The following is a 72,089-nucleotide window of genomic DNA, read 5'->3' as shown; positions in this document are numbered from 1 at the left end:
TTCATGTACCTTCTTCCCAAGGTAGCAGCAAGAAGAGGGTGTAGCCATGGTGGAGTGTGTCTTTAATGTAATGAGCAGTCTTCTTGAGGCATTTGGTAACCCTGCACTACAGCCCAATGCTCCTTCCAGATTTAAATCAAGATGATAAATCAAGCATTTATCAAGAATGGACGTTCCTAAGTTATTTGTGGATGTCTTCTTGAACTCTGCAAAGCAGCAGTGATCAGCAACATATCATGTGTGCAAGAGAGGGCCTGCAATGTTCTTGTGGCAAGACCTTGTGAGAGTGAGGCAGACCCTACTTTGACCTTGAGAACAGTGCAGGCACCTGTGTTTGCCCAGCAAACAAACAGAAATTCCTGCACTGTTCCCAATGTCAAGGTCACCCTCACTCTCAGAGACCTGCCTCGGGATCTCTGCAGGCTGTCTCTGACGATGTACTGCACAGAGGACATTGTTGATGCTGACAACTTCATGGCAGAAGTTGTGAAAACTTTTCCCAATAAAGTGGGACCTTTATTTAGAGTCATACAACACAGGAAAAGGCTGTTTGGCACAACGTGTCCTTGCTGGCAAGATGCCCCATTCAAGCTTGGCCTATTTGCCTGCAATTGGTCCATTTCCCTCTAAACATTTCATGTCCAAGTGCAGTTTAAAAGCTGTTATAGTACCTGCCTCAACAATCTCCTCTGGCAACTTGTTCCATATACTCACCACCCTCTGATAAATATTATGCTAAAAGGTGCATGTGTTCACAGAGGGCACTCCTGCCCTGATAACAGCTTCCTCACAACTTTAGATTTATTTGTTGTAATTTGAACCCAGAAGTTCAAACACAATTTTGTTTCTGCTGGCATACAAACAAGAAGAACAAGACACAACACAATTTACACAAACATCCATCACAGCGAATCTCCTCCTCACTGTGATGGAAGGCAAAGTCTTATCTCTCCCCTGCACTCCCCATTCTCCTCCCGATGTTAAAGTCAAAGCCCCCGGCTGGCGATGGTAAATAAGTCCCGCGGCCATTAAAGCCGCGCCGGGCAATGCAAGGCCGCGCTCCGGGTCTTGATGTTGGAGCCCCCGGCGGGTGCTAGCAAGTCCCGCGGCAATTTGAAGCCGCGCGGGGCGATGTAAGGCCCTGCTCCACGTCATCCTCAACCCCGCAACTCGGGCGGGAGAAGTCGCCGTTGCGGAAGCTCTGAAAAGCGGTCTCCCACCTAACTTCCTCCTAAGTTTGCCACCTCTTTTGTCAGGTATCTCTCTTGGGTTTTTGCAACATTTCTCCCTGCATTTCTGGACAATTACTTTAGGTGGAAACCTGCTGAAACCACCTCAGGATGTGGCGAGCAGACATCTGGTTTGGGTCAGTCTACATGGAGATAGTTTAGTACAAAGTGGTGCTGCAACTGCCTTTGGCTGCATGGAACTGGCCCTTTAAACGAGGTCAGTGCAAACCTTAGGCATTCTTAAAAGTTGCTATTTTGTGCCAGTCCATTGTGGTTAAAAACTTGCCATGAACACATTTTGGGTGTTGCATAATAGCAGATGTTGGGCAATGGATAAACAGCATCAGAGTACACATTTTCACCACCTCCAACGGGATCCCACTACTGGCCACATCTTCCCATCTCCTCCCCTTTCTGCTTTCCGCAGAGACCATTAGCTCCGTAATTCCCTGGTCAATTTGTCCCTTCCCACCCAAACCACCCCCCTCCCCGGGTACTTTCCCCTGCAGGAAATACAACACTTGTCCCTTTACCTCCCCCCTCGACTCCATCCAAGGACACAAACAGTCTTTCCAGGTGTGGCAGAAGTTCACTTGCACCTCCTCGAACCTCATCTACTGTACCCGCTGTTCCAGGTGTCAACTTCTCTACATCGGCGAGACCAAGAGCAGGCTCAGCGATCGTTTCACTGAACACCTCTGCTCAGTCCGCCTTAACCAACCTGATCGCCCGGTTGCTCAGCACTTCAACTCCTCCTCCCATTCCCAATCTGACCTTTCTCTCCTGGGCCTCCTCCATTGCCACAGTGAGGCCCAGTGCGAATTGGAGGAACAGTACCTCATATTTCGCTTGGGTAGTTTACACCCCAGCGGTATGAACATTAATTTCTCTAATTTTAGATAGCCCTTGCTTTTTCCCTCCTCCCCTTCCACTTCCCAGTTCTCCCACAAATCCTACTGTCTCCGCCTACTTCCTTTCTTCCCCCCCCCCGACATCAATCTGAAGAAGGCTCTCGACCCAAAACGTCGCCAAATCCTTCTCTCCATGGATGCTGCCTCACCCGCTGAGTTTCTCCAGCATTTTTTGTCTACGTCAGAGTACACATTTTCATATCAAGATGTTGAGTCTGTGACCAGATGTTTGCACCACCAAGAGGAAGGAGTTTTTGACTGTGCCCTCTTTGTGTTTTGCAATTAAGATCTCGAACAACTGAAGTCACAGCAGTTATTACACATGATCACTTTATGAAGTTGGCATTCTTGTGTTTGTGATGGTGCAAAAAAATTAATTAGATAAACAGCAAGACTGGCAGAGTGTAACCAGATGCAGGGTTAGTATAGGCTACCTCATGCCAACGCCACCTCACACCAATGCCACCTCACACTGACACCTCACACCAACACCACCTCACACTGACACCTCACACCAACACTGCCTCACACCAATGCCACCTCACACCTATGACACCTCACACCAACGCCACCTCACACCAAGTTCAAGTTCAAGTGAGTTTATTGTCATGTGTCCCTGTATAGGACAATGAAATTCTTGTTTTGCTTCAGCACACAGAACATAGTAGGCATTTACTACAAAACAGATAAGTGTGTCCATATACCATAATATAAATATATACACACATGAATAAATAAACTGATAAAGTGCAAATAACAGAAAATGGGTTATTAATAATCAGAGTTTTGTCCGAGCCAGGTTTAATAGCCTGATGGCTGTGGGGAAGTAGCTATTCCTGAACCTGGTTGTTAGAGGGCACCTCTAGAGGGCACAGTTAACCTAGAGGGCACAGTCAAATACCCTTATTCCTGAACCAATGCCACATCACACCAACGCTACCTCACGCCAACCTTATCTCATGCGAACGCTGCCACAAACCAACGCTACATCACACTTACACTACCTCATGCAAATTCCGTCTCACATCAACACTACCTCACACCTATACTACAGCACACCAATGCCACCTCACACCAACACCACCTCACACCAACGCCACCTCACACCAGGCACGTGCCGCCATTGTAGGCAAGGTAGGCACTGCCTACCCTGACTAAAATTATGAAATGGCAATTATTAAACATAAATAGTAAAGGCATGGGAGAATTTTGCCTATCTAAGAGATCGATCTCTTAGGTAGACATAATTCTCCGTGCCTTTGAACCACAGCACTTGTAACACGCGAAGGTCTGTGCAGCCCACGTGCCGTCAGCGCTGCTTGAAGCCGTCAATGACAAGCGGGGCTGAAGGTAGCTGAAATTCTGCCTTTGCAATACTGCGGATGTGCAGCAGCCTTCTGCGCATGCGCAACGCGAGTTTCTTGGCGGGTTTTTCCAAATATGGATTGTCATTATTTTAAGAGTATCTTAGGAAACAAAGAGTGAAGAATGGAGTTCGTGTACCAATAACGTGGTAAGTACATTTCTTGGTGCTTTATGTTTTTAAATACCATATTTCCTGGGGTGGGGGGAGAGCTCCTTTCACAGTGTTCGGGAAGTCTGGCCCGGGGTAAAGTTGCGGGGAGGGCAGGAGTATTGTGAAGGAGGGCATCGGGATCAGTAACCCACTTGCGACGCTCCGGGCACGGAGCCACCACATTGTGGCCGGGGTGTGAATTAGGTTGGGTGGTCGCGAGTGGTCGCTGGGACTGGACAGCCCCTTCTGCCGGCCCTCGCACACCTCTGGCAATGCTCTCTGTCTGAAAACCTCTCTCCTGCTGCTCGCCGGACTCACTCATGTCAGCCGCTTCCCGCAAATCCTTAAATGCCGACAGCGCGTTCAAGGGTCCAATTGAGGTTACTCGGCTGTGGGAATTTAAGGATTTGCGGGAAGCGGCTTACATGAGCGAAGTCAACGAGCGGCAGGTGAGAGGTGTTCAGACGGAGAGCACTGCCAGAGGTGAGCGGGCCGGCAGAAGGCGCTGAAGTGGCGGCCGGTTCTGCTGTCCATGCCCGGAGCGCTGCTGCAGCGGTGAGTGAGTTTGACATGATCTCCGACCCTCTCCTTCTCAACACTCCTGCCCTCCCCGCATCTTTAACCCCTGGCACAGACTGTCCACACGCTGTGAAAGGAACCTTCCCTCCAATTGGTCCTTTGAATTAGTATTGTCATTCAATAAGATGACAACTGATTCAACGTCCCGGTGTGCTCCCGTTTTTCCCACCATCTCTCCACCTGCCTTCATCCTCCGTCCCCCACCCATTCAGTAATTAAAAAATGAAGTAGATTTAGAAGCCTTGGGAAAATTGAATTGTTACTTATTTTTATTTTTTACGGAGAGAACAATCTGCGCATGCGTGGTTTAAGATTTTTTTTTTTAAAGCCGACTGACTGCCTACCCTGAGTAATTACTCATGGCATGTGCCTGCCTCACACCTACACTACCTCCCATCAACACTCTGGTCTGGTTCCAATCTCAGGAGTGGGTACACCCTGCCCTTCCTGGGGGACAATATTTTCTCTCACAACACAAAACCTCTCTGATGCTGACACTTTATCCCCCTTGGATCTGGATTAAGACTGGTCAGCTTCATCTCAAGCAGGTTGACCAAGACTGTAGGCAATGAAAAATGTCACCTTGGAGCTCATTTTGATTAACACACAGGAATACACAATTCCTCTAAAATGATTTGCTGACTATCCTAAAGATTAATTGTCTTAAAATAGTTATTGTCTTTAAACACAAAAGACACAATTGGAGACAGCACTATATATATATATATATATATATATATATATATATATACACACAACATACACACACACATATATATGTATCTGTATATATATATATGTGTGTGTGAGTGTGTGTGTATATTGTATATATATATATATATATATAGTGGTGTCTCTAATTGTGTCCTTGTTTAAAGTCAATAACAGAACAATTTCTCAAACTATCTTAATATATATATAGATGTATAGGAAAGAACTGCAGATGCTGGTTTAAATCGAAGGTAGACACAAAATGCTGGAGCAACTCAGCGAGACAGGCAGCATCTCTGGAGAAAAGGAATGGGTGACGTTTCAGGTCGAGACCTTTCTTCATACGGATCATATATTAAGATATATGTATTTTTTTTTTTTTAATGGGTGTTTGTGTGTGTGTGTGTGTGTGTGTATCATATATATAGATTTATATATTGATTTAGTTTTAACAAAACTATTTGTACCTTAATACCTTCTGAATCATTTATACATGGCAATATATCACTAGAATACACACACACACACACATACAAATACACACATACATATGTGTGTGTGTGCTCTAGTGATATATTGCCATGTACAGTATAAAAGATTCAGAAGTGTTTATAAATAAGGCACAAAGAGTTTTGTTAAAAACAAAATTATATTTTCTCCTTACAATATGACACAGTGTAATTCCTAGTCTGATATACAATGTTAAAAGGGTATGAAATAACAAGTAATTATTCAAACAAAAACAACTGGGACAAGGTTTTCCTTCTTTGTATTTGCTGCTAAATAACTGTTAAAAGAGAAACAGAGGTATTTACAGTACAGGAGAAACAGTACAGGAGAAACAGAGGTATTTACAGTAGAGCTAAGTAATAGTCCCATCGCTTTATCATTCATTTACAGTAATCCATTACCCAGACTCCCGATCATTGACTCCATCTACGCTTCCTCTGCCTCAGAAAGGCAGCCATCATTATCAAAGACTTGGCCCACCATTCCATCCTCTCCCTGCTCCCATCTGGTAGAATCAATCAATCAATCAATCAATATCAATATTTATTACATGTCATTTGAACCTCAGTGAGGCTCAAACGAAACACAGTTTCCACAGGCATACAAACCTACAGACATACACACAATTCAATTTACAGAAACATCCATCACAGTGAACCCACTGTGATGGAAGGCAAAGTCTTTTCTCTCCCCTGTTCTCCATTTCTCTCCCGATGTCCAAGCCCCAGGCGGGCGATGATAAGTCCCACGGCCATTTTAGGCCGTGCCGGGTGATGTACGACCCCGCTTCCGGTCTAAATGTCACAAAGTTGGAGCCCCCGGCGGGCGCTGGAATGTCCCACGGCCATGAAGCCGCGCCGGGCGATGTACGGCCCCGCTCCGGGTCGTTCCACGGGCTGGAAAAGTTGCGTTGCGGGAGCTCCGGAAAGCGGTCTCTCCACCCGCGAGCTCCCGATGTCCCAGTCCACCGGACCTGCGGCTGCAGCTGGAGCCTCTGAGCTACGTGGTCGGGCCGCAGCAGCGAGTCACCACCGCTCCCCACGCTCCGATGCCGGCCAGCCCCACGATGGTAAGTCCGCAGCTCCGCAGGCTCCGTGACTGGAGCCTCCAGGTCGTTCAGGCTGGAGGCCACTCCACGGTGCTAGGCCCCAACAACAACGGAGACCCGACAGGAAAAAGGTCGGGTCTCACGTACAGGGAAGAGATTTTAAAAAGTTTCCCCCCCCTCCCCCGCCCCCCACATATACACAGTTAAAAACACTATTAAAAAACACAAACAACTACATTTAACTAGACAAAAAATAAAAAAAAGACAGACAGGCTGTAGGGGCCGCTGCAACACAGAGTCGCGCCGCCAACCGCCGATACAGAAGCTTGAAAGTATTACCACAGAGGTTCTTCCCCTCTGTTATCAGGCTTTTGAATGGTCTATCCATAAGCAAGTTGCTGTCTGATTCAGATCTATCCCACTCAGGACATTGGACTTTGTCTAAGGAATTGATGCGCTACAAAGTGCTGCAATGCTGAGACTATATTCTGCACTCTGTATCTTCCCATTTGCTTTATCTCAGGTACTTGAGTCAGAGTCCATTGTATTTATGTATGGTATATCTAATCTGCTTGAATGGCATGCAAAACAAACCTATTCGCTCTACCTTGGTACATGTAACAATAATAAAAAATCAAATTATTGAGGTTCTACTGGAACAAGCACCTGGCAGAAGGCAATTAAAATGGCGGGGAATGGAGGAGAAATTACGAGTACACCACAGTGGCACACCGATAGAGCTGCTGTCTTACAGCATCAGAAATCTGGGTTCAATCCTGACTACGGTTGCTGGCTGTACGGAGTTTGCACATGCTCCCTGTGACCGCATGGGTTTTTGCCAGGAACTCTGGTTTCCTCCCACACTCCAAAGCCATACAGGTTTGTAAGCTAATTGGCTTGGTAAAATTGTAAATTGGCCCTGGAGAGTGTTGGATTGTGTTAGAGTGCGGGGATCGCTGGTTGGTGCAAACTCAGTAGGCCAAAGGGCTTGTTTCCATACTGTATCTCTACAGTCTAATGTAAAAGTCTAATTAAATCTTCAGGCCAACATACATTCTTACCTAGACACAAGGAACTGCAGATGCTGCTTTACAAAAAAGGGCACAGTGTGCTGGAAGATCACAGTGGGTCAGGCAGCATCTCTGGAGGACATGGATGGGCGACATTTCGGGTCAGGACCCTTTTTCATAAATTTTTATGGTTCAATTTAGGATGAATGTAATAATGGAGAAATACAGGTGTTACTTAGACCCACGTGAGTTCTCATGGCTGCAGCCTTGATCTGAAGAAAATTAGTTGAATTGAACGAGAAATCATTATTGGATATGAGAATTAGTTCAGCCTGGTGAATGAGTGTGTTGGTGGAAGAGAACTGGTTGAGGAAGACAAGGAGAGTTCTCAGACCATCCTGCAGTGGGTTAGAGTTATACTATGGTGAAGATGACTGGCTGGGAATTGAAAACTGAAAATGGCGGAGAGACATTAGAGGTGTTGTGGATGGAATTGGGAAGCGATTGGACTAAGGACAGAGGATGGAGTCAATGCAGCAAGAAATAGTTTCAATGGGACAGGCTGATACAATGGGTCTGCCCAGACATTTGGTCTCCAGGAGATAGGGGTTAGTTAAAAAAAAATCACAGCAGCCCAATGTTCTGTTGTCTTGTTGTAATCATACGATGTTGCTCATGGAGGTCAGAAGCTATTTAGAAGTGGCACAGTGGCACAGTGGCACAGTGGGTACAGTTGCTGCCTTACAGCGCCAGATACCTGCATTTAATCCTGACTACGGGTGCTGTCTGTATGGAATTTGGACGTTCTCCCTGTGACCCTGTGGGTTTTCTCCGGGTGCTCTGGTTTCTTCCCACACTCCACAGATGTACAGGTTTGTAGGTTAATTGTCTTCTGTAAATTGTAAATTGTCCCTAGCGTGTGTAGGATAGTGCTAGTGTATGGGGTGGTCATTGGTCGGTGCAGACTCAGTGGGCCGAAGGGCCTGTTTCCACGCTGCATCTCTAAAGTCTAAAAGTTTAAATTCTCTGATATTAAACAGAAAGGATCATGCAACTTGTGTGTTGAGTGCATGGGCAGGCTGGTGTGGGGAGAAGAGAAACAAGAAAAGGGAGTCATAAGGAACTGCAGATGCTGGAATCTTGAGTGAAACCACAAGGTTCTGGAGGAACTCAGTGGGTCAGGCAGCATCTATGTGGGGGGGGGGGGGGGAATGGACAGGCCACCTTTCGGGTCGAGACCCTTCCTCAAAATGAAAGGAATGGTTTTGAAGGAGGGGTGTGAAAGTGGAGGCGAGGATGAAGTGAATGGAACTGAAAAGCGGAATGAAGAAGCAAAAGATTGTCCAAGAGCAATTACATTGGGGAGAGGGAGGGGTGTGAGGGCTGGATGGGTGGGGGAGAAGGAGCAGCCAAGTACTGAAGCAGGCATCAGTACTGGAGAGAGAAGCACTGGTGTGCAGGGGAGCTGGTCACTTTAAAGCAAGGCTGCAGATCTCTAGGGGAAGCACTGAGCAGGCACATAATCATGGAGTCAGCAGCCATATTTGTAGCAAAAACACATTAGAAACATAGAAACATAGAAAATAGGTGCAGGAGTAGGCCATTCGGCCCTTCGAGCACTGCACCGCCATTCAATATGATCATGGCTGATCATGGCTGAAAGTGGGTCAGTATGCTATCCTTATTACAAAATACATTTGTTTCAATTTACAACAGTCACAAAATAGCAGAAAGGCTCCAAGCTAGGTGGAGAACAGTCATGAACCAGGATTGTCAATTCTCCTTCCATCCCCAGGAATTCAAAACTAATCTCACAGACACAAGTGAAGAATCACAGCACTTTAACAAAGAACTCTGTTTCTTTAATTTTCTCTGAGTGTTTCTGTCGATCAGTTATAAATACGCTGGGGACGGGCTGTTTGACTGGGCAAGGCGGATGTAATGAAACCTCTGGGAACACAGCCAGTCAAAGTTGGCAACAGGACGAGCAGTTCAATAAGAAGACTCAGGAAACAAAATCCAACGTTTTACAAACATTAGTAAAGGAGAGGATACGGAAAATATCCATATCTACAACCTATAGATAGGGGAAAAAACACAATGCAAAAAACAACTGATTAAAAAATTGACCTGTAAATTTGGAACAGAAGAGTTGGCTGAAATTTGAGAACAGCCAAAGCTGCTCAGAGTGCCACCCAGTGACCATGTGGTGCAATTACAAGGTAATCTATCCTAAAAGAGGGCAGAGGGCCAGATCTTGAAACCCCAGTGCCTTTGCCAGAATTCAAACCAAGACCCTCGCTTCCCCATGGTTGCATGGCTCAGATTGGGAGATTCAATCTCTCTGGACCAAACCATCCTGAGTCCACAAACATGACCTCAGCACCAACAGAGAGGAACCTTGCCACCCAAAGCTTCTTGAATATGTTCCAGGCAGCAAAGTCATTTAACATGTAGAAAAAAGGAACTGCAGATTTCTGGATTACAAAAAAAGACACAAAATGCTGGAGTCACTCAGCTGGACAGGCAGCATCTCTGGATAGAAGGAATGGGTAACATTTCAGGTCAAGACCCTTCTTCAGAATCAGACATTGTTAAATACACAGCATTTTGTGTTTATATTCGGTGTAAACCAGCATCTGTAGTTCCTTCCGACACAATTGGAATTTAACAGTTCTTAAGTCTGACGTTCAGGGTCATTTCAAAACTACGAATACAAAGATAATTCAAGAATTGTTTGATAAATCATTGCCTCTGTACTGTACTCTGCACAATGACAATAAAGATTGAATCTGAATCTGAATCTGATAAAATGGATTATGTCTAAAACAGCCTTAAAGTTGTGATTAAGATTTAAAGGTACGCAAGTAAAATAATTAATAAAGTTAATATTTTCTCATTTCCTTCCAAATCTACAGACGGCAACCCCTTTGATAACGAAAGGACTTGTCTAACCTGATGCAGGATTGGGAAGAAATTCCTGAATGGAAACAAAAGTCGGCAAGACTGGGCTTCACTGCTCCATGTGGAATCCAAGGGCAGAATGAATCGACAGATCTGGTGTTCCGGAACAGTAGTTTCCGGAGTTTGCACTGGCAATGCTTCTGGAAGTACAGGTTTACTCCTGCTTAAAAGACTGCTTGCAATTGGCAAACCAGAACAGCGAGATCCAGGCCTCAGGAACTGATAATATGAAACATTTAACAGAAGAAATGTAACAAAAATTTGGATAACAGAATTAACGAAAAATTGACAGTAAGCTTTGCAACACATCATCAGTGTATACATATGCACTCAAATGATCAGAGTAAATACAATGAAAATGTTCTAATTTTTAAATTGCAAAAAATATGTTCACTCAAATAATCTGCACTTGTATTTGAAAAACATGAAACAAATTGCATTCATGTCCCCAGGATGCCCCCAAGTCCCTTAAAGCCAACAAAGTAAATTCTAGATAGGCACAAAATGCGGGAGTAACTCAGTGGGACAGGTAGCATCTCTGGAGAGAAGGAATGGGTGAGACCTCCAGTTGCTCCAGCATTTTGTGTCTATCTTTGGTTTAAACCAGCATCTGCAGTCCCTTCCTACACAAAGTGAATTCTACATAGAGAGATACAGCGTGGCAACAGGCCCTTTGGCCTAACTTGCCCACACTGGCTAACATGTCCCAGCTATACTAGTCCCACCTGTCTGTGTTTGGTCCATATCCCTCCAAACCTGTCCAATTCATGTACTTGTCTAACTTGTCTAACCGATGTCCTCTGGTCCATCTTATTCACCTCTATAAGAGGTGCAACTCATACAGTTAGATTAGAAATATGGTGACCAATTTGCACACAGGTCCCCATAACATTAGTGACATGATTCAGGGTTAAATATTGACCAGGACACTAATAGAATTCCTCTGTCTTTTACAAAAGAATGGAAATGGAATTGTTTAAATGGGAAAGCAGACAGAGCCTCAGTTTAAACCTCACATCCGAAAGACACTTTCAATAATGTACCACTCATTCCGAATACTGCATTCTGTGGCAGCTTGGATTGTATTCGCAAGTGCCTGGAGTTTGACTTGAACCCACTATCTGTCCAAGAGATAAGAGTGTGATGATTAAACCACAGCTTTAATTGTCATTTAAGGTAGAGCCCTCAATTAATGTCTAACCTTTCTGTAAACATCTGTGCATTTCTGAATTTTGATAGATTTGGCTAGTCAGCAAAAAAAAACATATACTTGTAAAATTAATGCTGCCATCATGCTAAAGATCGTGATTATTCATGACGAAATTGCTGAATGGTGTGTTCATTGGACGCAAGACACGCTGGAATTCAGAAGATTGAGGGGGGATCTTATAGAAACTTACAACATTCTTAAGGGGTTGGACAGGCTAGATGCAGGAAGATTATTCCCGATGTTGGGGAAGTCCAGAACTAGGGGTCACAGTTTAAGGATAAGGCAAGGCAAGGCAAGGCAACTTTATTTATATAGCACATTTCATACACGAGGCAGACTCAAAGTGCTTCACATAAAAACATGTCATACAATAAATGAAATAATAAAATGAAATAAAATAGAAGAACTAAAAGAAAAGAAAAGCAAAATTAAAAATGCATTATAAAAAGTGCAAAAGTTAAAAGTGCAATGTAGTTAAGATTTATCTGAAAGCTAAAGTAAACATAAAAGTTTTCAGTCTTATTTTAAAAGTGGTCAAAGTTGAGGCAAGTCTTAAATCTTCAGGAAGTTTATTCCAGCTATTTGTTGCATAGTAACTAAATCCTGCTTTCCCATGTTTTGTATTTACTCTGGGAATCACTAGCAGATTGGTTTCAGAAGATCTTAGCGGTCTAGACGGCTTATATAGTGGAAGCATGTCAGTGATAAGAGGGAAGTCTTTTAGGACCTAGATGAGAAAATCATTTTTTACACAGAGAGTGGTGAATCTGTGGAATTCTCTGCCACAGAAGGTAGTTGAGGCCAGTTCATTGGCTATATTTAAGAGGGAGTTAGATGTGGCCCTTGTGGCTAAAGGGATCAGGGGGTATGGAGAGAAGGCAGGGATGGGATACTGAGTTGGATGATCAACCATGATCATATTGAATGGCGGTGCAGGCTCGAAGGGCCGAATGGCCTACTCCTACTCCTACTCCTGCACCTATTTTCTATGTTTCTAAGTTTCTAAGACCTTTTGGGGTCTTCATAAACATTGAATTAAGAACATAGAACAGTACAATACAGGAACAGGCCATTCGGCCCGCAGTGTCTGTGCTGACCATGATGCTGAAACCAACTCATCTGCCTGCACATAATTCACATCCCTCCATTCCCTGCATATCCATATGACCATCCAAAAATCTGTTCAATGTCATTATTGTACCTGCCTCAACCACCACCCCAGGCAGTGCATTCCAGGAACTCACCACTCTGTGTAAAAATCTTGTTCCACACATCTCCTTTAAAGTTTTCCCTCCTCACCTTAAAGTTATGCCATCTAGCATTTGATTTTTCAATCCTGGGGGAAGGTTCTAACTGTCTACCCTATCCAAGCTTCTCATAATTTTATATATTCCTGTCAGATCTCCCTGCAATCTCCGGCATTCCAGAGAAAACAATCTTAGTCCGTCCAATCCCTCTGTATCCCCCTAATCCAAAGTATAATTCTAGTAAATCTCCTCTACACCCCTTCCAAAACTCCGTTCACATCCTTTCTGCAGTGGGTTGACCAGAACTGCATGCAACACTCCAAATGCGTCCTAACCAAAGTCCTGTAAAGTTACATCGTAACTTCCCGACTCTTACACTCAATAGCCTGACCAATGAAGGCAAGCATATCGTATGCCTTTTTTTTAACGAGTCTATCTACTTGTGATGCCACTTTTAGGGACTTGGACTCCGAAATATGTCTGTATATGAATGCTGTTAAGGATCATGCCATTAATTGCATATTTTCCCTTTACATTCCAAAGTGCAACACTTGCCTGGATTAAACTCTATCTGCTCATTTCTGTAACTGATCTATATCATAATGTATACTTTGACAGCATTCCTCACAGTCCACAACCTCAGCAATCTTGGTGTTATCTGCAAACTTACTAACCAACATATCTACGTTTATGTCCAAGTCATTTATATAAACTGTTTGACGAACAGCAGCGGACCCGGCACAGCTCCCTGCAGATCTCCTCGGGTTACAGACCTCTAGCCTGAATATTGTCCTTCCATTACAACCATCTGTCTTCTATCAGTAAACCAGTTCTGAATCCATACAACCAAGTCACTGTTAATCCCACACATTTCAATCTGCTGGAAGAGCCTACCATGGGGAACTTAATCAAATGCCATGCTAAAAACCACGTAGACAACATCCACTATGCAACCTCATTGATCACCTTCATCACCTCCTCAAAAAACTTGATCAAGTTAGTAAGACATGACCTGTCACGTACAAAGCCATGCTGACTGTCTCTACATGAGAGTAAATCCTATCTTGAATAATTCTCTCCAATAGTTTCCCTACCACTGACGTTAGGCTACAATTCCCTGGATTATTTCTTAAATAAAGCCACAACATTGGCCATTCACCAGGTCTCTTGGACCTCCCCTGTGGCTAGAGAATACACAAAGCTGTAACCTCATGAGCTCTTGCCTAGTTTCGTTATAATTTGCCTTACTCCAATTTAATACCTTCCTGCAACATCCAGCCTTCTCTCTATTCAAAGCAATCTAAAAATGATGGTGTTGTGATAATTATCCCCTAAAATACTCTTCCACTGTAACACTAGTCACCTGGGAAAGCTCATTTCCCAACAAAAGTTCCAGTATGTTCCCTTCTTGTGTTGGACTATCCGCACACTGTTTGAAGAAACCGTCTTGGGTTCACCTAACCAATTCTTTCCTTCCCGAGCCATTGACACGGAGCTAATCCCAGCCAATGTTAGGGATGTTAAAGTCACCCACAAAGACACCTGGTGTAATCTAAGGATGACTATTCCCGGGCTAGACACACAGACTGCTGGAGTAACTCAGCGGGTCAGGCAACATCTCTGGACACAGGAATAGGCGAAGTTTGATGTTGAGACCCTTTTTCAGACTGAGAGTTAGGGGGGGAGGGAAACTGGAGGTATGAGGAGGTACAAAGAACAAAAGAATCAAAGGTATGAAAAGAACAAATCAAAGCCAGCATCGATGATCAAGGAAAGGTGGAGCCCACAATGGTCCATTCTTGGCAGTGGAAGAGATGATAACAAAGGGATACGAACAGTGAAACTAAAGGGCCTGTCCCACTTACGTGTCCTTGGCACGCAAATTGCGCGACCTCGTGGTATTATTCATGTACCTGTCTATAATAGCTCTTAAACATAGTAGCCATTCTGATTCCACCAGTTCTTTGGGTAGTGCATTGCAGATACCAACACTCAGTGTGAAACATGTTTCCTTCAGATCCCCTCTTTACTCTCTTGTTTTATTGACACACCTACCATGGGAAGAATATTTTGACTAACCTCTTGTAATTTTCTATCAGAGGTGGTCTTGGCAGGAGGCAGCCAGAGAATTCCATGAAAGGAGCAAAACTAGATAAATGCAGTGTTTGGATGACTGCACTTTGGGAAAGGCTGTAACTTAACCCTGTACCTGGCCAACCTGCTCCTCTCTGGTGAAGTAAAGGTAAATGTAATCATCTCTCCTTAAGTATACAGCTTTGGTGATCTCCTAAATGCGGCAGTGAGAGCAAACTATGACATGTGGCAGAGGTCGGCAGCCTGGAATGGTCCCCAGCCCACGAAGCTGAGAGCACCTTTGAACGTGATGTGAACAATCACAGCAGTCAGGCTGGATTTGAATATTGGTCCTTTAAACAGGATGGTTTCAGATGAAAACAGGATTGTTTTTGAGTTGGTTGTTCCATGGGTAAATAAGTGTAACTACTCAGAGCAATGAGATTGAAAATGTTTGGTGATTGCACGTGGAAAGTTTTATTCTGAAAGAAAGGTACAAGAACAAACTAATCCCACCAAAATGTGTAGGAAGGAACTGCTGATGTTGGTTTACACTGACGATAGACGCAAATGCTGGAGTAACTCAGCAGCATCTCTGGAGAAAAGGAACCCAAACGAGACCCGAAACTCACCTGTTCCTTTTCTCCAGAGATGCTGCTGAGTTATGCCCCTGTCTCACTTAGGAAACCTGAACGGAAACCTCTGGAGACTTTGCGCCCCACCCAAGGTTTCCGTGAAGTTCCCGGAGGTTTTTGTCAGTCTCCTTACCTGCTTCCACTACCTGCAACCTCCGGCAACCACCTGCAACCTCCGGGAACCACACGGAAATCTTGGGTGGGCAAAATCTCCAGAGGTTTCCGTTCAGGTTTCCTAAGTGGGACAGGGGCATAACTCCAGCATTTTGCGTGTAATTCCATCAGAATGTCAGCAGATGAATTTTCTGATAGAGCTAAGGCAAACAAAATGCTTGCAATTTTCCTCTGCACCACATTAAAGCAATTTTCAGCTTCACCACAATTTTTTCTGAAAGTGTTGTCCAAGGAAATTTCTACGTTCGGTACTTGTTCTTTCACAGCTGTCCAGCAGGATGTGGCTAACTGACAGGAAAGGCGGGGGAATAAAGTTGTGGTGAGTGAGCAATTGGGTGGAGGGAAAAGTAAAAGTAAAGAGGAAGAAAATTGGATTTTATTGCCTTCCATCACAGTGAGGAATGTGGGGAATCCACTGTGGTGGATGTTTACACTAACTTTTATGTAGTTGTGTGTCTTGTTGCTTTTTTTTAGTATGGCTGTATGGTCATTCAAGTTTCACTGTGCCTTAATTGGCAAATGTGACAATAAACAGACCTTTGAACCTTTGAAGAGTTGCATGGCTACACAATCCACAACTTGTATAGCAGAAAATAATTCAGGAAGAATAGATACGAGGATGCTCTTCTTAAGTTTCAACTCCTCCCTCCCTGAGGGTGGCACAGCAGGACTGTGCCTTTGCCTTCCACCACAGTGAGGAGGTGTTTGGTGAACTCACTGTGGTGGATGTTAAATTTGTGTTGATTGTGTGTTTTTGTCATTTTTTAATTATATGTATGACTGCAGGGAAACGAAATTTCGTTCAGACCGAAAGGTCTGAATGACAATAAACAAATCTAATCTAATCTAATCTGTGGTAGAGTTGATGCCTTATAGTGCTAGAGACCCAAGTTCGATCCTGACTACAGGAGCTGTCTATCCGGAGTTTCTACGTTCTCCCTGGTAACGAGTGGGTTTCCTCCCACACTCCAAAGACATACAGGTTTGTACAGTTAAAAATGTAAATTGTCTCTAATGTAGGATAGTGCTAGTGTACGGGGATTGCTGGTCGGCATGTGCTCGGTAGACTGAAGGGCCTGTTTCAGCACTATCTCTAAAGTCTAAAGTAATGTCTATAGTCACTGGCAAATATCTCAGTAACGGTGAGTGCTCACTCTTATTTAGGGAGTGGAAGTTGCTTATTCCCTTCCAGTTATCTGCCTCTCCTATGATTATATACCAACACCCCATCAGAAAAGTAAGTATATCAATGAATGCCATATATAATGTACTGCCATGGTCAAAGAGCTAAACATCTGTTGTGGTTGGGGACTATGGCATCGTCTCAATACTAAGCTTGCTGCAGTATTAAGTACGATAAGAATTATAAATGTCATTGATGGAGATTGTCGGTAAGTACGTGATGGGAGGCTGGAGATGGGAAGATGGGCTTAGGGCTGCAGTACATTGTGGGACACTGGCTGTCCATTCAATGAGATGTGCCATTTGAAGATGCATTACGTCTTCAACAGTGGAATTGATTGCAGACAGTGGAATTGATTGTAGACTTTAGGAGAGCTTCCCCTTCCCTCACCCCACTCACCATCAACAACACCACAGTCACATCTGTGGAGTCTTTTAAGTTCCTGGGAACCATCATCTCCAAGGACCTTAAGTACCATCGACTCCACAGTCAAAAAGGCACAACAGAGGATGTACTTCCTACGGCAGCTGAGGAAGCACAATCTGCCACAGGCAATGATGGTCCAATTCTACACGGCCATCGTAGAGTCTGTTCTCACCTTCTCCATCATGGTCTGGTTTGGCTCAGCCACCAAACACGACACCCGGAGGCGGCAGCGAATCGTCCAATCAGCGGAGGCTGTAACCTTCCCTCCATTGATGAACTGTACACTGCAAGGACCAGGAAGCGAGCGGGCAAGATCATCTCTGACCCCTCTCACCCTGGCCACAAACTCTTTGAATCACTTCCCTCTGGAAGGCGACTCCGGATTGTCAAAGCTGCCACAGCCAGACATAAAATCAGTTTTTATCCACGAGTAGTTGCTCTACTCAACAGCCAAAAATCTGTAGCCTCCTGTGATCTGGTATTTTGTTGGTTCGCATGCTTGATCAATGGTGTTTTATCATTAATGTTTTATTATTATTAATGTTTAGTGTTTTCTGAGTCATTCGTAACTGTCATTGTATGTCATGTTGTTACTTATGGGCGGAGCACCAAGGCAAATTCCTTGTATGTGAATACTTGGCCAATAAACTTACTTATTTACTTACTTATTAACCGACCTTGCCTACAATTGTACTGTCATTAAAACTCATTGCCACAGAGGGCTGTGGAGGCCGTCGGTGGATATTTTTAAGGCAGAGATAGACAAATTCTTGATTAGAACAGGTGTCAAGTGTTATGGGGAGAAGGCAGTAAATGGGATCAGGAGGCAGAGATCAGCCATGATTGAATGGCAGACTCCTATAACTTGTGAAAACTACATATTACTTCAGTACCCAAACATGATGGAGTTAACAAAGACACAGAATGTCCAAATGAACCCTATAGCTAACCCCCAATGAATGAGTGCATGAGAAGAGGTTAAAGACTATTGAGTGAATTCAAATGGTGTCAGCCCTCCTGCCAGGCATTTTCACTTGAACAGGAGAACACATCCATCGCTGTCTAAGGAACAACCTGTGGAACAAGATAGATTGCTGGTGTATAAGAAAGGGCACCTACTACAGGCTCCTCTGACCACCCACGATGAAGGTCATCGCCTAGCAGGGAACAAACATGCCTGACTCTCTCCGGTCTACTGTCCTGAAAAAACAATGTCACCTTTTTAATCAATTTCAATGTATAAACTGACAAGTGCATCTGATTGTTTAAATCCAAAATGAAAGGAACTTATTTGCTATTTTAAATCATGAAAGAGCCCACGCAGCATAATAAACATCGCCATGAAGTACAGAGGAAAATTCCAATTAGGTTCATGTTGTTTTAGGTGATGGTCAGTAGCCAATGATTGCTGCATCTTTTTTATTGATGATGGCTTCCACATTGTGTTAACCTTTGTAAAATAAAGCACATGGCATCATGGTCATATGTGAAATGTTAATGAATACCTGTTTAACACAAAATCAGTTTCTAAATTATCAGAGGATTTAGTTTTATTTACCAGATAATTAGTTCAATGGGACTTGATTATGTTGTGATTGTGAACTGAGTTACACAGAAACACTGAAGTTGTATTTGAGTGTCTTTATTCATCAAAACAAGCCGACACTCTCTTGGAGACCTTCTCAGTAGAGAACCTCCTAACTCTAAGTATATCAAATTTGTACATTTAAGAACAAAAATAGAAAGATAAAAAGAGAACTTACCGTTTGAAGTTTGATCTTCATTTTATGAGAAGTTATTGTGAAGAGCCCACCAGTCCGCATGCGCGTCAATCTTTAGAGTCTGCGCCGTTACCCTTCTATGTGGTTTTTTATGACTGACGAAGGCAGCCGGTTCACTGCCTCGAAGGTCTTTTGCAACCTTTATGTATTCATTAATATGTAACCACACGTAATCTGCGATCTGGTGGATACGCCAAGAGCTCCAACTTAAATCCTAGCGCACCTGATCTACTTTGCTTAATTAGCTCATCTATATAAAAGGTTACCTTATTATTGGATATAACTGCCTTATCCAGCCTTAATTTCTGTAACGACTGAACTCGTTACGTTGAAACGAGCGCCATGAGCATGACCAATTTATAGGTGAGCTGGGCCAAAGATAAAGATACAGCTGGTGCCCAACTGCGAAGCAGCCTTAATACTATATTAACGTTCCATACTTCCCGATATCTGGGCCTAGGAGGGTTATTGTTAAAAAATACCCTTCATGATTTTGGATACCAATGGGTGAGAGCCGACGGAATGGTATCCAGAGCACAGCAGCAAATATGACGACAAAGCACTACGAGCAGTGTTAATAGCGCTATAACTCATTTTTTTCTCAAAATATAAGGTTGAAAGAAATTCCAACACATTGGCTATATCTACCGTAAAGTAACTTGTATGAGTATTGACACAAAAGTCTTCCTATTGTTTAATATATGAGACGTATTGCTTCTTAATGCCATCACGCCAAGCTGCAGTGATTACGTCCACCGTCCGGTCGGATAATCCGAGCCCCACGAAAGGTCTTCTCAGATTCTGCAAATTAACAGGTCAATTCTGTCACGTGGAGTATGAGGTTCCCGAGAAACGGGCTGAATAAGCAAATGTTCATGTCTATGAACCACCATGGGCGGTTCCTTTAATACTCCTATCAGTAAAGGGAACCATGGTTGTGTAGGCCAGTTAGGCACTACTAAAATACCCGATGCAAATTCTTGCATGATTTTTTGCAAACAACGAGGCAGAATGGAGGGAAAGCATAGAAGAAGAACATCCCCCCCCCCCCCCCAGTCTAGTCTATAGAGAATGCATCTATAGCCTCCGCCCCTGGGTCTGGCTCCCATGCTACATATCTTGGTAATCGGTGATTAAGCCTGGAGGCGAACAAATCAATATCAGGTGTTCCATAACGAGCTATAATGTCGTTAAATACTTTTTGATTCAACATCCACTCAGTGTGATCATTGAATTTACGAGATCTAGCATCTGCCACCCTATTAAATCTTCCCGGCAAGTAAGCAGCTGAGATCCAAATTCTCCCGTCTATACACCTACTCCAAATGAGATTAGCTAAAGTATCACAGGATACTGATTTGTTTCCACCCATGTGATTAATATATGCCACTGACGTAGTGTTATCCATTTGAAGTCTAACATGCACATCATGTAGCTTCCCACAGTAAGCCTTCAAGGCATAAAATGCTCCCAGCATTTCCAGGTAATTGATACCATATTTACGACTAAATGGTAACTCGTTCATGTTCCATCTGCCACCGCAACTAGAGATGGTGTTAGTAGCTCCCCATCCCAGTGCACTTGCATCACTCTGCAGTGTTGTTGTAGGTTTACTAGACAAAAAACCCGCCGGACCAATGTTGAATATTGGCCGTCCACCATTGTAACTCCGCTTTAGATTTTGGCATCAACTGCATAGGTCTGTCGAAATGACCTTTGTGGAAGCTAACTGCCTGATCCTTTGCATGCTCCAGATTCCGATAATGCAAAGGCCCAAACCGTGTGGCTGGAAAGGCAGCCACTATTTTGCAAATTACTCTAGCCACCTGGCGAATAGATGGTTTTTCTGTAATCAGAAGATTATAACAAGCTTCCATTAAATCTAATTTTTTCCCCATGGGCAAGGTCACAGACATTTCCACTGAGTTGATAGTATACCCTAAATAGTCAATAGACCTCGTTGGTATCAATCTGGATTTGGCTGGATGGATGATAAACCTCAATTTCTCTAAATTGAGCTTGGCAGCTGAAACAGCTAGTTTTGCCAAATGCAGTGTTCTCCCAATGATCAGAATATCATCTATATAGCCCATAATAATATGCCCTTTAGCTCTAAGCAAGCCGAGCACTGGTCTAAGCAGTTTGGTAAATAACCAAGGGGCTGAGCTTATACCATTAGGTAACACTTTAAACTGCCACAGCTGCCCCATCCAGCTAAACTTCAGATATCTCCGGTGATCCTTGTGAATCAGAATCGAATAATATGCATCCTTGAGATCGATGCATGCCATAAAGCAGCCCTCGGAAATTAGCTGCTTAGTAGTAAGGAAATTCTCCATTTTAAAATGTCTATACGGCACATGCGAGTTGAAATTTGCCAAATCAAGGATGATACGACATCCACCATCTTTCTTCTCCCTGGAGAATATATTAGAGATGTATTGATCCTTTTCATGAATTGATCTCTCAATTACTCCTTTTTTGCGCAATGCGTGTATTTCCGCTTGCATATCTAAAGTCTCTTGTTTGGAGCAAGTATACGTCCGACTTGGCGTATCTTGTGTAGGTGGAAATGAGTTAGGCAAAAACTCAATTTTGAAACCCTTTATACTGTGCAATATAAACGGGTCTGAAGTTATCTGACGCCATTCATGCAAGAACGAACTTAACCTTCCACCGACTTGAAATTCCTCCGCACATCCCCTGTGACTGATGGAACCAGAGCCACCTACCTCAAAGGTTACAGGTAGTTTGACACCAGGGCCAGCGGACCTTCATTTTCGTTCTGTCTTTTCCCCCTCGCTCTGAAATGTTGAGCTGTTGGGACGTGAGGCTGCCACATCTTCCAGGATGGGCGAAATGGGCCTTGGCCTAAAAAAAACCTGTGACCGGGTAGGAACTGCTTGATCATGCCCGCAGCTTTTGACTCCTCATGCAAGTCCTTAACCTGCTTGCTCAAGTCTTCTCCGAAGAGGAATTTAGGAGGCTGATTATTGCTGGCCCTGCATAAATGTGCGAACTTTGGATTAAATTCTGGCTTGATGGCGTCTTACCAGAAGCAGTTGATTTCAAAATGAGCGTTGCACAGTAGTGCCATAGCATCCTGCTGAACTTCCGATAACTGAACCTCATTGATTGACCTAACAAAGGCTGTGATACCCGAGGACAATAGCCTCAGGATCCTTTGAGGCTTCAGTTCTCCGGATCTTGTACTGGATCCAATATTATTCCAAATAGTGGCGTTAACACATTTAAGGTTGTGCAATTCTCCGGACTGGGATATCTCGCAGCCGTTTCCACCATAGTCACTTCCTTCAGCTGGTGGGAAGTGAGGTAGCTGATGCTGCTGGCCAACTCCCCTTGAAGTGGCTTGCCTGTCCCCGAAGGAACAGCAAATTTGGAGGCAAGTGCGGGCAACTCTTCTGTATGCGAATCATGCACATCATGCATTACAGCATGGGCCTCCGGCACACATTCATATTCGGAGTCAGCTGCATACTGATCTCCGACACTCCCCTCGGCCGAGTGGGAGGAAAATAGCAACCCTGGGCCAGGAGCTGCAGCAGGCATTTGAATTGAACTGTAGCACGGAGCATATTGTGTGCCAGCATCTTCTCCATAAGATGCTCCATCTGAGACAAATGGCCCAATGCATCAGACATGGATGTGGGAGCAGAATCCTCCTGGCCTGAATCGTCCGACAGGACTTGTCTCATTGTTTTAGCTTTGGCTTTTCCCCCCTTCGGCGCTGCCAGGCTGCTCCCTTTAGGAGCCAATTCAGAGGCAGCTGCCAGCGACTCTGGATGTAGAAATGGACAGCCGCCGGCTTCCCGCACTGCCGCGGTCTTCTGCTGCCGGTTTTACCGCGGCCCGTCTTGGTTTAGTCCTAAGCTTTTCCATAGTCACAACCTAGAGACTTGTTGAAAATAAAGTACACCAAACACACCCAGTGCAAGTTTTCACTTATCTGAGAGGTGCTTAAACTTACCGCTGGGGGAACCGACATCCTCCCCAGCAAGTCCATGCGCCATACGTTTGACGTATTGACGCACATGCGGACTGGCGGGCTCTTCACGTAGTCACTCACGTGACTTCGATATAAAATAACAGCAGGCGATTCAACACAATTACAGGCACTCACCAACTTACACAATAGGTGACTAATGTAAACTCGCACTTAAGTAATCAATTCTTTCCCACTGATGTCCACATTGGAGAACCTGCGTGGTCTCTATGTTGGATATCCTAGGTACTCCGCTTCAGACTCCCCTGATGTTTCCGCATCGGAAATCGTCCGTGGTCACCACGTCGGAGTTCCCACCTGGTCTCCGCGTGAGAACTCCTCCATGGTCTCTATGTTGGAGCTCCCCCATGGTTTCCACATCGAATAGTAAATTTACACATGCACAGTAGCACTTCCGTTTCCGACTTATGTAACATCCGACTTATGCAAGGATATGCGGGACGTAACCTTTACGTACATTGGGGAGCATCAGTACAAGAAGCTACAATGAGTCTGTGGAATTCTCTGCCTCAGAGGGCGGTGGAGACAGGTTCTCCGAATACTTTCAAGAGAGAGCTAGATAGCGCTCTTAAAGAGAGCGGAGTCAGGGGATATGGGGAGAAGGCAGGAATGGAGTACTGATTGGGGATGATTAGCCATGATCACATTGAATGGCGGTGCTGGCTCGAAGGGCCGAATGACCTACTCCTGCATCTATTGTCTACCAAGTGACAAAATGGATCTGGTTGGAAGCTTCCTTGATCTATACCACAATGGTGCAAAGTAACTAAAGGTGAAGGTACCTGGTTTAATGTAGGCCAGTTGCCTACAGACCAGTGCTGTCTGTATGGAATGTGTACGTTCTCCCAGTGACTGTATGGCTTTTCACCGGTTTCCTCCCACATTCGAAAGATGTGCAGATTTGTAGGTTAATTGGCTTCTGCAAATTTGCCCTAGTGTGTAGGGTGCGAAACTGGGATAACATAAAACCAGTGTACGGGGAATTGTTTGTCGGAGTGGACTCGGTAGGCCGAAGGGCCTGTTTCCACACTGTATCTCGAAGCTAAATTAAACTAAACCAGTTAACGTATTGCATTATCTTACATTTGGCTGATGCACATGAGAACCTCTCACACAAACCAGCCTCCTGCCATGGGCCAGTAACCTGTGCTCTATATACAGTACTATTTGGTAACAAGACTGTCCCTTTACTTTCAAACTGATTACTGGTTGCAATGTACACTAAAACAGGTATTCTGTAGACTGGTTCTCATTTGAATTAATACCTACCACATAATTCTGTAACATCTGTATAATTCCTGACAATGTAGCAATTGAACAGTTATATATTTATATATTTAATTGTATGTTTTACATAAAATGATAAAATGAAAAGGTTCCTTTGGCTTATCATTCAAATGTTTCACTGCAGCCCTACAAATTTTTATTTTCCCAGCAAATTTCGAATTCCCTTCACAAGTTCATTGAACCCGATTCTATTGTTCGTTTATTTATTGTCACGTGCACAGAGATACCGTGAAATGCTTGCTCCGCATGCTATCCCGTCAACCCTTCCACATGCTATCCCGTCAATTTCCACATGCCGACAAATCATACTGTACATGTGTACAACAGATCCTCATCTGGAACAGCAGCACAGAGAGTCGCCACTCACTGGTTCCATCTTGTAACTTCCAAGTCTCTAAAACTGACGATCGTGGCCCAGGGTGATATGCAATTTCTTGTACATTTCACTTTAAGGCCGGTGTGCTGCCAGCATTGGACTGATCTACTCCAAGAAACACCTTGTGGCAGATCCCAGCTATCTCAGGACCTTTTGCATTTGAGTGGATGCAAGTCATCTTCAGTCCTGGGTGCCAGAAAAAAAAGGATGATGCTCTATTTAATTGCTTGGTACCATGATTATTTTTCTCCCCCTTTCACTGCATTTGATAATTGCATTGCAAATTTATGTATAATTTATGTTTTTGTGTGTTGTACTATGTACCTGGATTTTCATTCTACTTGTACCTCACTGTAATTCTACACATGAGAATAAATTTGACTCGACTGGCTGCATAGATCCTCCCAATTAAACTGATTCCAATTTACATAGAAACATAGAAACAGAGAAACATAGAAAATAGGTGCAGGGAGTAGGCCATTCGGCCCTTCGAGCCTGCACCGCCATTCAATATGACCATGGCTGATCATCCAACTCAGTATCCTGTACCTGCCTTCTCTCCATACCCCCTGATCCCTTTAGCCAAAAGGGCCACATCTAACTCCCTCTTAAATATAGCCAATGAACTGGCCTCAACTACCTTCTGTGGCAGAAAAATGTTTTTCTCATCTCGGTCCTAAAAGATTTCCCCCTTATCCTTAAACTGTGACCCCTTGTTCTGGACTTCCCCAACATCGGGAACAATCTTCCTGCATCTAGCCTGTCCAACCCCTTAAGAATTTTGTAAGTTTCTATAAGATCCCCCCTCAATCTTCTAAATTCTAGTTAGTACAAGCCGAGTCTATCCAGTCTTTCTTCATATGAAAGTCCAGACATCCCAGGAATCAGTCTGGTGAACCTTCTCTGTACTCCGTCTATGGCAAGAATGTCTTTCCTCAGATTAGGAGACTAAAACTGTACGAAATACTCCAGGTGTGGTCTCACCAAGACCCTGTACAACTGCAGTAGAACCTCCCTGCTCCTATACTCAAATCCTTTTGCTATGAATGCTAACATACCATTCGCTTTCTTCACTGCCTGCTGCACCTGCATGCCTACTTTCAATGACTGGTGTACCATGACACCCAGGTCTCGTTGCATCTCCCCTTTTCCTAATCGGCCACCATTCAGATAATAGTCTACTTTCCTGTTTTTGCCACCAAAGTGGATAACCTCACATTTATCCACATTATACTGCATCTGCCATGCATTTGCCCATTCACCCAGCCTATCCAAGTCACCTTGCAGCCTCCTAGCATCCTCCTCACAGCTAACACTGCCCCCCAGCTTCGTGTCATCCATAATCTTGGAGATGTTGCATTCAATTCCCTCGTCCAAATCATTAACATATATTGTAAATAGCTGGGGTCCCAGCACTGAGCCTTGCGGTACCCCATTAGTCACTGCCTGCCATTCTGAAAAGGACCCGTTTACTCCTACTCTTTGCTTCCTGTCTGCCAGCCAGTTCTCTATCCACATTAATACTGAACCCCCAATACCGTGTGCTTTAAGTTTGTATACTAATTTCTTATGTGGGACCTTGTCGAAAGCCTTCTGAAAGTCCATATATAACACATCCACTGGTTCTCCCTTATCCACTCTACTAGTTACATCCACTCTACTAGTTACACTGTTCTCCCAGGTAAGATTGTTTGACCTGGTTAGATTGTAGCTCCGAGCTCCTCTGTTGTTCCTAGTTCCATTGTTCTCTCTGGTTACACAGTTACCACCCCCCCCCCCCCGTTCCATTGTTACCTATGGACACGCTGCTTTCTCCAATTACACTGTTGTCACGGTTTTCCTTGGCTGTGTTTTTGACACCCCACACCTCCCCCCAACACACAGATTTCACCACTCCACCTGGCATTACACTTCTTCATAATTATACAGTTCCTGCCAGTTAACCTGTTTTTCGTGTTATAAAGTTCTTCCTCTTTCCATTGTTCTCCTGGCACCCTCCTCTGGTTACTGTGTTCCTCCAGTTACCCTTGCTTACGTTGTTGACCATGTCCTCATAGTTCCCCTCATTACATTATGTCCCTTAATAATAATAATAATACATTTTATTTGTGGGCGCCTTTCAAAAGTCTCAAGGACACCTTACAGAATTTAACAAGAGTAAAAAACATATAATCGGAGTAAAATAAATAATAAAGACATCACCAATACTCAAATTAAAGACAGAATTCGATCCAAAGACAAAAAAAAAAATCAAAAACACAATGTGAAGAGAGAGCAGCGGCAGCTAAACCGCGCCAGCGTCCACTCTCCCTTCCGTCAGCCATCTTGGACACAAACTAAAATAATCACTTACACACAAAAATCATCCCCCCACAATGGTTACCACTTCCGTTTCCTTACCGGAGACCACGGCTTCCGATGCCGACAAGGCCGCGCCGGGTTGGAGCTCCAAGTCCCCTGATGTTGAAGTCGGCACCGCCCGCTCCGCTCCGCAGACCCGCAGCTCGGAGGTGTTGAACTCGGCGGTCACAGCTCACCGGAGCTCCAGCGCGTCGCTCTAGCGCGGCGACCCAGGCAAGGCATCGCCCGCTCCGCTCCGCTCCGCGATAGCGCTCCAGCGCTGTGCCGCCACCGAAGCCGAGGTGCTGGGCGGTCCCCGCCAGGAAACGGCGCTCCACGCCCGCTGGTAGGCCACGAGGATGGGTCGACGGGGCAGCCCGGAGAAAAAGCTGCCTCACCGACCAGGTAGGGACCTAGAAATATAGTTATCCCCTTCCCCCCACATTAAAAAGTCTATTTCTCCCACAAACAAAACACAGGACTCACTAGAACTACAAAAAAAAAGTGAATTAAACGGATGGCTGCTGGTTAACAGCCGTTCCCCAAGATGGCTCCTCCTCGATTCCTTCTCCCTTGTTACATTGATGCCCTGGTTCAATTGTTTCAGTGTGCCCCGGAACTGTAGGTCCCCTGAGATTATGTGTAGGAAGTAACTGCAGATGCTGGTTTAAACCGAAGCTAGGCACATAAACCTGGAGTAACTCAATGGGTCAGACAGCATATCTGGAGAAAAGGACTGAAGAAGGGTCTCAACCCGAAATGTCACCTATTCCTTTTCTTCAGAGATGTTGCCTGACTCGCTGAGTTACTCCAGCTTTTTGTACTTATCCTCTGACATTACATTGCTTCACCTGACCTTGTTTTGATCACACTATATCAGGTCTCTTTTTAAAACAGTTTGTGTGTCCCTTTGGCTGTTGTACATTAATCTTTTAGAGGCATGGTGTGCCATGCTGATGTGTATCATCATAGTAAAAGCACTGCGCTTTATCTAGTTATAGATTATGCCAAGCATTGGTCCATCTGATTTATTTAAAATTTCAAAATAGTCTTTATTTAAGTAAATAAATATATACATAAACCGTGCAAAAAAATTCATCCGACATTATCTGAGGCTCTACATACATTCAATACTGTTTACCCAAATTTTACCCCACACCCTTGCCACTCATTTGGCTCCCTGCCGTGAAATCACTTCCCTTATTTGAGGGGCGTCTCCACCATGCCCTGCCCCGCCCCCCAATGTCCAGCAGCGGAAGGACCCTAGGTTGTTGCCCTCCCCCACAGTGCCTTGGCGGTGGCTGCACCGAGCTTCAGTGCATCCCTCAGCACGTACTCCTGCAGCCTGCAGCGGGCCAGTTGGCAACATTTCCTGATGGATTACTCGCACTGCTGGGAAGGTCCAACAAAGTCCGGGCAGAACATAGAGCGTCTTTCACCGAGTTAACGACTTTCCAGTAGCACTTGATGTCCATCTCTGAATGTGTCTCTGGGACAGTCCGTAAATCACAGTTCTTTGTTATGGAGCCGTTCGGAATAAACTGTGACAGGGACCCTTGCAAGTCTCTCAAGACTCTTTTTGCAAATCCACACTCTGCGAAGAGGTAGGCAACCATCTCCTCTCCATAGCAGCCGTCCTGAGGGCAGAGTGCGCTGGTAGTGAGGTTCTGACGGTGCAGGAAGGATCTGACTAGGAGGGCTCTCCTCACTGCCAGCCAAGCCAGGTCTTGGTGCTTGTTGGTGAGTTTTGGCAAGAAGACATTTCGCCAGACAAGCTGGGCAGTCTGCTCTGGGAACCACGCCACAGGATCCACGGTGTCATTTCCCTGCAGGACGTTCCATGCTGACCACTACCTGATGGACCTGGTCAAAGGCATTGGTCCATCTGATTACACTGTCGTGTATACCACTGATCCACATCTCTGCACTGGATTAAACTGAGCATTGGTTATAGCTGTTCCTCCCAGTTGCACTGTTGACCTTGGTTCCGTTGTCCCCTGGCTGCACTTCTGCTCTTGATTCCATCACCATTCATCACACTCTGAGTAGAAAGGAACTGCAGATACTGGTTTATACCACAGATAGGCACAAAGTGCTGGAGTAACTTAGCAGCACTCATCACACTGTTGCAATGACCCTATTCCTCCAAGCCCCCATCCCCTGACATACACTCACCTTGGTTTTATTGTTTCCCTGAACTTCTGTTGCCTTTGTTACATTGTTTCCATGGTTATACCAGGGCTTCATTCTTCCCGGTTATGCTGTCACACAGGTTAGGTTCAAGTTCAAGTTCAAGTTCAAGTTAGTTTATTGTCATGTGTCCCTGTGTAGGACAATGAAATTCTTGCTTTGCTTAAGCACACAGAAAATAGTAGGCATTTACTACAAAACAGATAAATGTGTCCATATACCATGATATAAATATATACACACATGAATAAATAAACTGATAGTGCAAATAACAGAAAGTGGTTGGTAATAATCAGAGTTTTGTCCGAGCCAGGTTTAATAGTCTGATGGCTGAGGGGAAGTAACTATTCCTGAACCTGGTTGTTGCAGTCTTCAGGCTCCTGTACCTTCTACCTGAAGGTAGCAGGGAGATGAGTGTGTGGCCAGGATGGTGTGGGTCTTTGATGATACTGCCAGCCTTTTTGAGGCAGCGACTGCGATAAATCCCCTCGATGGAAGGAAGGTCAGAGCCGATGATGGACTGGGCAGTGTTTACAACTTTTTGTAGTCTTTTCCTTTCCAGGGCGCTCAAATTGCCGAACCAAGCCACGATGCAACCGGTCAGCATGCTCTCGACTGTGCACCTGTAGAAGTTAGAGAGAGTCTTCCTTGACAATCCGACTCTCCGTAATCTTCTCAGAAAGTAGAGGCGCTGATGTGCTTTTTTGATGATTGCATTAGTGTTCTCGGACCAGGAAAGATCTTCAGAGATGTGCACGCCCAGGAATTTGAAGCTCTTGACCCTTTCAACCATCGACCCGTTGTTATTCAGCCTGTTACACTTTTGCCCTGGTACCGTTATTCCCCCAATAATAGTCACCCAGGTTCTATTCTACCCCTCGGTTCATTGTCATTATTCCCCTGGTTATACTGTTGATTTTGTTACATTGTTCTACCTGTTATACGTTTGCCCTGGTTCTGCTATTTAACAATACTGTCACCATGGTTTCCTGATTAAACAGTTGCCTTGTTACAATGTCACCCTGGTTCCAATGTTTCCTGGTTACTGTGTAACAGTTGCCCTAGTTATACCATTGCCTCGGTTACACTGTTGTGCTGTTAACACATTTGTCTGGATACACTGTTCCCCCATCACTGTTGCCTGGGTTACACTGATGCCCATGTATATTGTTATACTGTTCTCCCTGTATACAGTTGCCCTTGTTACACTGTTGCTCTGGTTACACTGTTTCCACTGTATATTGTTGCTGGGTTACTCTGGCTGCCCCTAAATACAGTTCTCCTTGTAGCACTGTTCCCCTGTATACAGTTGCCCTAGTACACTGTTGCCCTCCCCCGTATACTGTTGTCTGGGTTATACTGTTACCCCTGTATACTGTTGCCCTTGATACACTGTTCTCCCTAAATACAGTTGACCTGGGTACACTGTTGCCTCTGTATACTGTCCTCCCGGTATACTGTTGTCCTGGTTACATTATTCAACCTGTATATTGTTGCCGGGTTACACTTTCCCCTGGGTTACACTGTTGGCCCCGATACACTGTTGTCCTTGTTACACTGTTCCTCCAGTATACTCCTGCCTGGTTGCATTGTTCTCCCTGTGTACACCATTGTTACACCATTATATACCCTTGTTACACCATTACCATGTACCCCCTGTATACTGTCCCTCTTGTTACACTGTTCCCACGGTATACTGTCGCCCCATGTAACATTGTTGCCCTTGTTACACTGTTGCCATGGCCAGGCCAGTGCTCCGGGTTACACCCTGCGCGCTCCGGTTGTGAACAGCCGGCTCCGCCCGGGAACAGGCGGACGCATGTGCAGCGTTGGGGTTGAGTTGAGCTGCGGGAGGAGGCGGCCACATTGTGGGAAGCTGCAATAATGGGGCGTGACTCCGGGACGCTGTGAGTGAAGGAGGTGAAGCGAAGCCTTGAGTTGCCGCAGGTGGGAATGCAGAAGGAACGGTGATGTCCCGGCGTTCTCGGAGACGGTGTACCTGGTGCCTCCTTCTGTGCTGCGTCCTTCTCGCCTTGGTAGGTGCAGTTGACAGCAGCCGCTACTGCTCTTTGTGGGACCTTTCCTGCAAAGCCTGAGCTAGAAACAGTGTGGTAATCATTTCCTGCAACATAGAACCGTCATTGGAAAGAAAGACTCTGACCTGTGCCACATCCCATTTCTCCAACTCATTAAATCTCTCATCGTGATTAGGCTATAGTTTAAAGTTCAAGGGTTGTATTAAAGAACCAGCAAAGGGTTAAATGTGCCGAAAAGCACTTCGTTGTAAAAAGGTTCTAGAGTGTTTTGAGCGGGGCCGGCCTTGGGAGGTGCGGGGCCCAATTAGGAACCATTTTGGTGAGCCGCAGGTTCCCAGCCAAGGTCTGTAGATTCATAGAAATATCTCTATGGTAGAATGGAAAGTAATCAAAATGTGCGCTTAAAAAGTGCCTGCGAGTTAATGGACCAAACAGATCTAAGCTACATTTTAATATAACATTGCATACATGTAGCCTACAAGTAACAAACACAATGTGTAGATCATCTCTGAAAAGTACATAGTTACAATACCACTTGTTTTAGTGACTGAAATGAAAAAAAAGTAATTTAATTAACTAGATCCTGGCAAACCAATTAAAGAATTGGCGAAAAACCAGTCCAGGCATTACATTTTGGGCTTCAGCCCCATCCTACCCTTTGGGCTTCTACCCCATCCTGATTTAGAGGTAGGTGTGTGTGTGTGGAGGGTGTGAAGGGAGGAAGGAGAGAAAGGAGTGAGGGGAGTAGAGAAAGAAGGGAAGGGGAGGAGAGAAGGGAAGGAGAGGGCCGGCGGCAGGAGCGGATGCCGGGGTCCGGGCGAACAGGTATGAGCTGAGGCCGAAGTTTGTAAACGTTGCTCCAAACCCTGGCCGGGCCCTCCCTGTATTGTTCACCGGGTCACCCCGGGGAAAGAGAGCGGTGGAGACGGGGCTGTGTGCGTGAAGCATGGCGACTGGAGGGGCAGGAGCTCTGCCCTGGGACCATGAGCTAACGACCCACCTCCCCCTCCTCCATTTCCCTTCACACCCCCCCGTCCCATCTACCACTTTCTTCCCCCTCCACCCTTCTCTCTACACTCCTCTCTACACTCCTCTCTACACTCCTCTCTACACTCCACTCTACACTCCACTCTCTCCCCTCCACCCGGGGTAGATCTACCCGAGCCGAGAGTAGATTACTCCAAAGATCCTAGAGCGGAGCTTTTGATTACTCTAGCGCTGGGGCTCCCCTTAGGCGCGGGGCCCAATTAGGAGCAATCGGTCCAATCAGCTTAAGGCCGGTACACAAAATTGCTGGGGAAACTCAGCGGGTGCAGCAGCATCTATGGAGCGAAGGAAATAGGCTGGAGTCGAGGGGGGAGGTGAAGGGACAGGTGTTGCATTTCTTGCGGTTGCCGGGGAGGGGGTGGTGCGGGAGGGAAGGGAAGGGAAGAATTGACGAGGGAGTTGCGGAGGGAGCGGTCTTTGCGGAAGGCAGACATGGGGGGAGATGGGAAGATGTGGCGAGTGGCGCTGCACCCGCTGAGTTTCCCCAGCAATTTTGTGTACCTACGATATTCCAGCATCTGCAGTTCCCTTTTGAACAGCTTAAGGCTGGCCCTGGTTTTGAGGAAGTAAAATTCCTGTATAAATGTAAGTCATTTGCAATTAATTACATACAAATAAACACTGAAGGTCAATTCGAAATGACTGGGAACTTCCTGTGCTCATTTATAGATACAGTTAAAACAGGATCCACACATTTCTTTAATAAAGTACATTTTTAACCAACACTTTAGCCAGCATTAACATACCAATGAAATTCTATGGTTAGTATTAGCATTGCAGCTGACCCTGCTATGCAACCTGATGGTTTATTTTTTATCATATGGTTATAAGAGATAGGAGTAGAATTAGGCCATTCAGCCCATCAAGTCTATTCCACCATTCAATCATGGCTGATCTATCTCTCCCTCCTAACCCTATTCTCCTGCCTTCTCCTCATAAGCTCTGACACCTGTACATGGACTGTAATTAATTAGCCTGAAGAAGGGTCACGACCCTAAACATCACCCATTCCTTCCCTCCAGCGATGCTACATGACCCGCTGAGTTACTCCAGTATTTTATCTATCTTCGACTGTAATTAATCGTTCGGCAAGAATTAAGGTGGCATCTTCTGCTTTGTGGGGTACCAATATAATGATCTTGGCTCAATTATACTCCTTTGACCTGGATCACTTCATTATAAAATGCCTTCTGTTTTATCTAGCAAAGGAATTCACCTCTTCCTGCCTTCTCCTCATAAGCTCTGACCCTGCTATGCAACCTGATGGTTTATTTTTATCATATGGTTATAAGAGATAGGAGTAGAATTAGGCCATTCAGCCCATCAAGTCTATTCCGCCATTCAATCATGGCTGATCTATCTCTCCCTCCTAACCCTATTCTCCTGCCTTCTCCTCATAGGCTCTGACACCTGTACATGGACTGTAATTAATTAGCCTGAAGAAGGGCAATCTATTCACCACTCCAAGCCAATTCAAAGTGGCACTGGACGGTTTTAACTCGGTCATCAATTCTCTCGTGAAATCTTCTTGTCGTGTCCACACACAAGATTAGAAGTTGTTCAGTCAGAGCTGAACACACTCTCGGCATCCGCATACAATGATGTCTGCCTTGCGCTTCTTGTGTTTCTTGTGCGTGGTGGTGGAAAGATTGGTGGAAACAGGGCCACGACGCGAACGTTCTTTCCTTGACCCCTCTCATGAAATCAACCCCTTATACCCTAATTGTCATTGCTGGTGACTTCAAACAAACTCAGGACCGTTCTCCCCAGTGACCATCAGCATGTCACCTGCCCCACTGGCGGTGTTAATACTCGAAATCACTCTAGATCACATAATAGATGAATGGCTGGATTTGAAAAGAAACAATGAGAAAAGTTTAATGAGCAAGTACAAAGATGTGAATTAGATTGAAAACAATTGTGACATCAGTAAGGCAAGTGAATATTTTCTAATACATGGGTCTTTAAGAATGATTAAAGCAGCTTCACTTAAGGATTTGGATTATGTTCAGCATCTTGTATGAAATTTTATAAATAAATTCTTGATTTGTAGTTGTTCCACTGTATGTCATAGAACTTTAATATTCCATGGATATTGTTACTTTTAACATTTGTGCAATCTTACTCTTTTCTGCAGGCTTATTTGCAGTTTTGTTTACTTGAGGTGCCCACTCAAACTTACCATTCATTGGATCAATCAAACAAGGACAAGATAACCGTGAGTACTTGTCTGCCTGTGATATGCTGTGCATTAGTCAAGAGTTCTTCATTTATGAATATCTTTAAGCAACTATTTCCAGTTATTATGAACTACTTTACAGATTTCTGCGACATTTAATTACAACATCAAAATATAACTATTCATTTATTTTCTATTTCTAAGGGATTTGCTATGCAACATTGATGTTTTACCAAGTTCACAAAGACCAATCCATATATTCTTCAACAAATAGTTATTTCCTAGGAATAATCTACTAATAACATTTGTTTTATGTTCAAGTCAGTCATGAATATTTCCAGTTTGGGGTGTATATGTTCCCTGGGTGGTGTAAACATCTTACTTTTAATGGGTAAAACAGTGAAATTTTACTATCAATTTTACTATAAAATCCAATTCCAATTTGGACTTGGAGATCCCTTTCATTTTTAATTCGTCAGTTGGGGTGAGTTCACTACCTGGCTTCACTGCTGCCTCTGCAGTAAAAGTGCTTTTGCAATGCATTTGGTAGTGAATTCCAGGATTTTTACCGACTAATGATGAAGGAATTGCAGTATATTTCTAACTCGGGATGGATTGTGATTTGGAGGAGGCCAGTGTTTTACCCATGTGGCTGAAATCTTTGTTGAATTGGATGACAAAAATTGCATGATGGTGAGGCTTTGTGGGAGTCTATTGCATCAGTCTCCATGACGGTGGCCTATGTATAACAGAAAAGGTCTGGGAATATAGGAGCTAGACTCATTTTAAAATACTCAGCCTCTTCCAGGTTAATTTTTTAGTTAATAGTATCCCAGACAGTTGATGAAACCTTTGGTGATGGTGATGGCATTGAATATGAAAGGAGACTGTTGGATTCTCTTCTGGAGTTGGTCATTATCTAGAATTTGTATGTTGTTTCTTTTATAAGCAGTATCCTGAACATTGTTCATGTTTTATGAAGTACTTGGTTGTCAGCCTTGAGAGGATTGAACATAGTGCATATAAACATTCCCACTTCCCAAGTTATGGTGGAGGGAAGGTCATTGATGAAATTGGTCAAAATGTTAGTGAACTGTCCTGAAAAATTCCAACAGTGATATTCTGGGACTGAGAGGATTTCCCTCCAACACCACAACCATATTCCTTTGTGTAAATATAATTCAAGCCAGTCACGTGTTTTCCCCTTGATTCTGATTAAATCCATGCAGAGTGCATCTTGTACCAAGTATAGATAGCAGGAATTTGTTAAAGCAAAGCGTAACCTAAAACAATACAGCATTGTTAATAAGAAAATAACAGTTGTTTAATCACCAATTTAAATATATAGATTACACCATGAAACTGGAGTAAAAACGATATTCAGATTAAAACAATAAAATAGCAAGACTAAAGATGGAACAGAGAAGAAATAATAGGTTGTTCTTGATTGTAATTTCTGAAACGTGCAAAATTCAGAATGCCTTGCGTTACTTGGGGAATGCCTCCAAACGATTGCGCTTAAGTTGGAGATTTCCAATAATGAAGGCAGCTCAAGAAAATGAGGCTAGGGGGGGGGGGAGGAGGGTGTGTCCCCCTCCCATTGGTACGGAGCTTTTGCATTTTTCAGCTTGAAATTGTTCAATACGGTGCATACTGTAGCGAGTCTTTTAACTTACACGTGAATGCAATATATATGTTTTAAATTGGATTAGCTATGAATAAGGTTAGACTAAATTACATTCCTAATTACATTACACAGTAGAGCCAGGCTCTGATCAACAGGTGCAGCACCTGAATGATCTTAGTGTATTCATGTGTGGAAATCAGAATATAATCAAGCACTTGGCCCATGTTGACCAACCTGGTTCTCACTGCACACCTGGTACTACTCCTGACCCTGACTCCAGTTGGATACCTTCTCTCATTCCTGACCCTGAGTCCAGCCTTACACCTGGCCCCCTATTCTACCCTGATCATAGCTGCTTACCTGCTTAGGTTCCCAATGCTGCTGTAACCTGGTGCAGGCGAACCGGCCGAAAGATGGCGGAGGAGCGCCGCCGCGGGCTCCCGTGTGGAGGGAGAGAGGGACTAGGAGTTGGCGGTTGGCATAACTGGTTTGTGACTGGATCAAATGGCAACTCAAGTAGGATTAGAGGATGACGAAGGTCAAGATGATAGGGTTTATGTGACTGGACGGCAGTGTCTAGTCGGAGATTAGGGAGGAATCAAGGAGAAAGGAGGATTCAGGCAAAACGAGCTCGGCCAAAACAGCAAAAGGAGTTTTGAAGAGAACAGTTCAGAAGAGGATAGGAGAACGGTTTGGAAAAAGGTTGAAAGGAAGGAGGTTAAAATAATACTGAAGTTCAGAAAGGAAGATGATCATGTCAATTAATGTCCGATAGCTTTATCCAGGGAGCTAAAGAAAAAGGTAGGAGAGGTGGAAACAGCTAAGATTTTGAGAGACGGGAACTTGTTAATAATATGTAAAACGGAAGAGCAGAAAAATAGGCTCTGAAGATTGAAAGTGTTTGCAAGAAGATGGTTAGTGAAAGAAAGACTCTGGGTGAGAGTAGAAGGGGAGTAATAACAGGTATTCCGGTAGATGAAGACCTGGAGAAACTCAAACGGAGTATTTTTGGTGGCCAGGTGAGTGTAGCTAAGAGATTGTTAAGGACAGTGGAGGGTAAGAGGGTAGAGAGCTTGTCTGTGCTTCTGGAGTTTCAGCAGACTGAACTACCAGAAAAAGTGAGAATCGGATGCATGATCTTTCCCGTGTCTGCCTTATATCCCTCCACCGCTCCGATGCCATAAATGCCAACGTATGGACATATAGCAGCTCAGTGTAGGGGAATCAGAGTGTCCCAAGTGTGGAGGAGAGCATAGATTTGAAGAGTGCAGAGAAAAGATGCAGATAAATGCTGCAATTGCGGAGGACCGCATAGGGTAACGTATGGGGGATGTGAAGTCAGGAAGAGACAGTGGGAGATTCAGCAAGTGAAAACAGTAAGTAACATAAGCTACTCAGAGGCAGTGAAGAAGGTGAAAGGACAAAGGGGAAGAGTGGATATTATGGGAGAGAGAATCATCCGTTTTTGAGATCAGAGGAAAGTCAAGCAGTCAAAACTCACCCAGAACTGACAGCTGATAAGCTAATTGTTTTCATTGCATATGTAATCAACTGTACTGATCAGGTTAAACACAAACAGAAAAATAAAAATAATTGTTAAAGGAGCAGAGAAGTTTTTGGGTTTAAAAGAAGTATCATGGGAGAGTATCAATAAAAGCTTGAAGGAGATGGAAGGGAGGAAGGTTCTGGTGATAGGTCAAATTGATTATATTACAATGGAACGCAAGGAGCATAATAGCAAATGGACAAGAGTTTAAAGGATTCATTAAGAGTTAAGAAGAAACCAGACGTCATATGTATTCAAGAAAGCTGGCTTAAGCCTTCATTAGACTTTGTCATCAAAGGTTATGATAGTATCCGTAGAGATAGGGGGGAGGGAAGTGGAGGGGGGTGTGTAATATTTATAAAGCAAGGAATACAGAATAGATTGTTGGTGAAAGGAACAGAATTAGAATATTTAGTGGTGGAAATTTGGATAAGAGAAGGTAAGGTTAAAATTGTTAATTTTTATAATCCGTGTAAAAGGCTTTCATTGGAGTTGATGGATGAACTTGCTGGGTATTTAGGGGGGAAAGTTATATGTTGTGGTGATTTTAACGCTCATAGCACGTTGTGGGATGATTCTAATGATGAAAATGGGATGGTGATTGAGGATTTAATGGAGAAGAATAACCTGGTGTGTCTTAATGATGGAAGTGGGACACGAATCAACATCAGAACAGGGTCAGAATCAGCCATAGACCTCACACTAGTGTCAGACTCATTGGCGGGTGTTTGTTCATGGGAAGTAATTCGAAGAACAACGGTAGGAAGTGACCACTACCCGATAGAAATAGTAGTAGGAGTGAGTTTAGAGGAGTATAATACAGAGAGAATACAAAAGTGGTCTTTTAGTGGTGCGGATTGGGAGAAGTTTAAGACTATAGTGATCAAGAAATGGAAAAAATTGATATTTATGAAGATGTGGATATTTAAATATTTCTGTTTGCGAAGCCATTTTAGAGGCAGCAACAAAGTCCATTAAGAGGAAAGGAGGTAAGCACAACAAAAAGAGCGTACCATGGTGGACTAAGGAATGTGACAAAGCAATTAAGTGTCGAAATAAAGCTTTTAAAATTTTGAAAAGAAATCATAATTTTCAGAATCTTATTGAATACAAAAGGTTGCAAGCAAGTGTAAGAAGAGTAATAAAAAATGCAAAGAGGGAATTTTGGAGGACATTTTGTAACTCAGTGGGAAGGGAGACAAAAGTAGGTCAAGTTTGGGGAATGATAAGGAGAATGAAAGGAATTAAAGAGAATACAAATATCCAATCCTAACTGACGGTGAAATTACAGCAGTGAAAGACGAAGAGAAAGCAGAGATGTTGGCAAAATCCTTTGCTAAAATTCACAGTTCAGACAATGTTAGTGAAGAAGGAAGAAAAGGAAAAGAAAATACCATAGCAGAGAATAGACAGGTAATACGACATGAGGAAGACACTAACGATGTTCTAAACAAACCATTCACAAAGACAGAATTCAACCGAGCTCTTAGAAAAACCAAGATGTCAGCACCAGGTAAAGATCAGATTTGTTACACCATGTTAACCATCTCAGTGAAACATCCAAGGATTTTTTGTTAGAATTTTATAATAAAGTGTGGGAGGGTGGGAAATTACCGCAAAGGTGGAAGGAGGCAGTAGTAATCCCAATAGGAAAGCCAGGTAAAGATCTGACAAACCAGGGAATTATAGGCCTATTGCATTAACATCCAACATATGTAAAGTAATGGAAAAAATGGTAAATGAAAGGTTAACATATTATGTAGAAATAAAGGATATTTATCCATTACCAGAGTGGTTTTAGGAAGGGGAGAAACACCATGGATCCAGCTATATGTTTAGAACATGAAATTAGGAGAGCACAAATTAATAGAGAAAGTGTAGTAGCTGTATTTTTTGATATTGAGAAAGCATATGATATGATGTGGGGAGAAGGTTATTAGTGAAACTAGGTAAATTGGGGATTAAAGGTCGTATATTTAAATGGATTAAGGATTTTTTTTTGGGAGGTCAATACAAGTACGAGTTGGAAATCAATACTCAGGAACATTAGATATTGTAATGGAACACCTCAAGGGAGCATAATAAGTCCTTTACTATTTTTAGTAATGATAAATGATGTGTATGATGAAATTGTAAATGAAATGGGAGTTTCACTGTTTGCGGATGATGGGGCAATCTGGAAAGGGGAGAAATGTGAAGTTATTGTGCAGAAACTACAGAGGGCTATAATAAAGTACAAGAGTGGTCTTATAAATGGGGATTCAAATTTCTGTGGAAAAGACAAAGATAATGTTTTTTACTAGGAAGGAAATTGGTAGTGAGGTTAAACTAAAATTATATAACCAGAATTGGAGAGAGTAAAATACTATAAATTTTTAGGTTTATGGTTTGATGAGAGGATTACGTGGATAGTTCATATTCAGAAAGTAGTGGACAATGTAAGAAGATACTTAATGTAATGAGATGTTTAGTTGGATGTGATTGGGGGGCAGGTAGGAAAGCTTTGAAGGCTATATACAATGGGTTAATTAGATCTGTGTTAGATTATGGTTGTGTGGTGTATGGGTCCGCATCAAGTACTTCTCTTAAGAAAATAGACAACATTCAATATCAGGCATTGAGAATATGTACAGGTGCAATAAAAACAACTCCAACAGCAGCATTACAGGTTGAAATGGGGGATGCCTCTAGAGATGAGAAGGATACAGCTTTCATTAAATTACTGGATTAACCTACAGGGCCAGAGTCAAGACACCCAGCACAAGTTACTATCAAACCATGCTGGGAAAAGAGAGAAGGGAAACAAAAAGTTTTGGATGGACAGTGACCCAGAGAGCAGTACAAATCGGCATAGCACAATTAAATGTGGTTCCAACAGTTCCATTACCTTCAATTCCACCTTGGATACTTCCAGATGCAACAGTAGACTTTACAACATTAGAACAGGAAAACAAGGAAAAACAACATAGGTATAATTCAGTCATCATACAGGAATACATTGACAGATACTACAGTTTTGTCCAAATTTATACAGATGCATCAAAAGATTCAGTAGATAAAGTAGGAGTAGCATTTATTGTACCAGAATTTCACATCAAAGTAGGGAAGAGGATCAATATGAGGTATCAGTATACACAGGTGAAATGATTGCAATATTGTTAGCGGTACAGTGGGTCGAGGATACTAGGCCTTTAAGGACAGTTATTTGCTCAGATTCAGGTTTAGCAATAAAGAGTTTACAGCACAGCCATTCAGACAGTAGACCAGACATTTTGATTGAAATACAACAAACACTATTCAGAATTCAAATGATGGGGCTTACAGTCATATTTTTATGGGTACCAGCACACATTGGCATTAGAGGAAACGAAATGGCAGATAAGGTAGCAAAAGAGGTAGCAAAAAGAAGTAAAATTGATTTAAGTATTAACATAGGTAAACTGAAATCAAAGACATATTAAGCAAAGACTGAAGGAAAGATGGCAAAAGCAATGGGATGAAGAGCGGAAAGGACGGTGGTTCTACAGAGTCCAGAGGAAAGTGGGAGAAATGAGATGTGCAGGAAAAAACAGAAAAGAGGAGACAGTAATCTCAAGAATTAGATTTGGACACACTGGTCTGAACAGTACACTTTTTATAATAGGCAAGCATAATACAGGTAGATGTGAATACTGGGCAAGAAGAGACAATAGAGCATGTCATTGTACATTGTGAGAGGTATGAGGAGGAGAGAGAACGGATGAGTGAGCAGTTCAGAAAAGAAAATACAATTTGATTTGGTAGATATTTTGCAAGGAAGTTCATATAAGTGCTATCAAATCCTGTTGCATTTTCTTAGGGTAACCAATTTGTTCGGAAGGATATAGGTTATTAGTATATGTAATGGTGTTGTTTGATCCACACTCCATGCCAGTTGGTGGCGGTAATGCACCAAAAAGTTTGTTTGCCAACCGCCAAAAAACACCACATAGAAGAAGAAGGTTCCCATGCTGAACACTCCCCTGGTCCCAGCTTTGACTGCACACCAAGTACTATTCCAGACCTTGACTCTGGATGCACACTTGGCCTTGCTCCTAGCCCTCTGCACTGACAATATATCTGGCCCACACATAAAACCCCATATCTGACCCCCCTGGACGTAACCTATTACGTTCAAGTCCACAGGTACTTATTTAATGCAGTAATCTTTTATGGGGAACTTCACAGACCAAATTATATATTAAAAAAGTTGCTATATACATTGGCTTCCTTGTTATCTAACATGCTAGTTACTTTGTCAAAGAAGTAATCAATTGGTTGAACACAATTTCTCATCCATAAAATTATACTCACTCAGCTGTATATGTATTCTGTTACCATTTCTTTCATTTTCCTAACAAACTGTCCTGAAGTCTTTTTCTTTTTTTTAATTTTCTTTTTTTAAGAAGTATTGTACAAAGATAAACCATTCAGCATCTAAAATTATACAATTATTGTACAGCTTCATTTTTAACCTTAACCTGAAAATGAAAAAAAAAAGAAAAAAGAACAAGAAAGGGAAAAAGTGAAAAGTGAAAAGATAGATCGAAAAAGAACAAAAGAAAGACCCCTAACTACCAAGTAGTGTGGCCGAAAGATATAGAAATAAGATAAAAGGAAAAGAAAGGTGGAGATTACTTTGGCCCCTCATCCCCCCCCCACCCACCGCCCACCACACCCAACCCGGCATCGGTTATAAATTTAAATTTGTGTTGCACCATGCTATTCTTGTAAGAATTTGGTGAAGGGTGCCCATGTCTTGAGAAATTGATCTGGTTTTTCCCGCCAAGACAAGCCTAATGTTTTCCAAATGTAGTGTCTCGGACATGCTTGCGATCCACATCTTCACTGTTGTCTGTTTCCAAAATGTAAGTATTCGTTTTTTTTTTTCGCCGTTATCAGCCATAATTAAGAAAACGTCTTTGAAATAATGTTAGCTCAGAACAGGCCTCTGACATACCTAGTGTGATCAATTTTATGTCGGGATCCAATTTTATTTAAAGTATTTTGAAAAAGATATCAAAAATTCTCCTCCAGAAGTTTTGTAATTTTGTACAGAAGCAAGGAATGGGTTATGGTTGCTTCCAGAGACATTTGGAAGATCCTATTCAATTTAGACTTTGAATAATAAAGTCTATGCAGTATTTTGAATTGTATTAGCGAGTGCCTAACATTAGGAGAACAGTAGTGTATATATAGAAGACTTTCCTCCCAACTATCCTTTGAAATAGTTTTTTTAATTTATTTTTTTTAATTTAAATTTTATTAGAAGTACGGTAAGTTACAATACTACACAACACATATGTCTTAATACATTTTTTGTACCGCTTCATTTTTGAGCTTTAAGAAAAATAGAAGTAAAGAAAGTAAAGAAAGTGCGCATGAGTCGTGAAGGTGCAGGAGAGTGTTGAGAAAGAAAGCCCTTAGAAAAGAAGTTAGAGAAGGAAGTAAAGAAGAAAGTAGACCCTAGAAAAGAAGGAAAAAGAAAGGAGAAACAATCACTCTATTATAACATTAAACTCCGCAGAAAGGGACTACCAACCAAGTCTGTTTTTGTTGGGTTTTTTTTTTTTACCCCCCCGTTGCCAGATCCTGGCACCTTCTATCTATTTATTTATTTATTTATTTTTAAATTACTATTGCACCTTATGCTTGTAATAGTTCCAAAAACGTAGACCACGTCTTTTGGAAGTGGTCTGCTTTGCCTGCTTATCCTTTGAAATTGTTAAACCCAATTCGTCTCTTTCAAGCTCGCCTAATTATTTCCGACGGTGGGAAAGCGGTGGTGGGCGGCGCGACTCTCGTCAGCAGCGGCCTCTGCAGTCCGTCTGTGTTTTATTATTTTTTGTCTCGTTTTTATGTAGTTTTATGTTTTTTTTTTTGTTGGGGTATGTGTGTGGGGGGGTGGGGGTGGGGTGGGGGGGGAGGGGGTAACTTTAAAATCTTTCCCCGGCACGGAGACCGACCTTTTCTTTGTCGGGTCTCCGTTGTCGTGGGGCTGCAACGTGGAGCGGCCTCCAACAGGAACGACCTGGGGCTCCAGTCACGGAGCTGCCGACTACTCACCGTCACGGAGCTGGCCGAGTCCGGAGCGGGTGGAGCTGTGGTGGAGCGCTGCTGTGACCCGACCTCCGGAGATTTCGGAGGCTGCAACTGCGGGGTTTGGCCGGACTGGCAGCACCGGGAGCCCGCGGGTCCTGCTGGGAGACCGCTTTTCGGGGCTTCCGCAACGGCGACTTCTCCCGCCCGAGTTGCGGGGTTGAAGATTACCTGAGGCGGGGCCTTCCCATCGCCCCGCGCGGCTTGGAATGGCCGCGGGGACTTTGGCGAGCGCACGCCGGGGGCTCTAACACCAAGACCCGGTGCGCGACCTTGCATCACCCGGCGTGGCTTTAATGGCCGCGGGACAATCGCCATCGCCAGCCGGGGGCTTGACTTTGACTCTGACTCTGACATCGGGGGGGAGAGTGCAGTGGAGAGATAAGTTTTTTTTGCCTTCCATCACAACGATGTGATGGATGTTTGTGTAAACTGTGTTGTGTCTCGGGTCTTTTTGTTTGTAATGTATGGCTGCAGAAACGACATTTCGTTGGACCTCAAGGGGTCCAAATGACAATAAATTGAATTGTATTGTATTGTATTGTGTAAATTTAAAAGTGTATTATAGAGGTACGATATTAACATTTGAATCCGACTTTCTATTCATGCATTCATCTAGTACATCTGGACTCGTAGAGTGACAATCGTGGGTGTGTATTTTCACATAGTCTTGTATTTGAAGATATCTGAAGTATTGACTACCTTTCAAATGATATTTCGACTGTAACTCTTGAAACGAGAGGAGGGTCCCCATCTCATAAAGGTCTCCCAGCATTTTAATTCCTAAGCTTTCCCATTGTACAGACACCTTGTCTAAAGTAGGTTTAAACGAGGGACTATTGGCGATTGGTAAGAGGAGCGATAAATTTCTCAATTTAAGGGTTGATCAGCTGTTTCCAGATTCGTAAGGTGCTATGGATTATCAGATTATTTTCTCATACTTTGATTTCTTCAGATTTATTGGAGAGAGAAGAATCGCGCCTATATTGAAAGGCAAACAATCTTCCCTCTCCATTTTTAACCAGTTACCTGTTGGCATGTATCGTCCATCCAATAAATTAAATTTTTAATATTATTTGCCCAGTAATAGAGAAGAAAATTAGGGAAAGCCAGTCCGCCGATTTCTTTATGTTTGCATAAATGTCGTTTGTGAATTCTGTGAGTTTTGTAATCCCAGAAAAAGTTTGTAATCGCAGTCGAGTTTTTAAAAAAAGTTTTAGGGAGAAAAATCGGTATTGATTGAAATAAGTACAGGATTTGTGGAAGGAAAATCATCTTTATGGCATTTAGTCTACCTATGAGGGAAATCGGAAGTGTTTCCAAAATTGAATGGCATTTAATTTAATGATTAATGGAGGAAAATTTGCTTAAAATAAGGAAGAATATTTTCTAGTCACGTAAACTCCAAGATATTTAAATTTTTCTGTAGCAATTCTAAAGGGAAATTTTAGAAGGTGTGACGGGTCTTGAGGTTTTATCGGCATAATTTCACTTTTGTTCCAGTTTATTCTATACCCTGAAAAGGATGTACTCTTATACTTTCAACTAAGGGTTCTATCGCAAGGGCAAATAACAGTGGTGATAATGCACACCCTTGTCTATTGTCCCTGGATAATTGAAATTTAGGTGAGAGTGTTTGATTAGTCAGTATTCCCTGAAGTCATTTTCACTCACCCCAATTTTCAGTATTTTGCTGTCTTCCTCTCAACTGGGACTTTTTTGAAATGCAAAGTCCAATAACTATATATTTTTTTTTTTTTTTTTTAATTTTTTTAATTGTTTATTTTATTAGAAGTTAATACAGTACAAAACAATACAGTGGCACCTAATTTTAGGTGCCAACTATGTCATACTGTAATCCATTCTATGTACAACCTCTGGTTTTATGTTATGAGAAGGAAGTAAGCAAGACAAGAAAAAGAAAACAATAGAAAGGGGAAAAAGTGGAAAAATAGATGGTAGAGAGTAGAAAAACGTGAAGTGTGTATATAAAAAATAAAAAAATAAAATAAAAAAGATAAAGTGGAAAGTAGAAATAGAAGAGAAGGCCCCTTAAAAGAGAAATTTTCAAATCTATATTCGGAGATGTAAATCTATCCGCGTCATGAACTGAAATCAGCAATCCTTATGGTACCGCTGCATCACATGATTCCAAAAAGTCGATGAAAGGAGACCAACTCCTTAAGAATTGGTCATATTTATCTATTAGTCGGAGTCTCATTTCTTCAAGGCGTGCTATGTCCATCATATTCCTAATCCACATTTTAACAGTTGGTATGGTTGTATTTTTCCAAAATTTAAGTATCAATTTCTTTCCAATTATTAACCCATAATTAAAAAAAACATTTTGGTCTTTATTTAAATTGGTATTTTCTCCTATTATTCCAAATATAATCCATTCCATTTTGGGTTCTATTCTTGACTTGAAGAGCTTTGTAAATATATCACACCAAAATTTATTCAACTTTGTACATCCTACAAATGAATGTGTTATATTAGCGTTTTGAAACAAACATTTATCGCATCTGGGAGAGACGTTTGGATAAAATTTATTCAACCTCGTTTTTGAATAATATAGTCTATGTAATAATTTGAATTGAATTAAATTATGTCTTGCATTAATAGAACAGTTATGTGTATTCATCAAACACTTTTCCCATCTATCCTTCGAGATCTTTATCATTAGCTCATGTTCCCAATCTTCCCTTAGTGCTTCTGTTGAGGGTGATTCTCTATATAATATATTATTATAAAAGTATGATATTAATTTTTGTGAATCAGCCTTAATATTCATTGCTTCTTCTAAAGGGTCTAAAAATATAGTTTGAAATCTATGTGTATATTTCTTCATAAAGTCACATACCTGTATATATTTAAAATATTGATTATCCTTCAATTTAAATTTAAATTTTAATTGTTGAAATGATAACAGTTTGCCCAATTCATACATATCCCCTACTTTCCTAATCCCCAGTCTATCCCATTGTTGATATGTGTTGTCGATGAGAGAAGGTTTGAATGCGGGGTTGTTCAATAGTGGGGTTAGTACTGATAAATTATTTAATTTCAAGGATACTTTTATTTGTTTCCAAATTCTTATTATATTGTGAATAATTGGGTTCTTCTTATATATTATACTATTCAATTTTATCGGTGAGAGCAGGATCGTTCCTATATCGTGCGGATAGCACTCCTCTTTCTCCATTCTTATCCACTCCAACTGCTGAGTGGAACTATCCAACCAGTACATTATGTTCTTAATATGCACTGCCCAGTAGTAATACATAAAGTTAGGTAATGATAAACCCCCAACTTCTTTAGATTTGCACAAATGCTTTCGTTGAATTCTATGTGTTCTGTAATCCCATATAAAATTAGTGATAGTGGAATATAGTTTTTTGAAAAAATATTTTGGAATATATATTAGGATCGCTTGAAACAAATATATTAATTGTGGTAAGAAAGTCATTTTTATAGCGTTAATTCTACCTATCAATGAGAGCGGAAGCGTTTTCCAAAATTTAATCATATTCAGTTTATTTAATAGTGGTATAAAATTGGCACTAAATAATGATTTGTGTCTTCTCGTAATTTGAATACCCAGATACTTGAATTTTTCTGTTGCAATTTTGAAGGGGAATTTTAGTAAGTGTCTCGAATCCTGTGGTTTTAAAGACATAATTTCGCTTTTATTCCAATTTATTCTATATCCTGAAAAAGAGCCGAATTCCTCAATTAGTGTTAATAAGGTGGGTATACTCGTTTGTGTATTAGTAATATATAAAAGGATATCATCAGCATATAGTGAAATTTTATTCTTTGAGTCCTTAGTGTTATATCCGTGAATATTCAGGTGATTTCTAATCCTTTCGGCCAACGGTTCTATCATACGGGCAAATAGCAATGGTGATAAGGCACACCCTTGCCTATTACCCCTTGATAAGTAAAATTTTGGAGATAGCGTATTGTTAGTTAATATTCTTGCCGTAGGTCTATCGTAAAGTAGTTTAACCCATCTAATAAAAGGGCTTGGAGAGCTTTTAATGGTTGCTGTGATTTTTATGAATTGATGATGAAACATGAAGTTGTATCAATTCTTTGCTTGGTATTCCGTGTCCTTCACAGTATAAACAGAATCGTGGCACCATCATCACCAGGCATAATGACATCTGCCCAGTTTTCAGGCTGCAGTCAGAGAAAGAGGGACCACAGGAGGAGGTGGCTTGCAGCCGAGCAGACTTTGTACCAGGCTCTTGTCGCATCATGAAAGAGTTGTTTGCTGATAAAATACCTGCCAACTGTTCCCACCAGTCATCAGACGTGATTTGTACAATTACGGTAGGAATTTAAATTTAAATAGTTTAACTCCCTTTAGTCACCTCTGCAAAAAATATTGATTACAAAGATGAACTCCATAAAAACAGTAGGAATGAATTGGGGTAGAATTAAAAAAAATTGCGAAGCCAAGTTAAATGGCTTTTAGTTATCTGTTGTATAAAGAACTAAGATTGAAAGGAAGAAAAGAATTAGTGATAAACCATCAATAGCTGGAAATACTCGGCATCTATAGAGAGAGATTAGACAGCCGTAAGAGGGGACTGTATAATATATTTTTTAATAGCCCTTGGCAGTGGCGGACTGGCCAGGGTGTCAGCTTGCCCGATGGCAAGTGGGCCCCTGATGAAGTGGGCCCCCTTTGTCTCCTGGCGACCAATATTTTTAGACCCAGTCCGCCACTGGCCCTCGGTGTTTGCTTTTGACTTTGTGCACACCTTTTGATTGAATGCTGCATGGACATTTGATATGACTGCCTTTTGGCTGTAAAATATCTCTTCAACCATCCACCATATTTAGTTAAAAGTCTAAAATCCCTTTATGTAGCTTTTCCAAAAGTGAAGGACCACACGACTACATGGAATGTTGACATTGTATGCACCAAGTTGCTGAAAGTTCCAGGCGCTATAATTAATTCTTGACGTGTTGACATTAGCCAGGCTGTTGATTAAGGTCCATAAAAATGTCATCCTCCTTTTTCAGGCTAAAAGGGGGTGGGGTGGAGCTTTGTTTTATTAGACTTCATGACCAGTCTTGGACGTGCTGACATTCAGGTAATGAAAAGGCAGTTCTGCTTTTGCTGGCTAAGACTACTTGTTGCATCTTAACTATTAACCAACTTAAATTTGGAATGTTTCTAGTCTGGGTTTCTGTTGCTCATTGACTGATCCTTCACACGGGGAAATCTTGCAGTGGAAATTTGAATACTTACAATTAACTTTTTTCCTTGTTTTCCCCAAAGGAATACAATCCTCAAAAGCCTCAAGCAAACTGTCACCATGATGTGTGCAGTGAATCATCTTCTGTTGTGATAGGATTGTACAATGAAGAGGTGGGCGTTAATCAGTGGCTGAAGTTTAAATCCACAATGGAAGCAATGACGTTTATTAATCAAGAGCTGCTAGTGGATTGGAGGACTTATCACCATGGTTACTGTTTCATCCGTTGCCTTAGCCGTGATGCAAGGAAGGTGTCACAACTTCTAATTCTGCCTCCAGTGTTGCGGACATATCAGAGATCCGCGAATAAACTTACAAATGAACCTGCACTGAATGTAAATATTTTATTCCTGGATTCTGTGTCCAGGCACCATTTTTATCGAAGTCTGCCAAAAACCATTGACACATTCAGAAAGTTGAACACTAATGTGTTCAAAACTGGACAAGTATTTGACTTTGAACTGGTTCAAGGTATAAAAAGTAGGACATTTGAGTCTCTTCAGGCTCTTTTTGGAGGCGAGTCATTCAATCCACTTAAACCATTCAGTTCATTTGAGCTGCCACCAAAAGCTGTGGATCTCAACAAAACCCTTGGAAGCTTTAAAAGATTTGGATATGAGACTTTATATTTGGAAGACATGTGCTGGAAGTGGGATTGGGGTTTGGTGAAAGAACTGAGAGCTCTTAAGAAAAATGCATCATTTCCAGAAAGATCACAGCTACTCCTGGAAGCAGCCAGGAGAAGCGGAATTGATAGAATGGATGTTTTATACTCTAGCTGTGATATTCTTCAGGAAAATGGGGTGAAGGATATGTTCCACGGACCTGCTGCTCTATGTTACAATGGTATCCATCAACACACCTACCTCCTACAGTATATTGAGTACTTTATCACTCGTTTCACATTTCTACAAAAGCCTTTTTTCAGCTTTCTTATGCTGGATTCCAATCATGAAGATACGGGTCTCAGGTTAAAACAGGTAGATGAAGACCTGGCCAAACACGTTACTTTCTTAGCTGATCAACAAAACACTCTGACCTTTATTCTTTCAGACCATGGGAATAATTATGGGCAGTTTGTTTCAAAGACCACAGAATCTCAAGTAGAGTTGTTTCATACTACACTTTTTGTCATTGTCCCAGACAGAGCAGCTGCCTTACTGGGTGATGACAAGATTCGGTCCTTGTATACAAACCAACACTAGGTTGATCAGCCTTCTTGATGTTCATCATACCTTACAAGGTCTATTGCCAAATACTGGGGTCATGAAAGAGAATGATGTGAAATACGGAGTAAATGCGGACGGATTGCTGAGTCCCGTCTCTGCAAGTAGGACCTGTGACAGTATTCCAAGGATTCCTCCAAACTTTTGCATTTGTCAAGACTTTGAAAAAACAGTGGCGAGTGATTCTAGTTTTGCCCTGTTTGCTGAATTTGCACTCGCTCAAATGAACCGTGAAATCCTTCAGCAACAGGTAAATGCAAAAAGAGCCCTTACAGGGAACCGGGCTTGTCAAAAATTAATTGGTGTCAGATTTGACAATGTCAAAATACGTGAAGAACACATAAATCAGACTGTTATGAAACTGGACCTTTATGTAAAGGGGTCAGAAAGTACAGGGCGCCAGGAAGAAAAGTACTTGGTGGTTGTGGACTTCAATTTTGAGATGGATGCTTCAATGACTTTCCTAGGATTTGACCGTTTGTCTCCGTACAGCCCTTATGAGATTTGTGCTAATCATGATGTTGATTTAAGGTTGTGCATTTGTGATGTAGAAGATGTCGATGAGGCATCCATTCCATATTGGAAGAATATTTTGACCTCATCTGTGTCCTGGATTGAGACTAATTTCAGTTCCGTTCATGAGAGTTGTCTGTACCTCGTCAAAAGGCAATATAGTTCCGGTGTAGTTCTGGCAGTGGTTAACGTCTGCCTACATTTGCACTATGTCATTGAATTTGACTTCCTTACTGTAAATATGTACTCTTCATCTGTGATGCCTGTAAATATGACACTTTTGTCAAGATCAGAGGAGCTCCTGACCGTTGGATTTCAGAAGAATAAGGGAAAACCTTGGAAGTATAAATATTATTTGAATTACAGAGCATTCACTTTATAGATGAAACCATTCACATTGAAGTTAACATTATTTTTCTGTTAAGGGAATTATCTTCAATTCATTGCAGAGGAGGATGACTGAATTTTAGAGTCTTCCCTCACAGTGGGAAATTTTGATTCCGCTCTGTGGGGATGTCTGTTAAAGTCTATCGTGTTCTGTGCTCTTTATTATTCGTATGGCTGTATGGTGACAACACATTTCACTGTACCAATTGGTACATGTGACAAATAAATCTATTTTGTATCTTGTATCTTGGTTTGCTGCAATGACTATTCCAATGTCAATTCAGATAACCTATAGTTAGGTTTACAGTTGTAGCCATTATATTGTGTGTTACATACCAAGGAATTGAATTTGGGAGCAAAGAATGGAATCCGATCTCCAGGACATTGCACCTAAAACTATAACTAATTCTGTTCAAGAGTAGAAACACAGGTACCGCGCCCTCCATAATGTTTGGGACAAAGGCCCATCATTTATGTATTTGCCTCTGTACTCCACAATTTGAGATTTGTAATAGAAAAAAAATCACATGTGGTTAAAGTGCACATTGTCAGATTTTAATAAAGGCGTTATTTAGACATTTTGGTTTCACCATGTAGAAATTACAGCTGTGTTTATACATTGTCCCCCCATTTCAGAAAACCTGGATGACAAGGCACCTGAATTAGATTCTAATTTAGTGATTATAGCTCTGCCTTCAATGCCATGACACCAACGGGGAAAAAGCAGGAACGGGGTACTGATTTTACTTCGGAGTCACGTGAGTGATTCCGTGAAGAACTCGCTCAGCACGCATGCGCGGCATTACGTCCAGCAGAGCAACAGCAGCACAGCGGGAGTCAGGCGCTCCCGCTATGGAGGTGAAAGAACGGATCGTCAGGTAAGCTGACGTTGGGTTTTTCTTTCACAGGGAGCCTTCTGCTTTCAGGCAGAGAAGAAAGGCTCTAGAACAAACCTGTCCCCCGCTCGACTCCACGGAGGAGTGTTCCATCTTGGGGGGGGGGCAGCAACAGAACAGACCTGTCCGCCGCTCGACTCCACGGAGGAGCGTTCCATCTGGGGGGGGCAGCATCAAGACGATAGGACCGCTTACCCGGCGCTCCGCTATCCCGACACCGTGCCGAGCCCAGCCCCGCTAGCGCCTGAGCAGCGGGCTGGAAGTACCGCCACGGAAGAGGCGTCCGGCCGGTGGCTCCGACTTATCGGACGGGACGTCTTTCCACCCGCACGGGGGGAAAGACAGCCGCCTGAACAGACCTGCCCCCGCTCGACTCCACGCAGGAGCGTTCCATCTCGCGGGGGCAGCAACAAGGCGGTAGGACCGCTTACCGGGCGGTCCGCTACCCCGACACCGCGTCCGAGCCCAGCCCATTAGCGCCTGAGCAGCGGGCTGGATGTAAAGCAATGGAAGAGGCGTCCGGCCGGTGGCTCCGACTTGTCGGACGGGGACGTCTCTCCACCCAGGCGGGGGAGAGACAGCTGCCTGAGCCGCATGGAGCGGCTCTTGGAGCAGGAGCTCCAGCGAGGTGCACCCCAGGAGGGGCGCTCTCGCAGAGGGGGGTCAGGCACTCCCTCCACAGTGCCTTGTGCACTGTCCATTGCTTCCTCCTTTCCAGAGGATAGCTTTGGTGACCAGGACTGGGCTGGTCAAGAACAGGGGCAATGGCTGAAGATCTCGGGAGTATGCAAGGGGTGCAGGAACAGGAAGAGCTGCTAGGTGTGGTGGACAGCTACGTGGAAACCCCACGTGCAGGAGGCCGTCAAAAGCCTGACGTCAGCCATCACATCGTTTTTCCTCGTTCCGTGGACAAATACGGAGATGACCACAACCTTCGTAAACAAGTCATAAGACCTGCCATAAAATCCTACATTGCGGGGTTGTGCATACCCCAGCCACTGAGCCAGACCCATTGCTCTTTGGCAAAAACCTCACAAAGCATATGAAGGACATCCAAGAGGTTTTACAAAACCTTCGGCTCATGAGGGCAGGGCCGGGACGAGCAAACCAAAAACAGTAATTCCTACGCAGCAGCACCCCATCGCGTCCATCAGTCAACGTCTACCATATCGGACTGATGAAAGCTCGGGGTCCGCATTCTATCACCGAAAGTCTTCTTTAGACCAGGGCCCAGAGCGGACCCCATGGAAAATGTGCCACCCCCCAACGTCACCGCCACGTCAGACGACGTGCAACACTCGTTGGACCGGCAGGAAACAGAAGAATACCCATAACCATGGAGGTAGGTGGGTCTGGTTCCTACCAGTATATAGAGTAATACTAACACATGGGAGTCTATCACGAGTGATCAGTATATACTCAATGGCATTAGTGAATACAAATACAATTCATACTAGAAAAATTGCCACCAGGTCAACATTCACCCCAGAGGGTATTTTTCCCCTCTCCGTTAAAGAAACAAGAGGGACAAGCTGAACTGGTGAGAATAATTACAAAGGGTATCATGGGAAAACCTGAACCCTTGCAATTCGTATCAAATATATTGACTAAACCCAAAAAAGATGGTGGATGTCGCATCATCATTGACTTCACTAAATATGTTTGTTAAGTATATACATTTCAAAATGGAACCGGTTGTTACTGCCAAACAACTAAATTCCAAAGGATACTTCATGGCAAGCATTCATCTTAAAGATGTTTACTATTTAGTACCATTCACAAGGATCATCGCAGATACCTGAAATTTACCTGGATGGGGCAGCTATAGCAGTTTAAAGCGTTACCCAATGGGTTCACATCAGCCCAAGAGTGTCACCAAGACTAAAACCAGCTCTGGCAATATTCAGAAGACAAAAACATATTGTCATGGCATATCTTGATGATATCCTAAATGGTAGGCAAGACTATGAAATTGACTATGTTAGCTGTTCAGCTACCAAACAGTTATTTAAAACCCTGGGGTTGTCTTACATCCAGATAAATCTAAGTTGAAGCCATCCACTATCATGGACCACTTGGGCTTCACAATTAATTCAGTCTACGTGACTGTAACATTGCCAAGAGACAAAATAGTTGAATTGGCACAATCATGCAACAATTTAATGGTCAACAAACTACCAACTACTCGACAAATAACAGAGTAATTGGGAAAATGGTAGCAGCATTTCCGGCTACATAATTCGGACCTTTGTACCAAAAACGACATACAGGTCATTATGATCGTTTCATGAAGTTACCCACTGAAGTAATATCAGAACTACAGTGGTGGGCAAAAAACGTTTAACATAGTTTCAGCCTATTATCATCACTAACCCTACGTCAGTTATCCAAACAGATGCCAGTGCTCAAGGCTGGGGAGCAACTAACTCTATATCCAGCACAAGTAGTAGATGGACTAACCCAGAATCATCGTTACCACTTACACTGGGCATTAATTATCTAGAGATGTTGGGTGACTTTTATGGTTTAAAAGCATATGCATAAATATGCATCACTTGCATGTACGGTTATAAATAGATAATACTACGGTGGTGGCCTACATTAACCATATGGGCGGCATAAAATCGGTATCATGCGACAAGTTGGTCAACACAATTTGGCAATGGTGTGTCCAAAGACATATTTGGCTATCAGTAACTTACCTGCCAGGTAAGCTAAAATACAGTGGCGGACACGAGGTCACGTAAATTTAATGACAACATCGAATGGATGTTAAAACCCAAAAAAAAATTTCACAAAAGTTAGCAAGCAATATGGCACGCCAGATATCGATTTATTTGCATCAAGGCTAAATCACCAGGTACCCGTGTATGTCGCTTGGGAACCAGACCCTGAGGCAGCAGTGGTAGATGCGTTCGCGCTGGATTGGGGAAATTCTTCTTCTATGCATTTCCTCCCTTCTGCCTCATCAGTTGGGGACTACGCACAATACAAATGGACTCTGCTTCAGGTATTTTGATAGTACCCGACTGGCCTACGCAGCCATGGTTCCCAATACTCCATGACATGGTTGTTGAAACTCCGATGGTATTCCCCAGTGACCCAGAGTTATTAACACCCAGTGTCGGGCACAAGCCACCCGTGCAATGAAAAAAATCAAACTCCTGGGTTGCAGATTCTGCACAAACCACTTCTGGGACTGGGATTATCAGAACAAACCGTCGACACCATGTCAGCATCCCTCCGAACATCCACTAAAAAACAGCACTTGTCCAGCATCAAAAAATGGGAGAAGTACTGCTTGGATACAGGGACCACCTACTCAACCGCTACAGTTACCAACGTACTGGAATTCCTGGCGAACCTTCACCACGATGAAGGACTCAGCTACAGAGCCATCAACACAGCTAGAATTGCCCTGCCTGTCTATTTAAAACCAGCTCCAGGACAACAGGCCATGGGGTCCCACCAGCTGGTGGTCAAACTAATGAGGGTATTTACAACTCTAACCCCCTAGACCAAGGTACACCCATATATGGGATGTCAGTGTGGTCCTGACATACCTCAGGGGATGGCCACCAGCCAGATCCCTCAACCTGGAACCATCTATGCTCAAAACACTCATGTTGATGGCACTAGTGTCTGCACAGAGGGTCCAGTCACTACACCTTTTGAGACTGGACACCATGCTCACAGCTCCAGACCAGATCTCTGTCGTTATCCAGGGAATGAGCAAACAGAGCAGACCAGGAACACCTAATCCAGTCGTGGAATTCCGGGCTTACCTGCCAGAAACACGGTTATGTGCCATGACCCTACTATCCTACATAGACACAACCAAAATACTCGAGGGAGATGAAAAGCCTTGTGGGTCAGTCATAAAAAACCTTATGGTCGGGTGACGAGCCATTTCGAGATGGCTCAAGCAGGTGCTGCTGTTGGGATAAAAACTAACATATACAAATTTCATTCCACCAGGGCAGCATCCACGTCGACGGCTAAAAGAATGGACGTGCCTATAAACCACATCCTGGCTACAGCAGGATGGTGGAAAGACCGTTCAGAAATTTTATAATAAGCCTTTGGCAAAACCTGTTTTATTTGCAGGAAAGATTTTACAGACTGCAAATATTTAATTTAAGCCCAGGGGAGCAATTTAATTTCTTTGTTGTTATTGTTAAAAAATACCATTGTGTTTTTCTACAAACAGATTCATTGGTTGGTTACGATAACACACTTCCTCCCTCAAAGACTTCGGCAGTGATGTAGTAATAACTGTTTCACGGTTTGAAATCACAGAGCTTTGAAATCTTCACGGTATCACTCACGTGACTCCGAAGTAAAATAGTAAGATTAAACGAGAACTTACCAGTTTGAAGTTTGATCTGTATTTTATGAGGAGTTACGATGAGGGATTACGTGCCCTCCGCTCCCACCCTCAATAATATGGGTCAAATTCATAAACTGATGTCTCCTTATCTTTACTATGTTTACTTCAATAACTGTGTCTATCTGTGATTCCACACCGCTGCTTTGAAGTATGCCGCGCATGCGTGCTGAGCGGGTTCTTCACGTAATCCCTCATCGTAACTCCTCATAAAATACAGATCAAACTTCAAACTGGTAAGTTCTCGTTTAATCTTACTATTTTAGATGATCAGCCATGATCATATTGAAAGGTGGTGCTGGCTCGAAGGGGCGAATGGCCTACTCCACCTATTTTTCTATGTTTCTAAACAAATTCATCTCCAAATTCCTAGACCCAGGACTCGACTCCCTTCTATGCACCAGGGTCCTTGACTTTCTGACCTAAAGACCGCAATCAGCAAGGATAGGCGATAAATACCGTTTATGATAAATCTCAACACTGTTCACCCCCGAGGCTTCATTCTCAGTCCTTTACTATACTCCTGCATCTATCGCGACTGTGAGGCCAAGTCCAGGTCGCCTTTAACATTTCAGATTTTTTTTTTCAGTCTCCAAACTACCCATTCATCTTCTATTAGCAGGATACAGCCTCTGAAGTAGATCTGCAGGCCTACACAGACAGGGAGACCAAGGAGTTGGAATCTGGTTCTTGCTGGTCTCAGAACTTTTAAGTGAACTGATGTAACCCAAGCAAGCTGTGGGCAAGGCATTCATCCATCACCCTCCTGACTAGGCAACAACATGATGTATATGTTTGTATTGTGTACGTGGTCCAGTGCAGTGTGGAGAGGCAGCGAGGATGATCTAACGAGGCATTAGGCGAACTGTAGTGGGTCCGGATCCTTAATAAGTCAGGAGTTAATGTGCCATAACCAATCTCTCAAGCACTTCTTCACCTCTGTTGTTATTCCACTGATCATCGAGGCATGTCACCCTGGATATTCATGTCTTCATCGATTCATCGATTGATTCAGCGATCATTTCACTGAACATCTCTGCTCAGTCCGCCTTAACCAACCTGATCTCCCGGTTGCTCAGCACTTTAACTCCCCCTCCCATTCCAAATCTGACCTTTCTGTCCTGGGCCTCCTCCATTGTCAGAGTGAGGCCCAGCGTAAATTGGAGGAACAGCACTTCATATTTTGCTTGGGTAGCTTACACCCCAGCGATATGAACATTGACTTATCTAACTTCAACTAGCCCTTGCTTTCCCTCTCTGTTCATCCCCTCCCCCTTCCCAGTTCTCTCACCAGTCTTCACTGTCTCTGACTACATTCTATCTTTGTCCCGCCCACTACCCTGACATCAGTCTGAAGAAGGGTCTCGACCCGAAACATCACCCAATCCTTTTCTCCAGAGATGCTGCCTGTCCCGCTGAGTTACTCCAGCACATTGTGTCTACCTTCGATTTAAACCAGAATCTGCAGTTCTTTCCTACATATTAATTTATTCATACCTACCATAGAAACGAAAGCATTTGTAAATGATTTGTAGAGTATTTTGGAGAGCATTTTTGTCCACAACCAATGGACTCTCATGAGAGCTACCTTGTAAAAAGACTACCCAATTCTGAAGAAGGATCCTGACTTGAAATATCAACATCCTACAGATGTTGCCAGACCCAGCGAGTTCGTCCAGCACTTTGTTTTTCATGCCAGGTTCCATATAGATTACTTTCCTCCACAGCATATTGAAAAATAATGGTTTACAGCTGTATAAGTGCAAAAAGATTGGTAACATTAAATCTGGACCAAAATCAAAAGAGAGGTACAGAATAGTATCTGCAAGTTCTTTATAACCAACTAAGGTGGACTCCATTCAATATCTGATAACATTCACAGGAAAGAATTTGGGAGATAGGATAAGAAAAATAATCGTGAATCAGAGTGTTTGAAGTGAAGCAAGTTCAAATAATTTGTGCAGATCTTTCTGTTTCCTTGCCTCCTGTGAGTCATTTGACTTTTCATCCACATGAAATCCAATGTACAAATGTAATTTGATATATAAACAGATGAAAACATTATTCTGTAGGTCAGGTAAAAACAATTGACATTTCAGTTCGATAACCCTTTGGTACAGGAAAATTAGAAATTGTTATTGCAGACAAAGTGAGGAAGGGAACTCAAAGAAAGGTTACAGATTTACAGCATCTACAGTTTGATGACAGATTCTGATGTAGTCATTAACCTAAAACAAATGTTGCCAGCATTGGTTTTTATTTTGGATTTGTATGTTTTATTTTGATGTTCAAATTAGGAAAACTATTCAAAACTTTTTGCAGCTGTGATTTATAAACACAGACCAATTTTCAGAAGTTAGACACAAAGTGCTGGAGTAACTCAGCAGAACAGAATGTAAATAATCCAGAGAAACTGCAGAAGGAACACATTTATGCCAGAACACTAATCCTAAATTTGCAAAGTAATAGCTCTTGACATCGACCTCAAAGAAAACTGCCCACGATGGTCGACCATTGTTTATTTTGTGTGGATTTCCCATTTTCCTTATTAGTCCACACAAACTTTGGCATTCAACAGCAGTGAAGGCTTATAGATGGGTAGGCAGACAGGGAGTTCTTGTAGACAGCAAAACAAATGACCAGAGCTAGAATTGTTAATTGATTTTTAGGCATCTTTATATGATAAAATAAAGATTGGAATGTACATGTAAATTTGTTATAATCCAGAATTATCTATGAAGAAAAAATAGTGGTTAATATTTAAATATTCTCAAAAGATTAATTAAACTCCACACATAGAATTAGTTTTTTCAGCTTAAATTTACAATGAGGCATAACATTTAAAGGATTTTATGCTGAGAATAAAACAGCAAAACATAAGTTTTTGATAATAGTTTTTATGATCTAGCGAAGCTCCCACCAACAGCAGAGGGCGCTGGGCCTCACTCTGACAATGGAAGAGGCCCAGGACAGAAAGGTCAGATTGGGAATGGGAGGGGGAGTTAAAGTGCTGAGCAACTGGCAGATCAGGTTGGTTAAGGCGGACTGAGCGGAGGTGTTCAGCGAAACGATCGCCGAGCCTGTGCTTGGTCTCGCCGATGTATTTCAGCGAAACGACTGCCAAGCCTGCACTTGGTTTCGCCAATGTTAGCTGAAATACAACGGAGAGACCAAGCGCAGGCTCAGCAATCATTTCACTGAAATACATCGGCGAGACCATGTGCAGGTGTCTACCTTCGATTTAAACCAGCATCTGCTGTTCTTTTCTACACATTAAGGGTGTAGTGTGTTATTGTCTTATTACAACCACGAGACCATTCAGCACATTGTGTTTATGCCAGCTCCCAACAGAGCAGTTTAATCAGTCCAACTCTCTATTCCCTCCATATTTTCTCTATCACCCTTTTCTTCTTGTGTTCTCTCTTGTATGTAAATCAACCTCTTTGGTTCCTTTATCACCTACCTAGAGCCATTCCACTCTGGCGTGTGGAAGGAAACCGGAACATCCGATGGAAACCTCACGTGGTCCCGGTGAGACTGTGCAGTGTGGACAGAGACAGCACCCAATGTCAGGTCACAACCTGATCCCTGGACATGTGAGGCAGCAGCATTAACTGCTGCACCACCAGGTCATTCCATTGTTGTTGGACACCCTAACTTCTGTATGATTCCAGAATAACATAGAACATAGACCCGCACAAAAACAGGCTCTTTGGCTCACAATGTCTGAACCAAAGTTGATGCCAACTCTACTCTTCTGTGCTTGCACATGATAAATATCCCTCCATTCCCTATCCACCTGCCTTTCCAAAAGTCTCTTAAATATCACTATCTTACCTGCCTCCACCATCACACCCTGCAGCCTGAACCAGGCACTTAACACCCAACGTGTAAAAACACTCGCCCCTCTCGCCTGAGAGCTATGCTCACTAGTATTTGATATTTCCACCATGGGGAACGATTTTCTAACTGTCTACCAAGGTATGCCTTTCTTAATTGCATATATTTCTATCGGATCTCCTCTCAACCTCAGGCATTCCAGGGAAAACAATCCAATCTGTTCAATCTCTCCATGTAGCTAATAACCTCTAATCCAGCACCATTCCAGTAAACCTCTTCTGCACCATTATCCAAAGTCTCCACACCCTTTCTGTAATGGGGTGACCAGAACTGCGTGTAATACTCCAAATGCACCATTACCAAAGCCCTATAAAGCTGCATCATGACTTCCTGACCCGTATATTCAAACGCTTGTTCAATGCTGATCTATATCCCACTGTATACTTTGGCCGCCTTCCTCACAATCCGTGACCCCAGCAATCTTGGTGTCATCTTGGTGTCATAAAGGCATTCAATTCAATTCAATTCAATCTGCAAATTTAATTATTTATAAATTATTAACCCATTTATATTTACATCCAATTCATTTATATATTTCATAAACATCAGAAGTCTCATCACAGATCCCTGCGGAACTCCACTGGTCAGATCTACAACCTGCATATTGTCCTTCCACCACAACCCTCCGTCTTCTATCAGTAAACCAAGACTTAATCTATATGACAAAAGTGACTATTAATCTTCTGGATTAGCCTGCTATGGGAACTTTCTCAATTGAATGTCTAAAATCCATGTGGACAACATCAACCGCCCTACCCTCACTGATCACCTTCGTTATCTCTTCAAAAAGCTTGATCAAGTTAGTACGGGACGATCTCATGAACAGCCATATTGACCATTGTACAAAGCCATAGTGACTGTTGTACAAAGCCATACTGACTGCTGTGCGATCTGAGACATTTCTGTTCAGATGGACTATTTTGAAGTTGATTAGGGAATCCTTGTGGTGAACTGTTTTGATAGCTGTAGGTCTTTGATCACTTCGGTTTTGGACCCCAATACAAGGCTGCAAGTCAATTCAAGTACAGCCCCGATGTTAAATATTAGAGACATTTCCACTATTCAGTATTTAGTATAAAACAAAATCTGGCATCTACGTTGGAAAAAGAACACATATTGCAACTTTAAGAGAAGTATCGTTGTGAGGATTGATTGAACCGACTGGGATTCCTATGTCTGAGCTGTAACTCAAAACACAAAACTTTAAATCTTCTCCAGAAACCTGAGATCGTAGGCAGAGAGTTGTTACAACTAGTGAACAATTTATGAATAAATACATTCAGAAATTAAGAATAAAAATTTGACGAGATGGAAAGCTAAAGTTTCTAGGAAAAGTAAATAGGATGGAAGAGGCTGAGATGGAGTTAAGGGCCTGTCCCACTGACGCGACCTTTCAGTGAGTGTCTTCGACCTTCAAGCTCGAGAGCACTCGCCTGAAAAACCTTGAGCTGAATCGACCGTCAGCGATGAAACCGCGAGCTGGATCGACCGACCGCGCATACACAAACACATCGCAAAGGCGGGGCCAGGGAAAGCGGGGGAGCGCTGTCTGAAATCCGTGATGAACAGGAAGGTAAAAGACGGCTGCACAGTGTATGGTAAGTCCTTTAGAGAGCACGGAGGGGGGGGGGGGGAGAGGGGGAGAAAAGGGGAGAGAAGCGGAAGAAGGAGTGAAGACACTTTTAAGAAGTCAGACAACATAATAAAGTTTAGCGGGCATTTTACATTTACACGGTTTTCCTTGGTCCTGAAAATTCCAATGAACCAATTAAAATGCCCGGTCAGCGAAGGAGATTGCCTACGGCTGCCCTCGACTGCCTGTAACTACATAGCAACCCCACTCCGCTGCACTATGAGTTCAAAAGAACCATGCCAACCAATTTTTACACGCGGAAATTTTTTCAACATGCTGAACAATTTTCCTTGACCAAACTGAGGCAGCGAGGATGCGGGAACTTCCCTCGAGCATGAAGGAGAGTTCCAGTGACCTCATAGGACCTCCTAGGAGCACGTGTCGACCATGCTGTGAGTTTGAGTCGAGGGCAAACTCTTCTAAACTCGCAGATTAGGTCGCCGCAGTGGGACAGCCCCTTAAGATAGGGAGATTCTTGTGTCGTGAATTAACATGGGCAAAGATTTGTTGGACCAAATGCTGTCAGTAAATTTGATTATTTTGTTGCTACTTTGTGTGCAAACGCCTATCACAAATAATCACGTGGAAAATATTATTTTTACAGCCTGGATATTCTACAGTGTTCAAGAATTTCTAAAGCAGAACCTATGAGCAGCGGCTGAGGGGCAAAATGTAGTTATCTTCAGTTTTAGTCTGAAGAACAGTGAACATTGAAAGAGATACAAGGAGCACCCGGAAATGCTGCCTAAACTCCATAGGTCAGGTAGCATATGTGGCAAGGACAACTGAAAAAAACATTAACATTTCATCAAGTATTTCAACTGCAGATTATTTGGAGCATATGCAGCCTTTGCATTCCGAAATTAACTGAAATGTCTGGGGAGTTGGAAGGCAAATGCATTGCTGTGTGATTAGAGTCAGCATTGAAACAAGCCCTTTATCCCAACGTCCATGACTACCTGTGCTAGTCCCAATTGCTTGCTAAATCCTGTATAGATCACATCTACCATCCTGCCCTTGTCAATCCTCTTGGTTATCTCTTCAAAAACTCAGTCAAATTAATGACACTTGATTTCCTATGCACAAAACCATGTTCACTATCTCTAAACAGTCCTAGCCTTTCCAAATGCAGAAAGATCCTGTTTTTCAGAATCTCCTACAAGTAACTTTCTCACCACCGGCAGTTCACCGGCCATAGTTCCTGGCCTTATCCTTGCATTCCTTATTAAATAAAGGCACCACATTAGTGATCCTCCACTCTTCCGGTACCTCACTGTGACTAAGGAAGCTACAACAAACTGCCAAAGTCCCAGCAACTTATTCCCTTACTTTACAAACTATCCAGGAGTCAGATCTTGGACAGATCTTTGGGATTTACCCACCTTTGTACACAGCATTTCTTCTTTCTTAATGCAGGAATATTTCAGGACACCACTGTCTCTTCCCTGAATTCTCTAACTTACATGACCTTCTCCAAGGTAGATACAGATGAAGTTATCATCTCCCTTGTCATCTCCCATGGCTTCACACATGGACAACCATATTAATTCATAATAGGAACATTTCTCTTCCATCACTCTTGTGTTCTCAACTTAGTTATAAAATGTTTAATGATTCTCCTTTAACTTATCTAAGGATGCCCAATATCCCTTTTTAACCATATAACCATATAACAATTACAGCACGGAAACAGGCCATCTCGGCCCTACAAGTCCATGCCGAACAATTATTTTCCCTTAGTCCCACCTGCCTGCACTCATACCATAACGCTCCATTCCCTTCTCATCCATATGCCTATCCAATTTATTTTTAAATGATACCAATGAACCTGCCTCCACCACTTCCACTGGGAGCTCATTCCACACCGCTACCACTCTCTGAGTAAAGAAGTTCCCCCTCATGTTACCCCTAAACTTCTGCTCCTTAATTCTGAAGTCATGTCCTCTTGTTTGAATCTTCCCTATTCTCAAAGGGAAAAGCTTGTCCACATCAACTCTGTCTATCCCTCTCATCATTTTAAAGACCTCTATTAAGTCCCCCCTTAACCTTCTGCGCTCCAGAGAATAAAGACCTAACTTATTCAACCTTTCTCTGTAACTTAGTTGTTGAAACCCAGGCAACATTCTAGTAAATCTCCTCTGTACTCTCTCTATTTTGTTGACATCCTTCCTATAATTGGGTGACCAAAATTGTACACCATACTCCAGATTTGGTCTCACCAATGCCTTGTACAATTTTAACATTACATCCCAGCTTCTATACTCAATGCTCTGATTTATATAGGCTAGCATACCAAAAGCTTTCTTTACCACCCTGTCTATATGAGATTCCACCTTCAAGGAACTATGCACAGTTAATCCCAGATCCCTCTGTTCAACTGCATTCTTCAATTCCCTACCATTTACCATGTACGTCCTATTTTGATTTGTCCTGCCAAGGTGTAGCACCTCACATTTATCAGCATTAAACTCCATCTGCCATCTTTCAGCCCATTCTTCCAAATGGCCTCAATCACTCTGTAGACTTTGGAAATCCTCTTCATTATCCACAACACCCCCTATCTTGGTATCATCTACATACTTACTAATCCAATTTACCACACCTTCATCCAGATCATTGATGTACATGACAAACAACAAAGGACCCAACACAGATCCCTGAGGCACCCCACTAGTCACCTGCCTCCAACCCGACAAACAGCCATCCACCATTACCCTCTGGCGTCTCCCATTCAGCCACTGTTGACTCCATCTTGCTACTCCTGCATTAATACCCAACAGTTGAACCTTCTTAACCAACCTTCCATGAGGAACCTTGTCAAAGGCCTTACTAAAGTCCATATAGACAACATCCACTGCTTTACCCTCATCAATTTCCCTAGTAACCTCTTCAAAAAATTCAAGAAGATTAGTCAAACATGACCTTCCAGGCACAAATCCATGTTGACTGTTCCTAATCAGACCCTGTTTATCCAGATGCTTATATATATTATCTCTAAGTATCTTTTCCATTAATTTGCCCACCACTGAGGTCAGACTAACAGGTCTAAGGTTTACTCTTAGAACCCTTTTTAAACAATGGAACAACATGCGCAGTACGCCAATCCTCGGGGACTTTTCCCGTTTCTAATGACATTTGAAATATTTCTGTCATAGCCCCGGCTATTTCTACACTAACTTCCCTCAATGTCCTAGGGAATATCCTGTCAGGACCTGGAGACTTATCCACTTTTATATTTTTCAAAAGTGTCAGTACTTCTTTTACTTTGAAACTCATAGTATCCATAGCTACTCTACTAGTTTCCCTTACCTCACATAATTCAATATCCTTCTCCTTGGTGAATACCGAAGAAAAGAAATTGTTCAATATCTCCCCCATCTCTTTTGGCTCTGCAGATAGCTGTTTCTTATTCTGCTTTCCCTCTTGGGTGCATTCCTACATCCATTATAGTCCTCAAGGGACTTATTTGAAACCAGCAGCATATACCTAACATATGCCTCTTTCTTTTTCTTGACCTGTCTCAATATCCTTCATCAATCAGGGTTCCCGATCCTACCAGCTCTCCTTTCACTTGTGCAGGAATATGTAGGCCCTGAGTTGCCCCTATCTCACTTCCAAAATCTTCTCAATTGCCAGACATCCTGTTACCTGTCAATAGTCTCTCCCAATCAAGCTTTGCAAGTTCCTGCCTAATGCATTAAAAAAGAGCCTTGCACCGACCTACAAAGCAATATCACCTCAGGGAGGCACATTAATGGCAAGGGTGTTTAGTTGAAGATAGGTGCAAGGCTCCTATTGAATGTATAGAGCTTGTATGAAGAGATTTGACAGGTTTTGTTTTGTGTCAGAAAAGACATAATGCATGGAAGTAACCCAGTGGGACAGGCATCATCACTGGAGAACATGGAGGTGATTGTTCGGATCGGATCACATCTCCGCGGATCCAGTGGGGGTTAAAGTTGAGGTTTATTGCAGGTGTGATTGAGTGAGGCCCGGAGCTGTGGGAGAGACAGAGTAAGGGCCTCCTGGTGCCGGCACCAGCGCACGGCAGCCAGTGTGCACCGCAGGTCACGGACGGTGAACTGTTGCGAGAACTGGTGGATTGAGTGTAAGTACCTGAAGTCCTGGTTGGTCTGAACGGAGGCCTGGAAGTGGAGCTGGAAGCCACGTGGCGGATGATGGCAGCGCAGGCAAGTGCTGGGGAAACACATGTGGCTGTGTCGGCAGGTCCAGGTTAGAACCTGGTCATAGAGCAGGAGATCAGCAGGGATCACAGAGGAGGAATAGTGAGAGAGTCTCACAGATCTCTGGGCAGAGAGAGAACTTCAAAGTAGGGTTAGGTTGAGGAAAGTTTGCAGTGGAGCGGTAAAATGTAAACATAAGGAAGGGCAGTTGATGGTTTACCCCCAAAACAAAATCACAAAGTGATGGACATGGGTGGAACAGGTTAGAGGGATATGGGCCAAACGCAGGCAAGTGGGACTAGCGTAGATGGGCCATATTGACGGGTGTGGGCAATTTGGAACCAAGGGCCTGCTTCCGCACTGTAGGACTGTGATACTATGAATCTAAGTACCAGGTGGCGCCAGCAATGGCTGCCTCGCCAACAATCTGCCTGTCCCTTCCTTCTTTTGTTGTGCGTTTGTATGTGTTAAATGTACGTTTTTATTGTTCTTTAGCTTGTCCTATGTGGAGGGGTGGTTGGGGGAAACTTTTTCTAATCCCTTACCTTGATGGAGATGCAATTTTTTTCCATATCGTATCTCTGTTAGCACTGCGGCCTAACATCGAGGAGTTAGCGGCCTTTGCTTCAGACCGACTTCGAGAGCTCCACTGCGCAGGGCCTCTTAGAGGAATTTTATCAGTGGGTACAAAGTTTCTTTTGGGCCCCCTTCCCTTCTCCATTAGTCATCCTGTTTTTATCCACTATGGTTTTATGCCATGAGCAGTAACCTGTAAGGCCAAAAGGGTATGGAAGATGCGAGAAGGATGGAATGGAGCGCTCTGTTGATTTTCTGCATTTGAGGCCTTATGCTCCTATAATCCCTCCATGATAAATATAAACAGTGATGGAAATGGGTTTTAGGAACTAGGGGTACTCTAAGAGAGGAAGGAGGGGGGGATTTTTTTATGTGCGGTCATATCCATGTAAGAGTACAAGAATGCATAACTTGTTTATTGGAATGGAATGCTATTTATTGTCATTCAAACCTAGGTTTGAACGAAATTTCATTTCTACAGTTTTTTACATTACAAAAAAATCCAAGTCCAACACTGAACACAGTTTACATAAACATACATCACAGTGAATCTCCAACACCTCCTCACTGTGATGGAAGGTAAAGTCTTTATCTCTTCCCTTTGTTCTTCTCCAACTGCAGCGTCGAGTCGAACTGGGGCTCCCGATGTTAAAGCCCCCGGCGGGCGATGGTAAGTCCTGTGGCCGTTTAAGCCACGCCGGGCGATGTTAGGCACCGGCTCCATGTCCTTTAATCCCCGCCGTTCCAGCGGGAGAAGTTGCCGTTGCGGAGCTCGGAAAAGCGGTCTCCCACCACGGTCCTGCGAGCTCCAATGTTACTGGCCTTGCGGCCGGAGCCTCCGAACTCGAAAGACGTGTCTCAGCCGTGCGCCACCATAGCTCTTCCCGCTCCGATGATGGCCAGCTCCGCGATGTCAGCTCTGCAGGCTCCGCGACTGGAGCCCATAGGTTAGTCCCAGCCGTGGACTGGAGCCCATAGGTTAGTCACTTTCTTTCTGCATGCCGTATCTTCAGCACACCTTCTGCCACTAAGAAGCCATGTCCTGACATATTCTTCGGGGGTTGAATTTTGACAGAGGAGGTCCCACCAACTTAATAAATAGAAGTTGAGAGATGATCAGTTTGAAGTCGTGCACGTTGTGGTACATGCAGAAATTCATGCCACTGAAGCTTCTTTCTTTTTTTTTTTTTTTCACTTAAATTTTTATTGATTTTTAAGAGATATTTTCAAAGCAGTGCAACACCATCACCATAAATAAAACAAAGTAAGAAAAATAGCAATCAAAATTTAAAAAAAGTAGATGGGGGAAAAAGAAAATTTGGAATAAGACCGTGTGGTTCACTTACCAAATTAAAAAAAGAAAAACCATTACATTGATTAGTTATCTGGAGATAATTCAACATTCATACAAACATACCATCTAGTTCTATATAACGCAATCTTCCCATATCTAGCTCGGCATTTATCTAATTGGTGTCATGGCTCAAATAAACAGTCCATTTTTCCCAGATCTTCTCAAATGAATTCTCCTTGACTCAAGGAATATGTCAATTTCTCCATATTAAAGATGTCTCGCACAATTTCTAACCACTGTTCCTGTTTTGGACTTTTTTCATTAATCCACTGCCTGGTAATAGCCTTCTTACTTGCTGCAAGCAAAACTTTAATCAAATATGTATCTTCTATTTTTACACTATCTTTAATACGCCCCAGATACATCACAGGGCAGGTATTTGGGATTTTATAACCCAAGATATTATTTACAGCTGCATTAACATATTCCCAGTATGGCCTTATCTTTGCACAGTTCCAGAAAATATGCGAGTGGTCTGCCTCCGTACTCCCACACAGCCTCCAACAGTGTTGTTGGACAGCAAGTTGTCTGCTTTTTATTTTGGGTGTTATAAAAAAGCGAGATAGATTCTTCCAGCAAAATTCTCTCCATACTAGTGAGCTTGTGGATGAACATTGTGTTTCACACATTTGATACCATTCTTCTTCTGTTATTTGAATCTTTAATTCTGCTTCCCATTTTGTTTTTATGTAGAGCGTTGATTCTCCCCCGCTTTCTACCAGAGCTTGGTAGAAAGCAGAGATGACCCGAGACCCCTTCTGTTTGTATGCATCCACAATCACCTTGATCACATTATTTGAAGTTTCATCTAGTTCTGGCCTTATCTCTTTTATAAAGTAGTCTCTTAATTGCAAGTATCTAAAAATTTCTTTGTTTTCGAGACCATACTTTGACTTTAAATCTTGGAAGCTCATAAACTCGCAATTTTCTGAAACTGTATACATTGCCGTTATGCCTTTTTGTGCCCATTCTTTGAATTTTGAATCATACACCCCTGGCTTAAACTTTGAGTCATATGCGAACCACTTCAATGCGTGAACCCCTCTTTTAATTTGTATTTTTCCACTATAACATTCCATATTTCTAACGTAAATGCTACTATTGGATCCATAGCATGTCTCAAAGCCCCTCTCAGATATTTGTCTCCCACCAAAATCTGGGTCTGGTAACCCTGTAACTCCCTTTCCATTTCTTTCCATCGAGATTCATAATCAGGTCTACACCAACAAGCCAGAGGTCTGAGGTGAGCTGCATAAAAGTATTTCTTCAGATTTGGTAAAGCCATTCCACCCTTGCTTTTCGGCAGTTGAATTGTTGTTAGTTTTATTCTTGGTTTTTTGCTATTCCAAATGAATCTAGAGATCATTTTATCCCAGGCTATGAATTTATCTCGGGGAACATTAATTGGGAGAGATTGGAATAAATATAGTAGTTTAGGTAGGATATTAATTTTTACCATTTGTATTCTGGCACTGAAGTCTAGAGGAAGGGTCGACCACCTCTCAACATCCTTTTTGATGTTTTCTTCAATTTTGTTATAATTAGTTTCAAACAAGTTGGAAAGTGTTTTGGTTATAGTTACACCAAGATACTGCATCGTTTTAGAGTTCCATTTCAGATTATATGCATCTCTGATTTGTTGGGATGGAGAATAATTGAATGAAAGAATTTGTGTTTTTGTTATATTCAATTTATACCCTGAGTAGTATCCATATGTTTCAAATAGGTTCATTAGATTTGGGAGACATATATCTGGTCGTTCAAGAAAAATAATGATATCATCAGCGAAAAGACCAATTATATGTTCTTTCCCCCCTATTTTGACCCCCTGCAGGTCTTCTCTCTGCCTTATTGCTTGTGCTAAGGGTTCAATATACAAAACAAAGAGAGTAGGAGAAAGACAGCATCCTTGCCTTTTGCCCCTCTCTAACTGGATCCTTTTTGATATGTTTCCATTTACCTTAATCCTAGCTGTAGGCTCCTGATATATTGTTTTAATACACCGAATTGCATCTTCATTGAAACCAAATCTCCTCAATACTTCATATAAGGACACACAACTAACACTATCAAAGGCTTTTTCTGCATCTAAACTGACCAGGGCCATATTTGTATCCTTTTTTTGAGCATTATCCACAATGTGGAGGGTTCTTCTAATATTATCCTGTGTTTGACGCCCCCGAATAAATCCAGTTTGGTCTTCATTAATCAGATCTGGTACAAAAGTCTCGAGTCTTTTGCAAATGATTGAGGTAAATAGTTTGTAGTCTACATTTAAAATTGGGATTGGCCTGACATTTTTACATTGCTCTTTGTCTTTGCCTTCCTTGGGTAAAACGGTAATAATTGCTTCCTTCCATGATGGGGGAGCCCTGCCCTCTTTAAGGGTCCAGTTAAAGCAAGACAGGAGCAGAGGTGTTAGCTCTTTCTTAAAGGCCTTGTACCATTCTGGTGGAAACCCATCGCTGCCTGGTGATTTACTAGCCTTGAGTCTACTGATTGCAGCTTCCAGCTCCTTAACCGTAAATTGTGACGTTATGGTATTATTTTGTGTCTCACCAATGGATGGCAGATCAAGTGAGTTAAGAAAACTTCTCATTGTCCTTTCGTCAGCTGATGGTGGTTTAGAATAGAGTTTCTTATAGTATTCTTCAAATATTCTTTCTATCTCATCTGGCTCATGTGATAATTGATTGGTTTTAGGATCTCTTATTTTATGAATTGTATTAGAGGCCTGCTGTTTACGCAGGCGTCTGGCCAGGAGTCTAGTTGCTTTTGGACCTGCTTCATAATAGGTCTGCTTTACGAATCTTGCCCTTTTTTCCATATCTCCCCTGAGGATCTCATCTATCTCCCCACTTTTTTCCTTAATCTGTTTTAGTACCAACTGATCCTGTACGTTTTTATGTTTTTTCACCAATTCTTTCAGTTTTTCTACTTTATGTTCATACGTAGCTAGCCGGGCCTTTTTTTGTGATGATGTCAGGGCGATCAGCTTTCCACGTATAACTACCTTCATAGCATCCCACAGTATTACAGGATCCACATCCCCGTTATCATTCTCTTCTATGTACCTTTTTATCTCTTCCCTTATTTGTTCCACATTTGCCTTATTATTCAAAATACCCACATTGAGCCTCCAAACAGTATTTCTTTTTCTACTATTCAGGTGTACTGTCAAGCTGATCGCACTGTGATCAGATACATCTGCCACCCCGATTTTACACTCTGTGATCCTGTGACTTTCACCCGTATTCATTAAAAAGTAGTCAATCCTGGAGTAGACTGAGTGAGGTACTGAATAGTGTGTGTAGTCCCTTTCTAAAGGGTGAAGTTCTCTCCAAACATCAATTAGGCCCATTTCCTGTACTGATGTGTTAATAAACTTGGTCAGATGCATCTTGGGTTTTTTTAGGCTTGTTGTATCCAGCTTCTTTCACATTCTGCTGTTGATACTGGAATTGTATTTACAGCCGTTAGCAGCTGCTGAAAATCTGCAGAAACTAACCTCACTTTAGATTCCTTGAATTCTCTGAAGGCTCTTGACACAAAGCCGACCATTTGAGCCAAATTGTTCTGCCATTTCTCCTACACCATTATCCCAAGAGGTAAGAAGTGAATCTTCTGGAATATTAATATCTAAATATTTCAACTTGTTATTTAACTTTTTACATTTATCATTGGAAGCTGTTGTAGATTCAAGCAGCCTGGATTTCATATTATTGACCAAACTCCTCAAAGCCTGTTGTCTACGTATAGTAGGTACTTTACCAGCTTTCAAATT

At 42.7% G+C, this 72,089-nt stretch overlaps 1 protein-coding gene across 2 annotated transcripts; it reads left to right on the top strand.

Annotated features, from left to right (window-relative positions):
* Positions 1 to 31,262: 31,262 nt before the first annotated feature.
* Positions 31,263 to 51,555, top strand: LOC116975375. 2 transcript variants are annotated; one of them, XM_033024418.1, is made up of 4 exons: positions 31,263 to 31,371; positions 34,645 to 34,725; positions 48,102 to 48,314; positions 49,273 to 51,555. In XM_033024418.1, the coding sequence occupies exons 3-4, from the start codon at positions 48,240 to 48,242 to the stop codon at positions 50,452 to 50,454; spliced, it is 1,257 nt and encodes a 418-aa protein (XP_032880309.1). In that variant the 5' UTR covers positions 31,263 to 31,371; positions 34,645 to 34,725; positions 48,102 to 48,239; the 3' UTR covers positions 50,455 to 51,555. The 2 variants fall into 2 exon arrangements, with proteins under 2 accessions (XP_032880309.1, XP_032880298.1); XM_033024407.1 differs by having other exon boundaries at positions 31,263 to 31,460.
* Positions 51,556 to 72,089: the final 20,534 nt, after the last annotated feature.

The sequence above is a fragment of the Amblyraja radiata genome, chromosome 1 (assembly GCF_010909765.2).
Source record: "Amblyraja radiata isolate CabotCenter1 chromosome 1, sAmbRad1.1.pri, whole genome shotgun sequence".
NCBI lineage: Eukaryota > Metazoa > Chordata > Chondrichthyes > Rajiformes > Rajidae > Amblyraja > Amblyraja radiata.
The sequence above is the reverse complement of the archived record's forward strand: the minus strand, read 5'-3'. Positions and strand labels throughout refer to the sequence as shown.

Coding starts and splice junctions, on each gene's coding strand:
- LOC116975375 (XM_033024407.1), top strand. CDS start 31,395: ATGTCCCGGCGTTCTCGGAGACGGTGTACCTGGTGCCTCCTTCTGTGC. Junction 31,461..34,644: donor GCTGCGTCCTTCTCGCCTTG/GTAGGTGCAGTT, acceptor TCTTTTCTGCAG/GCTTATTTGCAGTTTTGTTT. Junction 34,726..48,101: donor CAAACAAGGACAAGATAACC/GTGAGTACTTGT, acceptor TGTCCTTCACAG/TATAAACAGAATCGTGGCAC.